This window comes from Acinonyx jubatus, chromosome E1, assembly GCF_027475565.1.
Source record: "Acinonyx jubatus isolate Ajub_Pintada_27869175 chromosome E1, VMU_Ajub_asm_v1.0, whole genome shotgun sequence".
Classification (NCBI taxonomy): Eukaryota; Metazoa; Chordata; class Mammalia; order Carnivora; family Felidae; genus Acinonyx; species Acinonyx jubatus.
This window is the reverse complement of record NC_069397.1, coordinates 53480717-53550675: the sequence shown is the minus strand read 5'-3', so window position 1 is coordinate 53550675 and position 69959 is coordinate 53480717. Positions and strand designations below refer to the sequence as shown.

The following is a 69959-nucleotide window of genomic DNA, read 5'->3' as shown; positions in this document are numbered from 1 at the left end:
ATTGAGAAGCAGCGTCCGCAGGGCTCTTCTGGATTTCTTACCCTTGGAAGAGATAGAAGGACCCAGTGCCCCCTACTGAACATGGCCAGCTGGCTTAGAACTTGCTGTGGTGACAGCTGGCAATGCTTCCTCTCACCCCCCATGAACAAGGGAAGCAGCTTTTTTCAAAGATACAATTGGTGCCAGCAAGGTCTGAGGAAAGGCATCTGAGGAGGTGAGAAACAAGGAGACAGAGGTGCTGGGACCAAGAGAGATGGGCAGACATGGGCTGGAGGCTGGGGTGGGAGGGTCTACCTTGCAGCGTGGGGAGAGATATCTGTACTTTGACTCTGGCCTGGCATCCCAGGAACAGTCTCAAAAATGGTCTTTAACATTATCTCTATGTTGAATTGTTTACACAATCGCAGGGCTGCATTGAATTGTCTATCCTATGTACTTATACATGTGTTTTATTTCTGCCAAAGCACACATACATTAACACTGTAATTCAAGAATCATTTTTATAGCCCAATTAATTATACCTTATGACCATTTGTGTATTAAAAAGTTGATTCATGAACTTCACACATTTAAAATATGCCATAAATTTTTTTTTGGTTCCCCGAGTACTCACACTCTCCCTTCAGTCCCAGAGTGGTCAGCACCTCTGCGAGCCCCAGTGCCCACAGCCCAGGGGCCCCTGCTGGCATCCTGAAGACAAGCTTGTGCCATCGGAGCCACCGCACTCGGGGCACCCGGTCCAGGCAGATAGTGGGACTCGGCATCCTACAGGCTGGCATTGGGAGCCAAGCCAAGCTGCCACCTCTTCCAACTCTAAAATACACTGTAATTTTGGGGGCGCCTTGGTGGCTCAGTTGGTTAAGCATCTGACTTCAGCTCAAGTCATGATTTCATGGTATGTGGGTTCAGGCCCCACATTCAGGCTCTGTGCTGACAGCTCAGAGCCTGGAACCTTCTTCAGATTCTGTGTCTCCCTCTCTCTGCCCTCCCCTGCTCACACTCTGTCTCTCTCTGTCTCTCTCTCTCTCTCTCTCAAAAATAAATAAACATTAAAAATTTTTTTTAATTAAAAAAAAATATATATATACCATAATTTTTGTAACCCTATTTTGGAATCTCTCTTTTCTTAAGATGCTGAGAGCTTCACAAAATAAAAGTGGCCCAGGCTTCTCTGGACCTCAGGGGGACCATGAAGCCAGAGGAATAAAAAAGATACTTCTGATTCTAGTCCAAGGAAAGGCATAACATTTGCCTTTAACTTGATCTTTGCTTCATTATTTTTTGCTTGCAAAAGAGAGACCCAATTCACTGTGTGGATGGTTCCCATGCTATTTCATGCTCAGCAGGCTGACCTCCTAGGCTTTTACTCTGCATTTCTCTATAGCAGCCTTTAAAACACCAATGTTCCATCAACTCTGGAAGATATAGTGGGAGGTGACAGGAGGTGGTGAGTTTTTGGATCCTCCCGTGTTGAGTCCTCACATGGATCTTCCCTCATGTGCAGGCTTGAGGGTTGGAGAAGTAAATCGCCACTGGGTCAAAAACACTTGTGTTAGTCAGGGAAACAGAGAAACAGAACAAATAGGAAAATTATGAAGAGTTCATTATAAGGAATTGGCCCCCATGGTTATGGTAGATGAGGAGTACCCAAGAAAGTAATGGTATAATTCATTCCAAGTTCAAAGGTCTAAGAGCCAGGAATGCAGAGGGCAGGAAAAGATGGATGCCCTAGCTGAAGCCATCAGGCAGCAAGGGGCAAATTCCTCCTTCCTCTGCTGGTCATTGAAGTCTACTCAGATCCTCAACAGATTGGGTGAGGCCCACCCACCCAGGGGAGAGCAACTTACCTCACTGAGTCTGCAGATTCAAATGCTAATTTCATCCAGAAACATCCTCACAGACACATCCAGACATAATGCTCCATCTGAATAGCCAGTTAAGTTGACACATAAAATTAACCATCACAGCACATACTCAAACCTAAAGTCAAGTTTCTGCTGTTTTTGCACTGCCCACCCGGTGGACCTTCCAACTTTTCAGGGCAATCAGGAGCTGACAGAAGCTGAAGTGTTTTCAGAAAAAGAAGAAGCACTTGGGAAGTGAGAGAGGAAGAGAGATGGTTGTGGGTGGAGAAGTTTCAGGAAACAGTGAGTCCCTGTCAATTTTCTCAATTTGGGTTACAATGGCCACTGGCTGCCTGACAAATCCTCTCATTCTGCTTCCTGGGTCTGAAGATTGTGCCTCTCCCCCTTGCTGTCTCTTGACCACCCTCTCCCCACCAGAGTTATGATACGAGGGAAAGACGCTTGAGCAGTGGAGCCAGAGGAATCTGGGTTCGGATCCTGACATCAACCCTTATAACATGCTTCTGGTCAGTTTATTGATTCTCTGAGCTGTTGGCAAGGTAGCTAGAAGGGGGAGAGATTATGTAAACTCTTTGTTATATGAAGAAAGACCAATAAATGACAACTGCCCCCCCCAAAAAAAAATCAAGCAAAGTTTCAGAGCTATAATTTCAAGGTTTGGTTTTTTGTGTTTTTTTGTTTTGTTTTTTTTTTAATTTTTAATTTTTTTTAAGAGAGAGAGCAGAGGAGGGGCAGAGAGAGAGAGGGAGACAGGGAACCCGAAGCAGGCTTTGCACTATCAGCACAAAGCCCAACACAGAGCTCAAACCCATGAACCATGGGACTATGACCTGAGCCATTTGGATGCTCAACCGACTGAGCCACCCAGGCAGAAGCAATAGTATAGGACTTTCAAGGATCAATCATAAATGTGTTGTGCCTTGCTCTTTCTGGGATCACTCTCTGTGGGAGAAGCTAGTTTCCATATCATGAAAACACTCATGCAGTTCTCTTGCACAAGGAGCTGAGGTCTCCTGCCAACAGCTATGTGAGTGCGCCATCTTGGAAGCAGATCCTCTAGGCCAGTCCAGCCTTCAGATGAGTATAGCCTTGGCCAACATCTTGACCACAACTTCATGAAAGAGATGCCCTGAACCCAAACCACCCAGATAAGCCACTCTCAGATTTGCCACTCTGTCAGATTTGCAAAGTGTGAGGTAATAATTGTTTGATATTTTTATCTGCTAAGTTTTGGGGGAATTTGTTATGCAGCAATAGATATCTAATCTAGTTGGACTTGCCTGGGGTCAGTGTCTGCAGCCAATTCAGTTCTCGTTTATTTACTCGATCACTCATTCACTCATATAGCAAATATTTATCATAAGCCGACCATTTGTCACATACTACAGTTGGGCACCGGGTTATTCCGTGGTGAATACAACAGATCCCAAATGCTGCTATGATATAAGCTATGATATATCCTAGTGGGGTGGGGGAGTGGAAAGAAACCACCAAAATAAAACATAATAGCAAGGTTTGGTGAATTATGGAGGAAATAAACAGAGACCAGTGATTTAGACAACAGGGTGACCCCTAGGAAGGGTGATCAGGGAAGGCTTTCTGAAGGGGTGACATCCAAGGTGAAATCTAAAGGGTAAGAAGGAACAAGCAATGAGACGAGGTGGGCAAAGGATCCAAGGAAAGGAACAAGCAAGTGATAAGGCCCTGGGGCAGGACGGGCACTGTGGCTGGAGCACAGGGCACACTGGGGCAGGGGGGCAAGATGGAATTGCAGAACCCAGCAGTGGCTGAGTCCTCTTGGGCTATGTAGACCAACCAAGAAGAGTAGATTTCATCTGAAGGGCATGGGACAAAGAGTGTACTAGCTACTATTGACTTTTGTTGAAGTACTCTCTTGCTGATGAGTGGGAAAGAGGAAGGTCAAGGTACTGGGGGGACAAGGAAGAACAGGGATGTCACCATCGCACTGGGAAGAGAGAGTACAGTTGTAATGTCAGGGGGAAGAGGGGAAATAGGAAGATGGAAAGTGCTAGAATAAGCATTAAGTGGAGTGACAGAGAGAGGAATCCCTGGTGTCGTGGTCTGGTTGCAATAACACTGGAAATATTGTTGTCTTTGATCAGGATAAGATAGTGTAGGAGAGGACCAGATCTGGGGAGAGAGTGTTTAGGGGGAAGTTGATAGACTTTGTTGTGTAGACCTGGTTGTGCATGACAATGCTGAGAAGCTGGCATAACCCAGGCAAGATGTTGGGCCCTGAACCTTGACGTGCTTCACTACCATTTCCAAGGTAAACTCATCCCAAATCCATCACGTCATGAGAATGAGCCACTCTGAGTTAAGATAGACTTGCCTCCTCACCTCCAGGCAAAGACCTTCCCCCATCCTGCACCTTGAAGAGACCCCCAGTCACCACTGTGAACCCAAAAGAGAGCAGCAATTTGTGTTTGGCGGACCACCATCTTGTTACACAACCACCCCTCTGTGCCACTGGCTGGAGAGGACAGGCCCAGCCTCAGCTTCACGTGCCCCCATTTTCTCATCAGTACCTCCAATCCCTACATCCTCTTGTCCATTCTCAGTACTCTCCCCTGCAAGTCACAGCAGAGTGGACTTTCCAAAGAAGAAAGTAAAAAGTGAGGTCCTCATGTTGGTGACAGCTGCTCCATGTCTATGTCTGGAGAACAGAGAAACACAGCCTGAGGGATTTGTACCCTGGTTGGGAACCCAGAGTCAAAATGAGACCTTTTTTAAAAATTTTTATTTATTTTTGAGAGATAGTGTGTGAGCAGAGGAGGAACAGAGAGAGAGGGAGACACAGAATCTGAAGCAGGCTCCAGGCTCTGAGCTGTTAGCACAGAGGCCGAAGCAGGGCTTGAACTCTTGAACCGCAAGATTCAAGATTATGACCTGAGCCAAAATCAGATGCTCAACCGACTGAGCCACCCGGGCACCCCAAAATGAGACCTTTGAAGGAATGTGAGGTCACAGTGCCAACCTGTGTGGTTAGAGGAGAGCAGGGGTTCCATGGGGGACTGTGGGAGTGCTTGGAGCTGCAGGTTGGGGGGGTCCTAACACCACTGTGGTCACCACTGATGGGTGCTCTGGCCTTTACCCCAGAGATGGTGCCTCCTGAGCACAAGGAAGTGACGTGTCACAAGGGTGTGGGTGGCCCACTGAGGAGGAAATGCTCTGATGTGTCTCCGTAGTGTGGGGGTGAATGTGGATAGTGAGAGGAGCAGCTGTGGGCTGTGGAGAGGGATGGCAATCCCACGCCGGCCCTGGACCTGGATGGGGACCTGTCCACAGATTGAGAAGCACGCAGGGCACCAGGTCCTGGGCTCTGCACCAGCCCATGCTCTTCTGTCCCCAAGCTTCCTCCACCCTGACCAGTTCGAGTGACCATGGAAGAAGACTGTGGGGACCAAAGACAGACTGAACAAGGAACCAAAGAGGCCTAGGAAAGCAGAAGTGGGACGTGGAGACCAGACCTTCTGTGAGGAGGCTTGAAAGTGTTCCCCCTCAGGAGCCTGACATTGCTGTGGGTGACGTCTGTGCCATAGAAATGACCCTGGGGAATGGGAGGGCATGGCTGCCTACAGCTCTACTCCTTCTACAGGTCCCAGGTGAGTGGGGCTGAGCCTGGGCAGGGAAGTCGGCCCTTGGTGGGAGGGAGGGCAGGGGGAGGTGGGGAGAGAGGGACCCAAGGGGAAGGAAGGAGGATGTGGGAGGGAGGAGGGAGAACAGAGAAAATTCCAGGAGCGGCCAGCTACTGCCTCAGCAGTGACCAGGAGGATTCAAGGCATGAAGCAGGTGAATCTTGTCCACTGTCCTGGACTGAGCAGCACCGATGAGAGGGAATCTGTGTCCACCATTAACGTCATTGTCACAGTCAGAAGTGATGTCTTGGAGCATCATGTGCACATGCGGGCACACACACACCCACACACACATACACACACACACACACACCATGAACAGCCTCTCCTTGTCCACTCTGTGACATCCTCTCCCTTGGGTCTCAGGAAAGGACTGTCTCCTGCCAAGGCCTCCTCCAGATCCTGAGGGCCCTTGAGGGACCTGAGGCACCTTGACCCCAAAGCCCACTGACCCAAGCCCATCTGATGAGGGGCCCACACTTGGCTGTGTTTTCCAGGCTGTTCCTCTATAAGTGGCCCCACCTCCGTGACAGGCACTGTGGGGGGATCCCTGAGCGTGCAATGTTCATATGAAGAGCAGTTAAGAGAAGGTTCCAAATACTGGTGCAAAAGGCCATGTTTTTGGAAAACTGTGGAGACCAAAGGGTCAAACAGAGAAATGAGGAATGGCCACGTGTCCATCAGGGACCATCCTGCAAGCCTCACCTTCACAGTGACCTTGGAGAACCTCACAGAGGATGATGCAGGAATATATCGGTGTGGGATCGATACATCATGGTTAGGAGGATACTTGCAAGACCCCGCCGTCCACATTGTGGTGTCTGTGACCCCAGGTGAGCTGTACACACCCTTCCCCCAGCACCCGTACTAGGGCCCCTGAGACTGGGGCCGGTCACCCCGAACCTTCAGGAAAGTGGTGACATGTAGGCTAGAAGAACAGGGAGAGGATGGGGCTGGTGATGCAGGACACCGGGGAGGTGTATGTATGTGCTCTTGTGGGCATGTCCACATGTGTGTGTCTAGATGTATGTGCATTCATGTGTGCATGTGTTGTGTTGTCTGCACCCTCACACAAGCACACCCCTGGCTGTCATAGGTGCCTCTGTATGCCACACCCTGACACACTGTGAAGCCTAAAGCTCTCCCGGGAAGGGGGATGGGAGAGGCCCTGAGTCTGAGGTCAGCTGCCTTCCTGCCCTGACAAGAGTCCTGTCTACTCTAAAGGGACCCTAGTCTCCTCCTGGAATCTCTCTATCCTCCCAATGGGAAACAGGACCCCTCAGATATTTCTTCTTCACCCTTATAGGCTGCCCATGACCCTGGGGCCCTAGAGAACATCACTATGTCATGGATGGTTCCTGGGGCCCCAGCCTCACAGCTGTGATTTTCAAGGTCTGCAGCAACCTCGAGACGACCCAAGAATGAGTTGACCGAGTGGGAGACCCAGGGGGAGGGCGGCAGGCCTGATGTGTTCTTCCCTCTCAGGCTCCACTGAAGCCCCCAGCATCATGAGGTCCACCAGCCCCCCAGGCCTTCACAAGACCCTGCCAGCACCCACGGGGAGCACTGCAATCCAACAAGAGACCCCCAGTCCCAGCCAACATCCCGGGTAAGAGGCTTTCATGGGGAGACTTATGACACCTGACTGATTTCTAGACCACACGGGGAGCTGAGGAATGAGGGTGTGTCTCTCTCAGCCCAGCACCCTCATTATTTACCAAGTCCACACCTAACTGTGAGGGTCCCACCTAGTGCCAGACACTCTTCTGTGGATACAGCCCTGAGCCACTGAGACACATCCTGCTCTGACAAAAGTGGGGGGTGGGATTCACACAAGGACTAAGTCGACATGCTCATCATGATAAGTGCGTATTCATGATGAGTGCTTGGAAAAAGTCCGTCAGAGGGGTCGGGGAGGGCACATGTGGGAGGGGGACGTGCGCGCTATTTAATACACAACCACCAGGGAGAGGACATTTCACTGGGGACCTGCAGGATTTAGGGAGTCGCCACTCAGGTGTCTGCAGAAATGGGGCTCCAGGGAGAGGTAAGAGCAAGCATCAAGAGTTTTACAAAAGACACCTTCAGGGCTTGGCCCAGGCCAGGTGCTCTGGGGGCCGGTGGCCCTGCCCTGTGCCCCCTCCTTCCCCCGCCCCCCAAGCCCTGGCCAGAGTGGCATCCTGTCGAACACCATGCCTCTGAGGGAGGCAAGAGCTGAGCCATGTCATCTGTCCCTTCTATCATCAGCCACTGAACCAGGTGCCACACAGGTGCCAGATGCTCATTGCGAATAAAGCTAACATTTCCGAGCCCTCGTGGGAGATACTGTTTACGGGAGAGCCACCAGACAAATAACCCTGATACTGATTTCTAGTCCACAGACAGGGTAACCCCCAATGCAGAAGGTTGAGGTAGAACCCTCTTCCTGGCCCAGGTCCCACGTCACTCCCTGGGGTCTCCCTCACATCACTCCAGGGGCCGGGCCCTTTTTCATGTCCACCGTCCTGTCTCAAGGCCACCTGTTAGCCTGACGGGTACGGGAGCAGTCTCTAGTGTGGGGCCGCCATGCCCATGGACCCGCCTGGGACTCATCTCCGCATGGGTTGTTGGGGCCTCAGGACATGGGCACAGGGACAGAAGGAAAGCAGAGGGTACCAGGGACTCTCCCTGAGGATGTGGCTCACTGTCTGTCACTGTGTCCCCCACAGGTCCCTGCTCAGCAGCGTCTACTTCTTGCTCCTGGTCTTCCTGGAGGTGCCCCTGCTTCTAAGCATGCTCAGTGTGGTCCTCTGGGTGACCAGACCTCAGAGGGGCTCTGGGGGACGGGCAGAGTCAGCCTGATTATGAAGACCAGTAACACCTATTGCCCATTGATGATCTGTCCGGAACACAGCGCCTCTCATGGATGGGAACGGCCTTCTGACCAATACATCCAGCTGTTGTCCACATTTCTATCAGAATACTCTGTATGGGAATGCAAGCTGGTGCAGCCACTCTGGAAAACAGTATGGAGGTTCCTCAAAAAACTAAAAATAGAACTGCCCTACGACCCAGCAATTGCACTATTAGGCATTTATCCACGGGATACAAGTGTGCTGTTTCGAAGGGCACATGCACCCCCATGTTTATAGCAGCACTATCAACAATAGCCAAAGTATGGAAAGAGCCCAAATGTCCATCAATGGATGAATGGATAAAGATGTGGTATATATATACAATGGAATATTACTCGGCAATCAGAAAAAATGAAATCTTGCCTTTGCAACTATGTGGATGGGACTAGAGGGTATTATGCTAAGCAAAATTAGTCAGAGAAAGACAAAAATCATATGACTTCACTCCTATGAGTACTTTAAGAGACAAAACAGATGGACATAAGGGAAGGGAAACAAAAATAATATAAAAACAGGGAGGGGGACAAAACAAGAGACTCATAAATATGGAGAACAAACTGAAGGTTATGGATTGTGGGAGGGGGAGGGGCTAAATGGGTAAAGGGCACTAAGGAATCTACTCCTGAAATCATTGTTGCACTATATGCCAACTAATTTGGATGTAAATTTAAAAAATTAAATTAAATTAAACTAAAAAAAAGAATACTCTGTAAACTTTTTTTCTTGCAATGTATCAGACACAAAAGAATGTATCCAATAAGTGCATACTCTTTTTAAAATATTTTTTAATGTTTATTTATTTTTTAGAGAGACAGAATGTGAGGGAGGGAGGGAGGGTCAGAGAGAGAGGGAGACACAGAATCTGAAGCAGGCTCCAGACTTTGAGCTATGAGTACAGAGCCTGATGCAGGCCTTGGACACACAAACCGTGAGATCATGACATGTGTCGAAACCAGGAGTCAGGCGCTTAACCAACTGAACCACCCAGGTGCCTCTCCAACATATTAACAAAAAAAAAAAAAAAAAAAAAACAAAAAAACAAGCCAAATCACATTATAGAAGTTGTTATTTTTATTGTTGTTATTGAGTTGCATGAACTCTTTATATATTTGGTATATTAACCCCTTATCTGATATATGACTTGCAAATATTTTCTCCCATTCTTTTGGCTATCTTTTCATTTTATTGATTGTTTCTTTTGCTGTGCACAAGACTCTAATATGAGGGGCGCCTGGGTGGCTCAGTTGGTTAAGCATCCAACTCATCACGAGCATGCACACTTATCTTGATGAGTGTGTTGAACTAGTCCTTATGTGAATCCCCCCACTTTTGTCAGAGCAGGATTGTGTTTCAGTGGCTCAGGGCTGTATCCACAGAAGAGTACCTGGCACTTGGTGGGACCTTCACAGTTAGGTGTGGACTTGGTAAATAACGTAGGTGCTGGACCGAGAGAGACACACCCCCATTCCTTAGCGCCACCACCCCCCCACCCCCGCTCTGGTGGTCTAGAAATCAGCCAGGTGTCATAAGTCTCTCGGTTTCAGCTCAGGTCCTGATCTCACAGTTGATGAGTTCAAACCCCAAGTCAGGCTCTGTGCTAACAGTGTGGATCTTGCTTGGGATTCTGTTTCTCTCTCTCTCTCTCTGCTCCTCCCCCACTCACACGTGCTCTCTCTCAAAATAAATAAACAAACATTTAAAAAACAAGCAAGTTTTTAATATGCAGCCCAGTCCTACTTATTATTAATTTTTGCTTTTGTTGCTTGTGTTTTTGATGTCATTTTGATGTCATTTCCAAAACTCTGTGCCAAGACCAACGTCAAGATGCTTTTTTCCCTGTTTCTGCCTAAGAGTTTTACAGTTTCAGGTGTTACATTTAAGGCTGAATCCATTTGGAGTCAACATTTGTGAGGGGTCCAAGTCCGTTGTTCTGCATGTGGTTCTCCAGTTTTTCCATCACCATTTCTTGAGCAGACTCTTCTTCCCCCCTTGGCCACTCTTGGCTCCCTTGTCAAAGGTTAGTTGACTTTACGTGTGGGGAGTTTTGTGGGCTTTCAATTCCGATCTAGAGGTTTTTATGCTGGTACCATACAGTTTTGATTACTGTAGATTGGTAATATGCTGTGTGTCACTACAGGACTGAGCCTTCTTCTTCTCTCAGCCCTTCCGAATGTGCCCCAGACCCCAGGACTTCCAGGAAGACCTCCTCTCTCCACAGCTGGCTCTGGACACCTGGGAAGAAATACCTTCATCTGTTCCCCAAAGTTGTTCCTCAAGGGGCACCTGGGTGGCTCAGTCAGTAAGCATCCAACCTTGGCTCAGGTCATGATCTCACAGTCTGTGAGTTCAAGCCCCATGTCGGGCTCTGTGTTGACAGCTCAGAACCTGGAGCCTGCTTTGGATTCTGTGTCTTCCTCTCTCTCTGCCCCTCCCTTTCTTGTGCTCTGTCTCGCAAAAAATACAACAAACGTTTAAAAAAATTAAAAAAAAAAACAAAGCTGTTCTTTAAGAGTTTTAGCTACTGGGTTATAAATCAGGATCCCAATTAAATTAGGTCAGGTTAAAGCTAGAATTTGCTTTATTACTAATTAGAGAACCCAGTTCACCAGCCTTCTCTCAGCCTCCTGCCCTAGGCTTATTATGTCTGACTGCCTATCTAGCATCTAAAGCTTCACCCGGGGCACTAATAATAATGTAGAGTGCTAGCCCCATCCCAGGATTGTGTCCTCAAAACTCTGCATGCCTTTTCTCACTTAATTCCTATAACAACTCTTACGAGCCCAGTTTACAGATACAAAAACTGAGGCTCAGGAAGGTTCAATAGGTTGCCCGTGACCACACAGCTTGTAAGTGGTGCTTGGGGTTAAAGCCCAGGTCTGTCTGATCCTACAGCCTGCACTTTTATGCCCTTGGTTGTAACGCCTGAGCAAATGCATATCTAAGTGCACCAAGGTTGCTCACCTGACACCTGAGTGAGCAGGTGCTGGGACCTGCTCCCCGCTGCTGGGACCCACTGCTGTGGTAGAGAAATGTTTCTGGAGCTGACATGCAGGCTATTGTACCCCTTGGGCCCTAAGCCCAATAGGTCCGATGCATCCTGCTGAGACCCTTCTGCAGAAACACATCATCCTGCCCCTCCTCACTCTGCACAGCCCTGTCTCCTCTTTCCTACGTAGTGGGGACTTCCGTGCCCTGTGATCTGGCCCTTCTAAGAAATTGCACCCAGTTTGCTGAATAATTAAAAGCAGGAAATACTCTATAAAAGGAAGTGAATAGGTAAGAAACTCAAAGGCGGTCCAGTCAAACAAAGTGCAAGCTGGGGCTCCGGCAGAGCTCTGAGAGTCCAGCTGGGATCCGAGTGCGAGCTCCGGTTGTGGGTCCAGAGGGACAAGGAGCCCGAGAGGCAGGACCATGCCGCTGCCGCTAGTTCTTCTTCTCAGCCTCCCAGGTGAGCGCGGCTGGGGCCCTGGGGACTTCGTACTATTAGGGCAGGGCAGGGGATGGATAGCGACCCCAGGCTGAAGGGGAAGTGTCATATCTGGAGAAATGAGAAGTGGCTCTTTTTCATTTATTCAGCAAAAGCATACTGGGGTCTTACTCTGTGCCAGGCATACACCAGGCCCTGAGGAAGTGAAGGGAAAAGGGAAACAGGGCTGGCCATTAAAAAGAGGACCCCGTGGGATGCCTGGGTGGCTCAGTTGGTTAAGCGTCCGACTTTGGCTCAGGTCATGATCTCATGGTTCGTGAGTTCGAGCCCCGCGTTGGGCTCTGTGCTGACAGCTCAGAGCCTGGAGCTGCTTCTGATTCTGTGTCTCCCTCTCTTTCTGCCCCTCCCCTGCTCATGCTCTGTCTCTCTCCCTCTCAAAAATAAATAAACATTAAAAAAAATTAAAAAGAGGACCATACAGACAGCATCCGTTTGATGAACCTTGAAGAAAGGGATCAGCCCTTCAAGCAGAGAAGGGAGAAGAGCATTCCAGGGAGAGGGGAGTGCTTGGCCAAGACATGCAGGCTTGAGAAAGGATGGGGCATTCGTGGGCTGAGGGCCCACAGTGGGCAGGGCGCCCATAGTGGGCAGGGGGCCATGGGGTGACTGGTTGGTCGTGAGGTTGGAAACACAGAAGACAAGATTACGAAGGCCCTTGGAGGCCAGGCCTAGGAATCAAGCCTTTCAAAGAGAAAATTGCTCAGGAACCCAGGTGGGAGATGGGAGATGGGTTGTGTATCTTTTCCTCCTTGGAAAGCCACTGCACACCGAAAAGACATTAGGGACAGTTCAGAGGTTTGCAAACAGATGCTGCGTGTGTGGGTCACACAGTCTTCTCTCTGGGCCAGGAGACTGACCATCTGGCAAAACAGACTGGTCCACAGGGATCCCCCAAAAAGGGCATAGCTAGGGAGTGGGGAGACTGGAGTTCCAGTCCTGACAGGGGCATGTGACACGAGCAAGTCCCTCGTTGCTCTAAGACCTGGATTTCTGATGTGAATGAAAGTCCCTGAAGCCCTTCCTAGCTGTAACGTTGTGGGACCCTGTTATTCGGATCAGATATAAATAGATGAGGACTGTGGTCATTCTCGAATTATTGCCGACATTGTTGATTTTATCAGTGATGAGGAAGCCCGTGATAATGCCTGCAGATGGGTGGGGAGGGCAGCAGCTTCTCTGTGACTTTTACACTCCTTAGGCGGGACTCCAAATGTCCCAGAATTCCCAAAGAACAGCAATTCAGAATGCCTGCATCTCCCCCAGGACTCTACCTGTGCATTTGAGTTCAGAGACCCCCATCTGCTCCTCTCTTAATCCCAACATCCAGCTCAGCAGGAGGCCAAGGGTAAGGGTGAGTTGCCTGGGCTCCCACACACAACACACACACACAGTAGAGTCAGATGCACACACCCCATTCACATCTGTGCTCTCACACACTCATACAGAGTTAGACACACACTCACGTGCACACACAGGCTCACATACAATAAGCCACACACACTGTCTTCTCCCCCAGACGAAGGCTGGGAGGCACAGTGGCTGCTCTGACTTGGGCAGGGCGGGTGCTGCAGAGACAAGACAGGGTGTCCCTCATCCTCCTCCAACTCTGCAAGTTAATGAGGGAAGGGGGTGAAGTAGTCAATGATGCAAGAAAAGCCACCCCACTAGCAAATGGCCATTAGACACTCTGGGGTTACTTCTGTGAAACAAAGAATGAATGTGGATGGGCTGAGGTCAGAATGACCCAACTTCCGGTAGGACGTTCTTGTCTGCTCAGTTTTGTGGTCCTGCAGCAACCTAGAGGAGAAGGCAGGGTGCTGGCACAGATGGGTGCTCAGTAAGCATCTGCACGTAGAAGCAGAGAACCACAGACCTGTAGCCCAGAAATTACTCTTTGGAGCCCGAGCTGGTGCAGTTGCAAGGGGACCCCAGCAGGGACACCTGCCCCATCATTGCAAGGCAAGGTGGGCTCAACCCCCTCTGCACATCCCACACCCACATGAGCCCCTCTGCTCTGAGCCCTGCCCTTGGCTGCCTTTGGCCCATTTTGTGTCATTTGTCACTTGCTATCAACCCAGATAGCAACTGTTTTCTCGATTTTGACACAAGACTACTCACCAAGGATTGTGCATATGGGGCAAACTTCCCTGAGGGATTGACATGAAGGGAGAGAATTTCCATCTCAGAGTCAGGGATAGGAAAAGTGGAGATTCAAACAGCTTAGGGTTTGAAAACGCATCAGTCCCACTCCCGAGTCCTCCTCTGAGCTGACTGCTGTCCTTCCTTCACACCAACTCTCGACAAAACACAAAGACTTGATGAGTGGTTCTGCCCATCGCGGGCTGTGCTTATAAAAGCCTCCCACATATTTCTTTTTATTTTATTTTGTTTTTAAATTTTTTTTTAATGTTTATTTACTTTTGAGAGACAGAGACAGAGCACAAGCGGGGGAGGGACAGAGAGAGGGAGACACAGAATCCAAAGCAGACTCCAGGCTCTGAGTCATCAGCACAGAGCCCGATGCAGGGCTCGAACCCACAAATGGTGAGATCATGACCTGAGCGCAAGTCAGATGCTTAACCGACTGAGCCACCCAGGCGTGCTGCACATATTTCTTTTTAAAACAAGCCCAATCACATTATGAATGCCTTACTGCCAGATTAAATTAACAAAGCTATGGTCAATGACACTTCGGTTTTGAAGGAGTGACATCTCTCTTCCACTCTTCCATCTCTCTTCTTTGATTGTTGGCAAATACCATCTACACTGAGTCTTGGCTTTGGATTGTAGCTATATTGTCGATGTCTGACCGTTTCTGCTGACTCTTTTTTTTAAATATGTATTTATTTTTGAGAGAGAGAGAGAGAGAGAGAGAGAGGGCATGAGCAAGGGAGGAGCAGAGAGAGAGGGAGACACAGAATCTGAAGCAGGCTCCAGGCTCTGAGCTGTCAGCACAGAGCCCGACGCGGGGCTCAAACCCACTAACCATGAGATCATGACCAGACACTTTACCAACTGAGCCACCCAGGTGCCCTTTCTGCTGACTCTTGCATTTGATTTTAATTTACATCATTGGTGTCCCTTAGCAACCTTTTTCCTAATTGAGTTCTTCTGCTTATTACCATTTTTTCTTAGTTGTTTTGTTAGTGATGTTGTGAACATTTTCACGTAATAGAAATGTATGATTTAGAAAGTGACATTCTGGGGGCGCCTGGGTGGTTCAGTTGGTTAAGTGTCCGACTTCAGCTCAGGTCATGATCTCATGGTTCGTGGGTTCGAGCCCCACATCAGGCTCTGTGCTGACAGAACCCAGAGCCTGGAGCCTGCTTCGGGTTCTGTGTCTCCCTCTCTCTGTGTCCCTCCCCTGCTCATATTCTGTCTCTCTCTCTCTCTCTCTCTCTCTCTCTCTCAAAAATAAATAAACTTAAAAAAAAGGGAAGTGAAATTCTGCCCTCCACCCCAATTTCAGCACTGACCACTGATAAAAGTTTACAACAACTACTGTCCTGTTTTTTTTTCCTACGCACGCCAGAATCGAATGATTCTGTCCAAAGATCTTGATGTCCAGGTTCTTTGTAAAAACAATCATAAACTTGGGACACTTGGGTGGCTCAGTCAGTTGAGCATCCAACTTCAGCTCAGGTCATGATCTCACCATTCGTGGGTTCAAGCCCCACATTATGCTCTGTACTGACAGCTCAGAGTCTGGAGCCTGCTTCGGATTCTGTGTCTCCCTCTCTCTCTCTCTGCCCCTCCCCTGCTCACACTCTGTCTCTGTCTCTGTCTCTCCCATCTACATAGATATAGATGTAGATGTACACTGAGTCTGTCTGTGTCCCTCTCTCTCAAAATCTCTGCTCCTCAGTGTCCTAGTGAGGGAGACGGTGAGAGAGGCTGGTAATGGTAACAAAATACCAGTGCAGCACCCAGGTTCCTATAAAGGCATGGGAGCCACGGGACGAAGCAGTTCTGGTTGGGAAAGGGAACAAGGTGACCAGTAGGCAGGCTGGGCTTGGAGAAGCGTTTCCAGATGGAAGGAAGGATGTGAGCAGTGACATGGCCCCTGAGAGGGGTCAGAGAAGAGAAAATTGGGGGCATCAGGCTATAAGGTCCAGTGGAGGCAGGGAGGGGTAGGAAACAGTGGTGGACAGAGAACTTGGATCTAAATGGAAGAAAGAAAAAAATTGAATGCCCAACTAAAGAGTTTTAAATCATCCTGAGACAGTGGCAAGTGGTTGCAGAAGAGATCATGAGATCTGCTCATGACAAGTGCTGCTGAGGACGGGATGGGGACAGTTTTAGCACATGACTCCAGCAGTGATATGCAGAAGGCACTGGAGAAGGGGGTGCAGTGGAGAAATCTTGCTGGATGCCACAGCCATGATCTAGGCACCAGATGAGCTCCTGACCTAGTGACAGTCTCTCACTGGTGAGGCAACCTCCGAAAGATGGTCTGCGGTTTGACATGTACCCGAGTGTTACAACAACCTGCAGAATGGAAAGTAGCACAGCCATTTTGCAAACCAAGAAGCAATACCCAGGGAAGTTAAGTAGCTTGCCCAAGATTTCCCAAGTAGCGTGCGGTAGACGTGTCTTTCTGTGTCCACATTCACTCTCTTTCTGCTGTGTCATGCTGTCATCACGAATGGAGGGGAGGAAAGAAGAGAATCATTTTGAGAAACATTTTTGAGGCAGAGTTGACTAACTTGTTTACCAACCAGTTGTAGAGGGAAAAGGGAAGGACAGGACTAATGAAGATGCCAAGATCTCCTTCAAGTGCGTTAGTGGCGCAATTGGGTTTTTTTTTTAATTTTTTAATGTTTATTTTTGAAAGAGAGAGAGAAGCAGAGTATGAGTGGGGTGGGGGGGGCAGAGAGAGAGGGAGACACAGAATCTGAAGCAGGTTCCTGGCTCTGAGCTGTCAGCACAGAACCCAGTGTGGGGCTGGAACTCACGAACCATGAGATCATGACCCAAACCAAAGTCGGACACTTAACCAACTGAGCCACCAAGCCTCCCTGAAACACAGTTGGTTGGAAAAGCATAGATAGAGCTCATTCTACTGATGGAATACTACTTTTATTTCCAAAGGCTGCTGTAACAAATTACCACAAACTTAGTGGCTTGAAATGACAACATTTACTATCTTGCAGTTCTGAAAGTCAGAAGTCCAAAATAGTCTGACTGGCTGAAATCAAGTTGTAGGCAAAGCTGGATTCCCTCCAGAGGCCCTGGAGAAGAATCCTCTTTCTCACCTTGTTCAGCTTTGAGAGGCTGCCTACATTCTTTGGCTTATGATCCTTTTGTCTTCCCTCAAAGCCGGCAATGTAGCATCTTCCAATCTCCCCCTGACTCTGACACCCTCGTTTTCATCTTATAAGGACCTTGGTGACGACCTCAGACCCAACTGAATAATGCAGGATAATCGCCCTACCTCAAGGCTGATAACTTAATCACATCTGCAAATTCCCTTTGGCCCTGTAAGGTGACATATTCACACATTCTTAGGATTAGGACATCAATGTCTTTGGTGGGGCATAATTCTGCCAACCACAAATGCAAACCTCAAGTGACCTAAAATAGCATCAGGGAGAAAGTTCGAGGTGTGAAGAGGTTCACCTTCCTGGTACCACAGACCTGACTCCCTCTGCCCCATGCAGACGCCCCCACCTCCCTGGCCTGGCCCTGAGGCTCTCCATCTAAGACAGTCAGGAGAGGCTTCCATTGTGTTCCTCTGCTTCTCTGTGATTGTTCACGTCCATGTGACCAAGGCACAAGTGATCATTGCCAAGGACAAAGAGTGTCTGTCCAGCCACATATGGTCAGCTTAGCTGGCTCAGTCCCCAGAGCAGAAGAATACCCTTTGCACTTGTGCTTGTCCTTAACCTGTCCCACTCCCAGTTGACCTTTGCTAGCATGCTATGTGAGCCCTCCACTAGAAAAAAGAAATACTGAAGAAGACCAAGTTCCAGGTGGATTTAGTTCTGTAACTATTGATTTTGGGGTAGAGATGTATAGTGTGTGTCTGGAAATGGTAGACTGGAGCTAAGGGGAGAATTTGGGCCACAAACATGGGATTTGGGGGACCATCAGCATATTGACAGTAACTGAAATCATAGAAATGGAGAATCCCTCCATGGGGGTGTAATAAAGTGGGACAACATGAGACCTGGAGAGGGGACTCTGGGCTACTACCAAGGTGTTCTCAGACTGGATCACACTGACTCACAACAACTGACTTGGGGCCTCTCTTTCGAGCTGTGTGGCCAGTGACATTGCCTCGATTGTCTGAAACCAGCCAGGGTGGGAATAGTTACACTACAGAAATTGGAAAAATGCTACAGACAGAGATTTTCTCCCCCAGAGGCCTAGTTGTTAAGTATTTATTTACCAACACACCACTGTCTGCACCAAGATTTAAAGAGGGAAGAAGAGAAATCAGCAGAGGCCTCTGAGATGAGCAGTCAGAGAAGGAAGAGGTTAAATGAGGGCTGAGTTGAGAAGACCAGGAAAGACAGTGTCAGAGGTTTGGGAGTTTTGTTGCTGTGAACAGGGCCCATGAGATGAGGGACCCAAGAGGCCGGGACATTGTCACCAAGAGAGCTGACAGGTAAGCTGGATGGAGGAGGTGGATGTTCAGGGTGAGCCAGGGCGTGGCCCAGAAGGCGAGGACCCTGGATCAGTCCTTGGACACCAGCCTGGGGCCACTTGAGCCCATGGGGCTCAGGTAGCAGAAGATGTATCTTGGGATTCTGTCTTCTAGGTTGCCTCTCCATCCAAGGCCCAGAGTCCGTGAGGGGCTTAGAGGGCGGATCTGTGACTGTGCGGTGTGACTATAAACCAAGATGGGCGACCTATAGGAAGTGGTGGTGTCGTGGAGCATACTGGGAGTTGTGCAGGACCCTCGTTCAAACCACAGGATCACAGCTAGAAGTGAAGGGAGACCGTGTGTCCATTGGGGACAACCAAAGTCACCATTTCCTCACAGTGACCATGGAGAAAGTCAGGCAAGATGACACAGACACTTACTGGTGTGGGATCAGCAAGAGTGGACCTGACCTCGGGGCACCTATCAGAGTGACCATTGAGCCAGGTGAGAACTTTCTCATGTACACAGTGAGGCCCTCGTGCTCAGGACAGAAAGATTGAGGTTCCTCCTGCCCGAGGGCAGAAGGAAAATAGTTGAGTGCCTGAGAACAGCATCTCCATCACCATCTGAGGTTCCCTGAGGCATCCAGCTGATGCAGGGCAGGGATGGCCAGCATTGGGGTGGGGGTGGGGACGTGGACCCCGCCTTCGATGCCCACAGCCCAGGCCTGCTTTCCTGTGGACCGGAAAGCCCTGGCAGCCCCACATTCTCCCATCAGAGTTCTGGCTTGACCTTGGATGCCCGCAGACATTACTCTAGGAAGTGGTCACTCTCTGACAGTCACACTCCAGACCCGCCATTACACAGAGAGGAGAAGGGGAGACACCTGGGGAAGCCCAGAGGGCCCCAGCACTGAACCCCAGGAGCTTGGCCAATCCATAGTGGCTGTGGGACCCCAGTCACTCTCTTCTCTATTTTTTCCTGGCTGCATAAGAGGGAGCAGGGAGTTAGAGGGACCCAGAAAGGGGCTGGTGTAACAGTGGATGCTTTAAGGCAAAAGGAAGGCTTTGACCATTAAGCTAATGTCACAGGACCCCTCTGGCAGTCCTGGGGTCTCCTCAGGCCTGGGACTCAACTAAAAAAACAGGTCATGGTGACTCAGGAATCCATGACCAAGTAGGCCACCATAAATCGTCTTCATAGTGCCTCATGAAGATGTTTAACTTATCACAACCATTGCTCACGATTGAACCAGAATGTGCTCCCTGGTTCACCAGTCCTCCAAAGTCCTCCTCCTCCTCACCACCCAAATAACTGGGGCACCTCACTTCCGGAACCACCTGTCCTCGAGCCCAGCTCAGGCACCACTTGAGAGAAAAGACCAGGGACTTGCCCCCAGCCAAGAGTCCCACCTAAGACAGATAAGCGGAGAGAAGGTGGAAAGATTTATCTCTCTCCCCCCAAGCAAGTACAGTGCTTCTTCTTATTTCATTTTTATTTCTTCTTGTCACACTTTAAAGTGATGGAAAGCAACTATGCTGCAATTCTGAAGACTCAGCAGCAAGGGAGAAGCATGGGGACTGTATCCAGAGACGCAATGCCCAGTGCAGGGGCAGGGCAGCTCCCGGGGAGGGCTAGCAGGGCACTAGCTGCGCACGAGTGCCCTGTCTGTGCCCATAACTTGTGACTGACTCTGCCCGTGTCTAGAGGGAACACTTCTGACCACCTTGGCGAGCATGCTATCCAGGAGAACCACCAATGGCCATGCAGGGGTATCATCTGTCTCCTACAGCAGGTGAGTGGCTGCCGTCCTTACCCACCCCTACTTGGGGCCTCTCCTACTCTGCTTCTGTGCCCTCACATGATGCCAGAGCCGCCACAGCCAAGGTCAAGGCCCAAAGTGCCCCCCTCCATTGCTCCTGCCCATCTCACTCCTCACCCTTGTCTCCCCATGCCAGCCCTCCCCAGGAAGCCACTCTGTAGAATCTTTTTCTCTATAAACATCATCTGCCCATTTAGTTGTCAACAAAAAAAGCCTGATGACCTAGTGTGTGCCACTACATAGCGAAGTCACAGAAGCAGGCACACAGCCTGTTGTGAGGGACCCTACTGTGCCAAGAGGCACTCTGGAAAAGGGGAGCCACAGAAGGGGCGATTAGAAAGGAACAGGAGCCCCTGGGGCACCTGGGTGGCTCAGTCAGTTAAGCATTGGACTTTGGCTCAGATCATGATCTCGCGGTTTGTGTGCTGACAGCTCAGAGCTTGGAGCCTGCTTCACATTCTGTTTCCCTCTTCTCTCTGCCCTTCCCTGCTCTAGCTCTGTGTGTCTCTCTCTCAAAAAATAAATGTTAAAAAAATTTTAATAAAGAAAAAAGAAAGGAAGGTGGACCCAGAACAAAGAAAAACCAAAAAGTTGAAGTTACTTCTGAGATGCCCTTGTGGTTGGGCCATTAAGGTTCATGGCGGCCTTCAGAGTAGGGATGTGGGGCTTGGCCAGAGTAGGGTCACAGGCTTGGCCAGGCTGGCTAGTGCCCACTGTGTCAGGGAAGCAAGCGTGACAGCGCCTGGGGTGCCTGGGGCCTGACGGCTCTGTCCCCTCTTGCAGGAACCGCTACATCCTTCTGGTGTTCGTGAAGGTGCCCATCTTGCTCATACTGGTTGGTGTTGTCCTTTGGTTGAAGGGCCTCAGTAACGACAGTCTGTCTACATGAATTTGTCCTTGATCTTCTCACCAAAGACACAGCAGCTCAGAAAGACGGATGAACAGAACCTTCTGACCCCTGGACCCCATTTCCAGAGGAAACGTGGGCTGTGGAAGAAATGCCTCTGAATCCTTAGGACGCGGTGACTGAGGCTGGGGGTGCTAAGGTGAAGCCCGGGCACCCTCATTGCTTGGCACAGCTCAGGGACAGAGCTCAGGGCCCTCCTGGGGAGTCAGGGGGTGCCAGAGAGCCAGCACCTGTTCCATTCCTGCAGGCAGCAAATGCCCCTGCCCCACGGGGCTCATGGTCAGAGCTGCTGGCCTGGAGCCCAAGCCCTGTCCTCCCTGACACCAGCTCAGCACACTTTATGTCCAGACTTCTGGTTTATAGGGTTGTTTCTTAAGTCAGGTTGGGTTCGGATGACTTGTGCCCATGAGAACCCTGACAGATACCCGTGTGTGCGCACACACACACACACACACACACACACAGATGGTGGGCTCCTGGTTCTGGGGCATCGCCCCTCTGCCCTGGGAGGACACTGCTCTGACAGCCAAGGAGAAGAGGGACCAGGAGTCTCTCTGGGCCTAGCTCCAGTGCCGGCCTTCCTCCACCTCCACCCCCCGTCTTCCTCTGTCCTGGCTCCCCAGGTCTCCCTGCCCCTCACCCCTCCAGGCCTGGGGCTTCCTGGGTGCTGCCTCTGTTCCTCAGGGCTGCTGGGCCTCAGAAACTACCTCAAGGTTGGGGAGGGCATTCAGGAAAACTGTCTGAGGGAAGTGATGTTGCCTCTCCTAAATGATGATGTGTAAATAATCTTAATAATTAATTTGTTTAAATAATCTTAATGATTAAAAATGTCTAAGATAGGGTGCCTGGCTGGCTCAGTCAGTGGAGTGTGCAACTCTTGATCTCAGGGTTGTGAGTTCAAGCCCATGCTGATTGTAGAGATTACTTAAAAATAAAATGGTAAAGGGGAGCCTGGGTAGCTCAGTTGGTTAAGCATCTGACTCTTGGTTTCAGTTCAGGTCATGATCTCACAGTTTGTGAGTCTGAGCCTCACGTCAGGCTCTGTGCTGACAGTGCAGAGCCTGGTTGGGATTCTCTCTCTCTCTCTCTCTCTCTCTGCTTTACCCATGCACTCTCTCTCTCAAAATAAATAAATAAACAAAAAAATATATCCACCATCAGCAAATTTCAAATATACAGCACAGTATTATTAACTATAGTCTTCATACTATACATTAGAGCCCAGAATTTATCTTAAAACTAAAAGTTTGTGCCCTCTGAGCAACATCTCACCATTTTCCCCATGCCCCAGCTCTTGGTTCTATGAGGAATATTTCCCTCTGAACACCTAGGGGACTTGTCCACCCTGCCCTTTGTCCTAATAAGTAGGCCCTGGTTCTCAGCCTCAGGAGGCCACGGGAAGATGCCTCACCAGTGGGTAAAGGAGAAGCGAATTCCTGTACCCAGCCTGGAAGCTGGGAAAAACCCCCACCCACTGGGAAGCTATAGTGCCTTCCCTTTGCCCTTCAGCCAATGAAAAACCTTCTCCCATTTGATGCTTGGTTTGGAGCTCTGGTCAGTGGCGGGCCTGAAATTCCACTGTGCCCAGAGAAGACAGACTTTGAGTCAGACTAAGACCCATTGAGTCACTCTTTTGGGGACCAAGGTCCACAGTCCACCAGCTCCTAAGGTCCACCTTTGTGAAAACTTCCCTGGATCCAGCCTCCTCAAGGTGCAACCAGATTCAGGTGACAACCAGCTCTTGGAGGGCAAGGCCAGCTGGCCCAAAAGGGTACAAGGCTACTGACAGTTGCTGCCCTGATGCTAGCTTTTCCCGTAGTGTCTTACTGTTGATATTCAACAACTTCTATGTCTTTGTGAAGTTTCTGTGGTTGGATTGCTACTCTCAGGACTTCATCCAAGAGAATGCATTGGAGTAGACATCTGTCGTCTGTCCTGAACACCTCCCCCCCACACACATTTCTGGGAACCCCTTTGGTTCCCATGAAAACTGTCAAGCAAAACTTGTCTCTTACACCCACTGTCCAGGGTACAGAGAAAGACAGAAATTATAAATTAGGTACTGGGGCCGGGGAGCATTTTCCAGCAAATGTGTTTCCACTAGGAGCCGGGTGCCAAAGCCCCCATGCCTTTAAACAGCTCTAGACTGGCACAGTTCCTCATGTGTTCACTTTAGCACATGTTGTAACCCAGAGTTAGCGGAGACAGAGAAGTGGAGAGCACAGGGACACATTGCTCTTCTAAGAAGGAAACACGGCTGGGACACCTGGGGGGCTCAGACAGTTCAGAGCCTGACTCTTGATTTTGGCTCAGGTCATGATCTCATGGTTTGTGGGTTCGAGCCCTGCATCAGTCTCTGCTGGCATTGTGGAGCTGCTTGGGATTCTCTCTCTCTCTCTCTCTCTCTCTCTCTCTCTGCCTCTCCCTCTCCCTCTCTCTCTCAGAATAGAAAATAAACTTAACAATGTATATATTTTGAGGCACCTGGGTGGCTCAGTCTGGTTAGGCATCTGACTTTGGCTCGGGTCATGATCTTGGGAATCGTGAGTTTGAACCCCGTGTGAGGCTCTGTCCTAACAGCTCAGCGCCTGGAGGCTGCTTCGGATTCTGTGTCTCATTCTCTCTCTGCCTCTCAAAAATAAATAAACTTTAACAAAATTAAAAAAAACAATATACGTATCTATATTTTAAAAGTATGTTAGAAAAAAAAGAAAGAAACACAACTTCTCCTTCCCCATGAGTCTCCTTCTCGTGGATCCTTACTTCTTTTTTTTTTCTCTCTCTCTCTGGAGGGTCTGTACTTCTGAGAAGCTTTGCAACCACAGAGGAAGTTCACCAAGAGCAGGGTGAAGCTGCTCAGAGCAGGAGAAGCTGTGGCAGCCCCACCCAGAAAGGACACCACAGTGGGAAGGGCCCTGCCAGCACCTGGGGCATTGGGTTTGTTCTGTTTGATGCCAGATATGTCTTGAATGGAGTTTTCTTTTCTTCCTTTTTTTCCCAGTATTTTTCAATGCTTATTTATTTTTGAGAGAGAGAGAGAGGGAGAGAGAGAGAGAGAGAGAGAGAGAGAGAGAGACATTGCACAAGCAGGGGAGGGACAGAGAGAGAGGGAGACAGAGAATCCAAAACAGGCTCCAAGCTCTGAGCTGTCAGCACAGAGCCTGACGTGCTCGAACTCACGAACCATGAGATCATGACCTGAATCAAAGTCAGATGCTTAGCTGACCGAGCCACCCAGGTGCCCCCTGAATGATATTTTCTTAACCAATGAGGATAAAGGATGAAGTTTCTAGCACTTTCCCTGCCTGGCCTCTGAAGCATCTCTCCCTATAGCTCACCGGTCTGGCTTGTTCCACCTGCCTTGGGCTTCCAGATCCTCATGACTGGTCTCCTTATGTGCCCTTTGCACCCCAGTCCGGCTGTCTGGGAGTCAAGTCTCCACCCAGAATGGGGTCCAGATTCAGCCCCAACAGCTCTCCTGGGCTCCTCCTAAACCCATGCCGTGGAGGCTAACAGCGAAGAGGCCTGGGGGCTGGGCTTCCTCTGGGCACCACTGTCTCATCCCATCTTGCTGGAAGGGGACACTGAATTCCTCCACCCCAGGTCCTAATTTGCTGGTCATCTTTCTTCAAATCTTTTCTTAGCTTAGGAACATCAGACCTACAGCTCCCTGCCCACGTCCTGCTCTGCCAGCTCCAACAGAGTTCATGAATCACCCTTGAATCTTTGCAGCCCCAAGACTGGGGCCAACTCATCATGGCCAGGACAGAAGGTGTCCTGAGGGTAGAGGTCAGCCTCAGTCCCCGAGAGATGGGACCACCGTGCAGTGGGGAGCTGCAAAGATGACTTTGGGGGAATGAGGGCCAAGGCTACTGTTCCCGCTGAAAACATGGGTCTGGAGCCAGGTCTGATCCTCACGCCCTCATTTATTCATCCACTCATTCATTCATTCATTCATTCATACATTCAACAAATGCAACTAAATTACCTACTGACTCCAGGCACCATTTTCAGGGCACATTGACTATTGTATGAATGAGGGGAGCCCCCCAGATGTCTCCTCCTGTACATTTGGCTTGAAATGCAAGAACCTGACCTCATATCAATCTCCCCCCTTTTATCACTGAATAGAAAGGTTTCAGGTGACAAGGTAAATCACGGGTTCTCCTCTGGCAGCCACCATTGGAGATAATTTAGAAAGCACAGCTTGGGATTCAAACAGTAATGAGATACTACTACCCACCTACTAGAATAGCCAAAATCCAAAACATCCACAACACTAAATGCTGGTGATGGTGTGGAGCTATAGGAACCCTCGTTCATTGCTGGCGGGAATGCACATGGATTTTTATAGCAGTTTTATTCTCTTTTGTTTTCAATATTTATTTATTTATTTATTTTGAGAGAGACAGAGACAGCATGAGTGGGGGAGGGGCAGAGAGAGGGAGAAAGAGAGGGCCCCAAGCAGGCTCTGTGCTGCCAGCACAGAGCCTGACATGGGGCTCGAACCCTCGAAACTGTGAGATCATGACCTGAACCGAAACTGAGAGTCAAACCCAGGAGCCCCAGTAAGTCCCAAATTCTAAAGCAACTATGGAGGCCACCCCTCCTTCTTCTGGCTGACCCTGACCCTCCTCTGGAGTGGGACCTAGCCTCACTTGCCCCCAGGCTCCTGGGTCTCCCTCCACCTTTGTGAGGAGCTCTGAGGGGTGACACAGACCGCATCTGATTCCCAAAGCTTCTGTCACTGGAACCCTCAGCACATCATCTAGGATACCAGAAACACTATCTGCGTCGTCAGCCAATCATCTGGTATACCCTCTCACAGTGTCTGCCACTTACAACAAGAAAATAAGAAGCTAGAGGAGGCTGCATTTAGAATGAACCAGAAGCTTACCAACAGGTTTTAACAAGTTACCAAGAAATGTCAACCAGGATAAGAGGGAAGGAAGACAACTCTAGTTCAGGCACAATGAATAACAGATACCTGAAGACAGGAAGTTGGGAGGGAGACACCATAGGGTGATGGTTAACATGATGGCATCTGAAACTGGACAGACCTGAGTTCATGCCCCAGCTCTGTTGTTTCCTTGCCTGCCATCTCAGACCTTTTGCTTTCACTAACCATCAATTTCCTCACCTAGAAAATGGGGATGAGCACAGATCCTGTCTCACAAAGCAATCATGACCATGGGGATTAAAGAACACCCTGCAGGCCAAGTGTTAGCTCAGAGCTCTCAGTCCACTCTTGGAAGTGCTTGGGGAAGTCAGTGAGAAACCAGGACCACTCAGGCTCTTTGAGACATCTTTCCAGGCAGATGAGAGAGGAGACCCAGAAGTTCTGGGCGATGGGACAGCTCCCTCAGGACACTAGCTCCTCACAGAGGACACAAAGTAACACTAAATTACCTGAAAGCAGACCAGAAAGGACCTGGAAAGGGTCTCAGAAAAGAGTTTATCTGGTTTGACAGGTAAAACAAAGTACATTAAAAAAAAATTCTTCTTGGGAATGCAAGCTGGTGCAGCCACTCTGGAAAACAGTATGGATGTTCTTCAAAAAACTAAAAATAGAACTACCCTATGACCCAGCAATTGGACTACTAGGCCTTTATCCATGGGATACAGTGTGCTATTTCAGAGGGACACATGCACCCCCATGTTTATGGCAGCACTATCAATAACGAAAGTATGGAAAGGGCCCAAATGTCCATCAAGGGATGAATAGATAAAGAAGATGTGGTATATATATATATATATATATATATATATATATACACACACACACACACACACACACACACATACACACACACAATGGAGTATTATTACTCGGCAATCAAAAAGAATGAAATCTTTCCATTTGCAACTACATCGATGGAACTGAAGGGTATTATGCTAAGTGAAATTAGTCAGAGAAAGACAAAAATCATATGACTTCACTCCTATGAGGACTTTAAGAGACAGAACATATGAACATAAGGGAAGGGAAACAAAAATAATATAAGAACAGGGAGGGGGACAAAACAGAAGAGACTCATAAATATGGAGAACAAACTGAAGGTTGCTGGAGGGGTTGTGGGAGGGGGGATGGGCTAAATGGGTAAGGGGCATTAAGGAATCTACTCCTGAAATCATTGTTGCACCATATGCTAACTAACTTGGATGTAAATTTTTTTTTAATTTTTTTTTAATTTTTTTTTTTATTTTTTATTTATTTTGGGGACAGAGAGAGAGCATGAACAGGGGAGGGGCAGAGAGAGAGGGAGACACAGAATCGGAAGCAGGCTCCAGGCTCTGAGCCATCAGCCCAGAGCCCGACGCGGGGCTCGAACTCACGAACTGTGAGATCGTGACCTGAGCTGAAGTTGGACGCTTAACCAACTGAGCCACCCAGGCGCCCCACTTGGATGTAAATTTTAAAAAATAAAATATAAAACTAAAAAAAATTCTTCTGAAAAACATAAAATTAAATAAATTCTTCTGTGCTAAGTTGGTCCCCACGGTAAAGCTGAACTCCTGGGAATTCACTATGTGGTTTAAACCTGGGTTTTACTGAAAGAGCTACTTCCTTTTTAAGAAGGAATTAACGGTTTGGATGACTCACTAGACACAGCTGGGTGGCAACAGAGCCGAAGTGAAAGACAAGCTCCTAGATCCCTCAGGTGGAAGTGCACAGTGGTGCCAGCCCAGAGTGAGCCACCTGAGTTCACACCCAGAACTGGGAACTTGAATTTTATGTAATCCGCCTCTGCAGGTAGCAACAAGAAGGGGACAAGAGGGGCGCCTGGGTGGCTCAGTCGGTTCAGCGTCCGACTTTAGCTCAGGTCATGATCTTACAGTTCATGGGTTCGAGCCCCGCATCAGGCTCCGTGCTCACAGCTCAGAGCCTGGAGCCTGCTTTGGATTCTGTGTCTCCCTCTCTCTCTGCCCCTCCCCTGCTCACACTCTGTCTGTCTGTCTGCCTGTCTCTCTCTCAAAAATAAATAAACATTTAAAAATAATTAAAAATGAAATGAAATAAAATAAAAAATAAATTAAAAAGAACAGAACAAGAAACCTAGCCCCTGGGGCAAATCCAGACTTGCCCCACCATCAACCCAGAGTGATGTGATAGATGCTGCACATAAGGGAAGCTCCCTGAGCCACTGCTGGCATCCCTCCTGGGAAGCTGGGCCTGGGCCCCTCAGCCAACCTCTGGTCCATCCCTTGGTCCTGGCCCCGACGTCGTCCCAGTCAGAGCCTGGTGGAGGGTGACCCGGAAGCCACATGTGGTCACCAGTCCTCTTGTGTACCATCTCCCTTCTGGCACATTTGGACTCTCTCCATCTCATTCAGACACTCTGCACACCGGTATTGTGCACTAAGCAGGCAAGAGACACTGCAGGGGACACCGTGGGGGACTCCAGAGGAAACAGATCCCAAGGAAACCTGGCCACACACCTCTCACCTGGCGAGAGGATAAACAAGTCTTGCTCAGCAATGAAAAAAAACCACAACTGGGGCACCAGAGTGGCTCAGTTAGTTAAGCAACTCTTGATTTCGGCTCGGGTCCTGATCTCACGGTTCCTGAGTTCAAGCCCTGCATCGGGCTCTGCACTCACATCCCACAGCCTGCTTGGGATCCTCTCTCCCTTCTCTCTCTGCCCCTCCCCTGCTCTTTCTCTCTCTGTTTCTCAAAAATAAATACATGTTAAAAACATGTTTTTAAAGAAACAACCTACCAGATGCTCTAGAGCAGGGATGGGTCATGCTAAGTGAGAGAAGCCAGGTGCAAAAGACAAAGTCTACATGATTCCCTTCAGATACAATTCTGGGAGGGGCAAAAAAGAAGCAATAATAGGGACAGAAAGCAGACTGGTGGTTCCCCAGGGCTGGGGTACAGGGGGATGGGGAGTGACCATTGTATGGGGTTTCTTTTGCCGTGATGAAAGTATTTTGGAACAAAATCAATGTGGTGATTGCATGACATTGTGCAATCTCTATCTCTATCTCTCAAAATGAATAAATAAACATTTAAAAAAATAAAATAAAATTCAGAACCAGAAAAGACACCGCATAGCCAAAGCCATCTTGAAAAAGAAAACCAAAGCAGGAGGCATCACAATCCCGGACTTCAAGCTGTATTACAAAGCTGTAATCATCAAGACAGTATGGTACTGGCACAAAAACACTCAGATCAATGGAACAGATTACAGAACCCAGAAATTGACCCACAAATGTATGGTCAACTGATCTTTGACAAAACAGGAAAGAATATCCAATGGAATGAAGACAGTCTCTTCAGCAAAAGACAGTGCTGGGAAAACTGGACGGCAACATGCAGAAAAATGAACCTGGGCCACTTTCTTACACTGTCCACAAAATTAACTCAAAATGGATGAAAGACCTAATGTAAGACAAGAAACCATCAAAATCCTAGAGGAGAAAGCAGGCAAAAACCTCTTTGACCTCAGCCACAGCAACTTCTTATTCAACACGTCTCCAGAGTCAAGGGAAACAAAAGCAAAACTGAACTATTGGAACCTCATCAAAATAAAACTCTTCTACACAGCGAAGGAAACAATCAGCAAAACTAAAAAGCAACCAACAGAATGTGAGACGATATTTGCAAATGACATATCAGATAAAAGGTTAGTCTCCAAAATCTATAAAGAACTTATCAAACTCAACACCCAAAAATCAAATAATCCAGTGAAGAAAGGGGCAAAAGACATGAATAGACACTTCTCCAAAGAAGACATCCAGATGGCCAACCGACACATGAAACAATGCTCAACATCACTCATCATCAGGGAAATACAAATCAAAACCAAAATGAGATACCACCTCACACCTGTCAGAATGGCTAACATTAACAACTCAGGCAACAACGGACGTTGGCGAGGATGTGGAGAAAGAGGATCTCTTTTGCCCTGCTGGTGGGAATGCAAACTGGTATAGCCACTCTGGAAAACAGTATGGAGGTTCCTCAAAAAACTAAAAATAGAACTACCCTACGACCCAGCAATTGCACTATTAATTAGGCATTTATCCACGGGATTCAGGTGTGCTGTTTCAAAGGGACACATGCACCCCCAAGTTTATAGCAGCACTATCAACAATAGCCAAAGAACAGAAAGAGCCCAAATGTCCATCAATGGATGAATGAATAAAGAAGATGTGGTATATATATATATATATATATATATATATATATATATATATACACAATGGAGTATTACTCAGCAATCAAAATGAAATCTTGCCATTTACAACTATGTGGATGGAACTGGAGGGTATTCTGCTAAGTGAAATTAGTCAGTCAGTGAAAGACAAATATATGACTTCACTCATATGAAGAATTTAAGATACAATACAGATGAACATAAGGGAAGGGAAGCAAAAATAATATAAAAACAAGGAGGGGAACAAAACAGAAGAGACTCTTAAATATAGAGACCAAACAGAGGGTTGCTGGAGGAGTTTTGGGAGGGGGGATGGGCTAAATGCGTAAGGGATATTAAGGAATCTACTCCTGAAATCATTGATGCACTATATGCTAACTTGGGTGTAAATTAAATAATTAACTAATTAAAAAACAAAGAAATAAAATAAAATTCACATTTTAGGTGAATCCCACATAAAAAAAGACAAAAAAATCTATAATTTTTTAAAGCAGCTCAGTGGTTGCCAGAGACTGAAGTTGGGGTGTGGACTGACTGCAAAAGGGCACGAGGGAACTTTCCAGAGTGATGGAAGATTTCCACCTTATGAGTGTGGTAGTAGTTTCACAGTTATATCCATTTACTAAAACTTGTCCAACTGTGTACTTACAGTCAGGGATTTTCATTTTACTATAAGTTACACGTCAATGAAGCTTTTCAAAAAAAGTTCTCAAATGGAAGCACCTGGGTGGCTCAGTTGGTTAAGTGTCCAACTCTTGATCTCAGCTCAGGTCATGATCTCGAAGTCCGTGAGTTCAAGCCCTCCATCAGGATCTGCGCTGCCATGAGGAGCCTGCTTGGGGTTCTCTGTCTTCTTCTCTCTGCCCCTCCCCTGCTCATATTCTCTCTCTCGCCCCCCCCCCAAAAGAAATAAGCAATAAAAAAAAAATTGCCTCCCAACATTGTCAAATGTTCTCCGAGGGCAAAATCCTCCCGGTGGAGAACCACTGGAGCAGGCGCATAGTAGATCTTCCGTTCTGGCTTCTGTACCTCATAGCCTCACTTGTGTGTCATCTGCTGGTCTCTGCCTGCCTTCTGGGGGACCTGTCCAGATCACATTGTCCCCTTCGGTCACAAATCTGCTGTTCAGCATGATCGTTATGGGTTTTTTTTAATTAATTAATTTATTTGTTAATGTTTTACTTATTCTTAGAGAGAGACAGACAGAGCATGAGCGGGTGAGGGACTGAGCGAGAGGGACACAGAATCCGAAGCAGGCTCCAGGCTCTGAACTGTCAGCACAGAGCTCCACATGGGGCTCGAACCCACAAGCCCTGAGATCATGACCTGAGACAAAGTCAGATGCCTAACTGACTGAGCCACCCAGGCACCCCCAGTATGTTTTTTTAAATTTTTTTGACATTTATTCATTTTTGAGAGACAGAACACAAGCAGGGGAGAGGCAGAGAGAGAGGGAGACAGAAAATCTGAAGCAGGCTCCAGGCTCTGAGCTGTCAGCACAGAGCCTGACGCGGGGCTCAAACTCACAGACCATGAGATCATGACCTGAACTGAAGTTGGACATTCAACCGACTGAACCACCCAGGCGTCCCTTTAATGTTTTCTTTTGTTAAGCCCATCCAACAGACTTTATATTCTTCATCAGATCATCTCAACAACAGAAGTCTCCAGAGAATTAAACCTATAGTTGGTTCTACTGACTTTTATGGTGGCTTGTTTCCTTCTGTGCTCAATAATATTATAGTGGGAGCTTGCATTTGGCTAAATTTAATGTGGCCAAATGTGGATTGAGAATGGCTTCCCTCCGGGAAGTATTTATGTTTGCTTCTGCTGGGTATCATTTTAATTTAAGTTTTCCTGCTTTGGGTTTCCCTACGTGTGGGAAGGGTAAATTTGAATCCCAGCCTCATGCTTACAATTCTCAAAGGATGCTATTCATATTATCATGATTGTTCATACCGTTTTCTCCTTGAAGCTGCAATAAAAGCAGGTTATAGTTATCATTAATTATTATTACTATTACTGTTTGAATCATTTCCCTTTGTTCACAAGCAGGTAATTCCTAATCTACTATTTTCCTGAGAACGCAGACCCTTTAGGGATTCTGGTCTTAAATGGTGTCTTAAGTACAGCTCCTCCCTTTCAGTGGCCTGAGTCTACTGTGCCCCAGACTCTGAGTTCATTCCAGAACACTGACCTCCCTGTAAGAGCACTTGGCGGGAGTAGCCACAGCTTCCTCTCTGGTTTCACTGGTAACTATTCATTTTGGAGTTTTAGTTGCTTTGTGTGGCCTTTGGGGATGCCCTTGGAGTTGGCTGATGCAAGTTGCTTCCTACTCTTTGCATCATGGTCTCAGCATTGCCTTCATCGTGTGGCTGGTTCTCCCCCAGAGAGTGTGAAGTGAACAGTGATCACACCCAGACTCAGGGCTTCTGGGAAAGAAAATCGGGTGACCGCTCTGGGAGCCCTGACCACCAGCTCTCCCATGACATCTCATTGGCTGGTTGAGACAAAGGTGACACCTTGAACCGATCACTCATTCACATGGGGAAGCGGGGGGACAGCCAGACAAGATGGTGGCTCCATCTTGGGGGAACAGAAGTTGTGTAGGAGGCCATCCAGATGTCTGCCACAGAAACCTTCCTAGAACCCACTCTATTCTCTGGCCCGTCTGGTATCTTCTTGGATCCCTGTGCCTTGGTTTATGTAAACAAGACAAACTCCCTGCTCTCACACCCACCTCTCAAGGCCTCGGGCTCTCGGTGAGCTGAGCTTTGGGAATGTGACTCTTTCCTCCTCTCCTGGGTTTCCCAAATCAGTTTCCCCCTGGGCAATAGCAACTCCCCTTTTTTGCAAACAGAAGGCTCCTCGAAGGCACAGGCTTCTCACAGCTCAAGTCTTGCCTTAGCCATCCTCTCTTTCCTGCTTTTTTTTTTAAACATTTATTTATTTTTGAGAGACAGAGCGAGACAGAGCATGAGTGGGGGAGAGGCAGAGAGAGGGGGAACACAGAATCCAAAGCAAGCTCCAGGTTCTGAGCTGTCAGCACAGAGCCCAGTGTGGAACTTGAACTCAGGGGCCACAAGATCATGACCTGAGCCAAAGTCGGACGCTTAACCGCCTGAGTCACCCAGGCGCCCCCTCTCTTTCCCACTTTTAAGGATAAACCCAGGTGATGTGGCCCTGGTAACAACAACTATTAATACTTTATTCAGCTGCTAATTTCTCTCTGAAATTTTTCCAGATTTCTGAGGGAACAACTGCCCTTCCAGTGCTAAGGCCCTTTAAGCTAGCTCAGCTCTCCTCCCTGTTCCCAGGAAGGGTATGTCCTCAGGGCATCCTCACCTGACATCAGCAGAAGAAAGATGGGGCATCGCTGGTGTGGGCCTGGGAGCAGGAAGAATCCGAAATTCTACGAGGCACAGACCAGAGTCCCCAGTTAGGAGGTCCCCAGTATATGGTGGTAGAGTTTAGTCAGATCCTTTGCCAGAGACACCTAATTGAGCCTCAGTGACATCCCTGCTCAGCTACTGGTGATCATCCCTTCAGACAGAGCAGCCAGAGACAGCACAAGATGTCATCTGACATCTGGCCCTTGTTTATACAGGAAGTGGAGGACTTTTGGATGTGTCTTCCGATGTCTCATTTGGTGATGTGCACCTGCTGTGAGCCCTTGGTGTGCTGTGATTTGCTCCCCGCTCCAACCAACCTTGGGAAAAAACAAACAAACGTAGATTATATTACCAGGATTATAAAGAACTGACAGTCCCTCCCCATGTTGGTAACACAGAGGCTACCGCAGAATCATATGGGTCTCCACCACCCACCATTTGATATCATGTTCCAAAGATAAGATGAATACCAGTGAAACTGATCCTGATAAAGCAAATATGGGAAGGGGAAAAAAATCCCTCGCTAACCAGAACCTAATTTTCAAACAGGAAACAGGGGCAGAATGGTTGTCTTTGAGACTTTTATTTAGGGCACAAAGAGAGAAAATGACAGCCTTGGAGAGGAAGGGTGGCTGGCCACAGGCAGAAGTGGTAGTGCAATAAAGAAGCTTGCCACATGTAGAACATCCGATGCATTCTCCTTATTAAGTCACCAAGACAAAGCTCATGGCCACGTTTCCAAAACTCGACCCAGCTCTGTACATTTCTGGCACCGTTACCTTTTTTAATACATGAAATTAAGACGCAGCTGGAGGGGTGGAAGGAGAAGGTAGATGGAAAGGGATCTGGGCTGGGAGCTGTGTAATTAGCAACCAGACCAAAATGGTAGCCCCAAGCCTCATGTGGCTACTGAGCATGTGACGGTGTGGCCGGTGGGCACTGAGATGCACCGTAAGCATCAAATATACACCTGGTGTTGAAGATTTATTATGAAAAACCAATTTTTAGTATCTCCATATCATCAAATGATAATATTTTGAGTGTACTAGGTTAAATCAAATGTACTACTGAAATTAATTTCACCTTTTTAAAAAGTTTTTTTAACATGGCTCCTAGGAAATTTAAAATTACACATGTAGCTCCCATTAGAGTTCTACTGGACATTGCTGGGGGTAAGATCCACATGAGGTTGGGATTTGCTGCCTTTTATACATCAGGAGAAGCAGGAGCTGGAGAGGAAGGATTCTGAGCCTTCCCCAGCACTTCTTGGGGAATTATCCGGGGAAGGGGGTGCTTCTTGATGGCAGGAGGAGGGGACATGAGGCTAGAGGGACAGGTTTGGGTCAGAGTTCATCCCGCTAAAAAGATGATGATCTGAGAATAAAATCAGGATGGGTACTGTACAGATTTTCTAGTTTTTCCTCTCTGGGTAAGTCTCTTGAATGCCATTAGACTCAAAAAGAATAATAATTTAAATACTAATTTTTAAAATAATAAATTTTTAAAAAGGAACAAATAACTCTGCCTTGGATTGCACATCAGTTAATAAGGCTGAGTTCATCAAGCACCCTGAGAAAGCCTGGGGGGTGGTGATCATATCAAGACAGACACCCCCAGTCCTGGGTAATGGGAGCCAAAGAGCGCTATAGTGAGGTCAGGACATGTGGATCCTGGTCCTTGTGCTGATGTGACTGTCTCCTTGATCTCCCTCCTCCTTTCCTCCCAATGTCCCATGTACAGTGAGGGCATAGATGTGATGGCTTCTGACAGACTTTTCATCTTAAATTTCTAGAACTCCTGATCCCTCTTTCTGCACATCAGGCACCAACAAATGTTTGTTATTGGTAGCAATGAGTGGAAGGAGGAAGAGGAAAGCTATGAATCAAGAACTTTGTTTGTTTCGGTTACTTCCACATTCCCTGGGTGCGGGCAGCCCCTGGTACCTAAAACAGTTAGTAAATAGATGCTAAATAAGGATAAGGGAATGGGGAAATGACAGAAAATGGGGTGCCTGTTTGTACGAGGGCGGTCTGACTCTGAGAAGGACGAGGTAATTTATTAAGCTTTTATTTAAACTCCAGTTAGTTGGGGTGCCTGGGTGGCTCAGTCGGTTGAGCATCGACTTCAGCTCAGGTCATGATCTCGTGGTTCGTGGGTTCGAGCGCCGCGTCAGACTCTGTGCTGACAGCTCAGAGCCTGGAGCCTGCTTTGGAGTCTGTGTCTCCTCCTCTCTCTGCCCCTCCCCTGCTCATGCTTTGTCTCACTCTGTTTCTCAAAAATAAATAAATGTAAAAAAAAAATTTTTTTTTGATAAATAAATAAATAAATTCCAGTTAGTTAACATGCAGTGTCGTATTAGTTTCACGTGATTCACCACTTTCGTACATCACCCGGTGCTCATCGCAAGTGAGCTCCTTAATCCCCATTGCCTGTTCCACCCACTCACCACCCACCTCCCCTCTGGTACCCTCCAGTTCCTTCTCTATAATTAAGAGTCTGGTTTGGGGGGGCACCTGGGTGACTCAGTCAGTTAAGTGTCTGACTTTGGCTCAGGTCATGATCTCCCCGTTCGTAAGTTCGAGCCCCACACCAGGCTGTCTGCTGTTAGTACAGACCCCACTTCAGACACTCTGTTCCCCTCTCTGCTCCTCTCCCACTCATGCTCGCTCTCAAAAATAAACATTAAAAAAAAAGTCTATTTCCTGGTGAGAAGGGCAAGGTAATTTAAATTATATCTCAGCGCTGGGGAGACTGAGAGAGGAAGTTTAGAAGGACACATAGACTGTTTTCCAGGACCGACGGACGAGTGTCATGATTTGACTTAACCTTGATAAGCCAAACCAACCCTCTAAACCAGAGGCTGTCAACCAGGGACGATTTTGCCCCCTAGGGGACATACTCCATTTGTATGCAGTGTCCAGAACAGGTCAGTCTATAAAGACAGAAGGTAAATTAGTGGCTACCAGGGATGAGGGAAGGAAAAGTGGGATTAATGGTACAAAGTTTGTTTGTTTGTTTGTTTGGGAATAAAAAATGTTCTCAAATTAGATAGTGGTAGTGGTTGTACAACTTTGTATGTATGCTGAGAGCCACTGATTTGTATACTTCCAAAGGGTAAATTTATAGAATGTGAACTGGATCTTCAAAAGCAATCACTCAACAACATTGAATAGTGCCAAGTTTGAGAGACTCTAATCTAGACAAAAATGGGAAGCCAATAGTAGGTTATCTGGTGATGGGACCCAGAGGAAGGGAGAGACCAAGGGGGCCATTGGAAGCCAGCCTGGCTGTGGAAGGGGAGCCCCCAGTGCAGGGACACCTGCTCTCACCCACGTTCCCGAGCTACCTTCTGCCCACTCAGGCGACCTGCCAGTGAGCTGACATCAGAAACATGGGGAAGGGCATGAAGGCATTCAGATCCCTGGGAAGGAATGTTCCCCAGATAAGTCCCTTGGGTTGAGTATCATAAAGCTGAGCCTTTCCACTTGCCTGGATGGAGTCTGGGTTCTAGATTTGCAAGCCTGAGGACCAGACTCGGGCAAATTCACCAGAGTGATGTTTCTGGAAAAGACTGTTAAGGACTCCAAGCCCTCATGCTACTCACACACATTCTCCTTTCCTCCCACCGCTGTGTCCCCCCTGCATGTTAAGTGGCCGTGCTGTGCCTGAAATTCACAAAGAAGGAGAAGTGCCTACAAGAAGGACTCAGAAAGAATCCGTGGACAGGTGGTCAGGGGAGGGAGGGGAAGTGACATCACAGGTCGCCGCTAACATTGGGTAATGTGAGCACACGCACCGCGTTGACAGCTGGCACGCCTCAATCAATGCCCATCCCACTGTCCCTCCCGCAGCTGTAGCTGGTGGGTAAGGCTAGTCTCAAACCCACTTGGCTGGTGAAGGAAGTCAGCTTGAAGAAGGTGACTCAGGCCTATTTGGAGCCTGGTCCTGAATCCAGGCTCCGTACAGTGTAGACTAGGGTGCGCCCCTTCACTTCCCCAGACCTCAGTTTTCACATCTGTGGAATGGGTGACGTCTGACCCCCTCCATCCCTTCCAGCCACACTTCTCATGAGTCTGAGTGAGGACAGGATACCTGTTTCCAGACACCTGGCCAGGCCTCTCCAATGATTGACCGGGCTGTGATTTTTATTATCTGTCCACCCCCTACTAGGGAAGAAGGTAGAGAAGGAAGGGACAGCATGTATCTTCTTCACTGCTTTCTCTCTGGTGCGAAATACAGGATGCCCTCCACCCCTGCACATAATAGGTATTCAATAAATATTTATTAAATGAATGAAAACAATGCAACCGTATATAAAAGAATGAGGTAGGGGCACCCGGGTGGCTCATTTGGTTAAGCATCCAACTCCTGATTTCAGCTCAGGTCATGATCTCATGGTTCATGAGATCAAGGCCCGAGTCAGGCTCTGTGCTGACAGTGCAGAGCCTGCTTGGGATTCTCTTTCTTTCTTTCTTTCTTTCTTTCTTTCTTTCTTTCTTTCTTTCTTTCTTTCTCTCTGCCTCTCCCATGCTTGCTCTCTCTCAAAAAACAAATAAATAAAAAGTAAAAACAAAAAAGAATGAGGGGCACTTGCGTGGCTCAGTTGGTTGAGCATCTGACTTCGGCTTAGGTCATGATCTCACAGTTTGTGAGTTCGAGCCCTGAGTCGGGCTCTGTGCTGACAGCTCAGAGCCTAGAGCCTGCTTCGAATTCCGTGTCTCCCTCTCTCTCTGCTCCTCCCCGGCTCATGCTCTGTCTCTCTCTCTCTCCTTCAAAAATAAATTAAAAAAATTTTTAAAAGTTAAAAAAAAAACAGAATGAGGTAGATTTATACATGCTAGTGTGGAAAGGTCACCCACATATATGCAGTGAAAATAGTGATCTTTTCAGAAAGAAATACTTTTAACATAATAATAAATTTACTGAAGGCTATGTAATAAATAGAAAACAAGAGTTACTTTCATGGAAGATTAGTATACTGGAGCCTGGGAAGGACAAAGAGAACTTTTCATTATATACTTTCTTGCAGTGTTAGAATTTTCTGAGCACTCTATGGACTTTTTTCTTTTACTTCACCTTTCTTTTTCCTTTCCTTCTGTATTTTTATGTTCAGAGACATTATCTGAGTATAAAATTATATGGTCTTTTCTGAATTAATGATATTTTAATTAAAAGCAATGAGATCTCAAGAGGCACCTGGGTGGCTCAGTCGGTTAAGCGTCTGACTTCAGCTTAGGTCGTGATCTCACAGTTCATGAGCTCAAGCCCCACAGGGGGCTCTTTGCAGACAGTTCAGAGCCTGGAGCCTGCTTCAGATTCTGTGTCTCCTTCTCTCTCTGCCCCTTCCCCTCTCTCTCTTTCTCTCAAAAATAAATAAACATTTAAAAAAAAAAGCAATGAGATCTCATTTCTCTCAAATTGGCAAAAGTTTGTTTAAATAATTTTTTTAAGTACCATTCTCGGTAGCAATGGGATATGCTAAAGCATACTCATTAAACAGCTATGTGTCTTGCTGGAACCTGGCCACCATCCTTATGATTTGTTCTAATATGTTACTATAAGACACTGGCTGTTGCAACTTGCATAAGGCAACTGAGGTTGACCCCGTCACACCATCACTCTGCAAACAACCAATGTGCTCTGCTGGGCTCTATTGGTGGAGAGGGACGAGTTAGGTAGGCTCCCTCTTATAATTTATTAAAACAAAGGTCACAAGGTCGGGGTGCCTGGGTGGCTCAGTCAGTTAAGCATCACTAAAGCTCAGGTCATGATCTCACAGCTCCTGGGTTTCAAGCCCCAGATGGGGCTTTGTGCTGACAGCCTGCTTTGCATTCTCTGTCTCAATCTCTCTCTCTGCCCCTCCCCCACTCATGCAGGTGTCACATGGGTCTTATAGACTTACTTAACAATTACTATAAAGAAGAAGGAAGGAAGGAAGGAAGGAAGGAAGGAAGGAAGGAAGGAAAAAGAGAAAGAGGGAGAAGAAGGGAGGAATTCACACACCTGGAGAGCAGGTTTTGGTTCAAGGCCTCTGCTTGGTGCATCACGGACTCTGTCAACAATCCTGAAAGTAGACACTGTCAGCCCTTTTCCGCTTTCCTTCCCAGACACATGGAGCCAAGGGATTTGCCCTTGGCTTGGGTGTTAGGATGTGTTGTGGTTCATTTGCCCCTGGTGGCTCAGATTTGCATGTAAGGCAAAGGGGAGTCCAAAGGGTCAAGTTGAAAGTTGCTGAGGACTAGCAAGCCATAAATCAAAGGAATGGCAACAAAGAAGTCTCAGCAGTGAGAATCCAGGAGGGGGTGTCTGGAAAGAGTCTCAGAGGCAAAAAACAGCACAGAGGATTGGGGTGGGGGTGTGGTGGGGGAGTGGCGAGAGCCTTTATAAAGAGCTTGCTTCTGACCAGCCTGGCGAGGGAGAAAAGCACCAGAGGGGAACTAGGCCATCCTTGGTTATGGTTGAGCCAACAGACTGGGGTGGCCTTGAATGCCAACCCCAGAATGTGGAGCTGGTAAGGGCGGATGTGAGATTTAACACCTGTTCTGTCTGACCCCAAATCTGCCACACCGGCTACAGGTGGGGCGACTGCCCTTCCCTCTGGCATGCTGAGGTCAGGGTGGGAAGAATTCAGGAATTGAGAAGAGGCAATTGGGTGCTAAATAAGGGAGCTCAAGTTTGAGGAGGAATGGAATCTTCAGCACAATGACATCCACGGGGTGGATGGTTACGGGAACTGCAAAGCAAGCAGGAGTCTTCCCGTCCTTACCCTGTTTCAGGCCCTTCCCCTGCTCAGCCGCACTGACCTGGAAAACCCAGAATTCCCTCCACCGGCCTACCAGCTGGAGCCAACACGCCCCCTTGGAATCCAAGATGTGTGATTCCAGACGCAGCCACAAGGTGGAGACATACAGTTGTCCAATCCCTCTGTCTATCTCCAAGGCCAGCTGCACTAAGGGGTTCACCCAAACAGCCGACTTGTTGGGCTGTAAGGTTTAAAAACAAACAAACATAGTCTTGAAATCATTTTCTAAGCCTGGGTAAGTAAGCCCTGGGTCATCTTTCGAAAGGACTCGGGCTAATGTAGAAATACCTTCCACCTCCTTGGACCAGCTATGAATATATGGATACCTAACCTAATGTTTTTCATCCTGCAAATGTTTATGAGGCTGGCAGTCTGTGGAGGGGAATCTGAACTGCAGAACAAGGGCCGGGCACCATGGGGAGAGGGCGCCCTCCAGCACCCCTGGACACACAGCAGGACAGAACCTGGGTGTCCCAGGCTTACTCCAATGGAAGCCATGTAAGCAGCCTACTCACTGAAGATTCTAGAAAAAAATATGTACAGATATTAACATATTGAGAAACCAAATGTGGCAAAATGTTTTCAAAAAATAAGTGAATCTGGGTAAAGGATATATGGGACTTTTGGGTACTGTTTTCACATGTTTTTTGAAATTATTTCAAAATAGAGGGTTTTAAAACACTAAGAATCCAGGAGCCCTGGATGCAAGATTCAGACTTTCTTTTTTTTTTAATATTTATTTATTTATTTATTTATTTTGAGAGAGAGAGAGCATGAGCAGGGGAGGGGCAGAGAGAAAGGGAGAGAGAGAATCCCAAGCAGGCTCCAAGCTCCGAACCGTCAGCACAGAGCCTGACGCAGGGCTCGAACTCACAAACCCCGAGATCATGACCTGAGCTGAAGTCAGATGCTCAACCGACTGAGCCATCCAGGTGCCCCTAAATCTTGGTAGATTAAAAAAAATAGATATCATACGAAGTATTTTCTCTAACCACAACAGGGTAAAGCTAGAAATCAATAACAGAAGTAAAACTAGAAAATTCACAAATTTGTGGGAAACTAAACAAAACAGTCTCACACAACCAATGGATCAAAGGAGGAATTACAAAATACTCAAAGATGAATGACAATAAAAACACAACACACCAAATGTGGAATGTAGCAAAAGCAGTGCTAAGGCGGGGGAGGGGGGGAGGATTTATAGCTGGAAGGGCTTATGTTAAAAAATGAGAAAGATCTCTGGAGCGCCTGGGTGGCTCAGTCGGTTGGGCTTCCGACTCTTGATTTCAGCTCAAGTAGTGATCTCACAGTTGTGGGTCCAAGCCCTGCATCAGGCTTTGCCCTGAAAACGTGAAGCCTGCTTGGGATTCTCTGTCTCCCTCTTTCTCTGCCTCTCCCTCTCTCCCTCTCACCCTCCCTCCCTCTCTCTCTCAAAATAAATACGTAAACTTACAAAAAAATTTTTTTAAATGAGAAAGATCTCAAAAAAAAAACCCTAACTTTACAACTTAGACAACTAAAGAAAAAAATAGAACAAAATAAACCAAAATCTACCAGAAGGTTGGAAATAATGAAGATTAGAGCGTAGATAAACAAAATAGAGAATACAAAAAAAAAAAAATAGAGAAAAATCAATGAAGCCAAACTTGTTTCTTCAAAAGATCAACAAAATTGACAAAACTTTACCTAGATGGACTTAAAAACAAACAAACAAACAAAACAACAACAACAACAAAAAACCCCAGAAAACTGAAATTACCAAAATCAGAAGTGAAAGTGGAAGCATTGCTACTGACTTCACAGGAAGAAAAAGATTCATGAGATTGCTACAGTTGTTCAACCGTACACCAACAAAATGGATAACCTAGGTGAAATGGGCAAATTCCTAGACCCTAGCAAGACTGAATCAAGAATAAAGACTATGGAGGAGCACCTGGGTGGCTCAGTGGGTTAAGCGTCTGACTCTTGACTTCAAGTCATGATCTCACAGTTCATGGGATCGAGCCCTGTGTCAGGCTCTGCACTGACAGTGTGGAGCTTCCTTAAGATTCTCTCTCTCCCTCTCTCTCTGGCCCTCCCTTGCTTGCACTGTCTCTCTCTCTCTCTCAAAATAAAGATACATTTAAAGAAAAAAATGAACAAAGAGAAAGACTGAACAGAGCAATAACAAATAAGGAGACTGAATCAGTAATCAAAAATATCCTGACAAGGGGCACCTGGGTGGCTCAGTCGGTTAAGCATCTGATTCTTGACTTCAGCCCAGGTCATGATCTCTAGGTTTGTGAGTTTGAGCCCCACATCAGGCTCTGTGCTGACAGTGTGGAGCCTGCTTGGGATTCTTGCTCTCCTATGTCTGTCCCCCTCTCAAAATAAATAAATAAACTTAGAGAGAGAGAGAGACAGAGACAGAGAGAAAATGAAATACTTAAAAAATATATATTCTGAAGAGAAAGCCCAGAACCAGATGGCTTCTCAGATTAATTCTATTAAACATTTAAAGAAAAACAAATACCAATCCCTCCTATACTCTTCTAAAAACCAGAAAAAGAAGCAACATTTCCAGACTCATTGTATTAGCCCAGAATCATCCTGATAGCAAAGCCGGAAAAGACACTGCAAGAAAACAAAACTAAAGCCCAATATTCCTGTGAACATTGATGCCAAAATCCTCAACAAAATACTATCAACTGAATTCAACAAAATATTAAAAAGGTTATGCACCATGACCAAGTGGGACTTATTTTTGGAATGTAAAGATGGTTCAACATAAAAATTGATCAATGCAACACACCATATTACCAGAATGAAGAAAGAAAGAAAAAAAAACATGATCATTTCAATGGATGCAAGAAAAACATTTGGCTAAATCCAACACCTTCTCATTATCAAAATACTCAACTAAGAATAGAAGCAAACTATCTCAACATGATAAAAGCCATGTATGAAAAATCCACAGTGAACATCATATTCAACTGTGAAAGACTGAAAGCTTTTCCTCTAAGATTGCAAACAAGGCAAGGCTGCCTACTTGTGCTTCTTCTATTCAACATAATACGGAAGTTCTAGCTTAGCAATTAGCCAAGAATAATAAATAAAAGGCATCAAAATTGGAAATGAAGAAGTAAAAAAAGAAAAAAAGAAAAAAGAAAAGAAAGGAAGAACTAAAATTATCTCTGTTTGCAGATGATATGATCTTACATGTAGAAAACCCTAAAGACTCTACCAAAAACAAAAAGTTAGAACTAATAAATGAATTCAGCAATGTAGGAAGATACAAAGACAACACACAAAAAATAAGTCACATTTCTATACGTTAACAATGAACAATCTGAAAAGAAAATTATGAAAACAATTCCACTGACAAGAAAATCGAAAGGAGTAAAATACTTCCTGAAACCAATATTACACCATATGTTAACTAACTAGAATTTAAATAAAAATTTGGAAGAAAAAAAACAAACAAAAAAGAGTAAAATACATAGGAATTAATTTGACCAAGAGGTGTAAGGCTTGTACAATGACAACTACAAAACATTGCTGAAAGAAATTAAAGAAGACACAAATGAAAAGACATCCCATGTTCATGGATTGGAAGGCTTGATATCATTAAGATAAATCCCTATCAAAATTCCAATGACTTTTTTTTTGCAGAAATAGAAAAACCCATCCTACAATTTATACTGAATCTTGTGGGATCTCGAGGGAATAGACAAAACAATCTTGAAAAAGAGGATCTGGAGGACCCACGTTTCTGGCTCCAAAACTTGCTACAAAGCCACAGTAATTAAAAGCCAGTGATGCTGACATGAAGTCAGGCATAGATACCAATGGAGTAAAAAAGAGTCAGAAATAAACCCTCACATGTGTGGTCAAATGCTTTTCAACAAGAGAGTGAAGGCCATTCAATGGGGAAAGGACCGTCTTTTCAACCAACAGTGCTGGAAAAAACAGGATATCCACATGGAAAAGAATTAAGTTGGTCCTTTAACTAGCAACATATACAAAAACAAACTCAAAATGGATCACAGGTCTAAATATAGGAACGAAATCTGTAAAAAATATTCTTAGAAAGAAACACAGGTCAAAAGCTTCACAACATTCAATTCAGCATTCAATTCATGATAGGACATGATGAAAATTTTAAAGTTTTGTGCATCAAAGACACTACCAACAGAGTAAAAAGGCAACATACAGAATGAGAGAAAATATTTGCAAATTATATATCTGATAAGGGATTAATATCCAGAATATATAGACAACTAACATTCTACCAAAAAACCCAATTCAAAAATGGGTAAAGGAGTAGACATTTCACCAAAGAAGATATACAAATGGCCACCAAGCATGTGGCAAGTTGCTCAGCATCACGAATCGCTGGGGAAACATAAATCAAAATTACAGTGAGATACCACCTCACCACCATTAGGATGCTGCTATCAAAACAAACAGGGGCACCTGGGTGGCTCAGTCAGTTAAGTGTCCGACTTCAGCTCAGGTCATGATCTCGTGGTTTGTGGGTTCGAGCCCCGCATCGGGCTCTGTGCAGACAGCTCGGAGCCTGGAGCCTGCTTCGGATTCTGTGTCTCCCTCCCTCTCTGCCCCTCCCCCACTTGCACTGTCTCTCTCCCTCTCTCTCAAAAATAAATAAAACATTCACAATTAAAACAAACTAACCAAAAAAAAAAAAAAAAGAAAAGAAAAGAAAAGAAAAGAAAAGAAAAAGAACCAAAACAAAAAACAAGTTTCAAAGAGATATTTATACACTACATTCCTAGCAACATACTCACAATAGCTAAAACACAGAAACAAACCAAGTGTCCATCAGCGGATAAAAAAATAAGCAGAGTGCAATATACACTCACAGTGGAATACTATTCAGCCTTCAAAAGGAAGGAGCTTTCTTTAATAGAGGATTGCAGACACATAGCACGCATTGCTTAAATAACTTTTTTCTTCTCTCTCAAGAGATTTTGCACTTTATTGATATGTCTTAATATTAAAAATAAAGTCATCCAAGAGTCCAGAGAAATGTGCCACTGGCTCTGGAGCCATGGGCAAGCTTCTGCTCTCTCTGGGCCTCAGGGTCCTTGTCTCTGAAACCAGGGAGACTCGATCATCAGGGCCTTTGCCTTCTCCCAGTCTCTCTGCCAGTGCTCCCCATGCCATGGCAATCCCACACACTTCCACAGAGCTGTTATTTATAAAGGTATTCAGAGGTACCATCCTACATGGGTCACATCTTTTCCTGGAGCCACACAGGACTGAGCCTCTGCGCTCCACACACAGCTGGAATGAAACAAAGAGGAAGGATGTGCCAGGAGCTGGGTAGGGGGGTGGAGGGTTCTCTACAGGTCCTGCTCCTCCCCAATCAAGCCGGCCAGGCTGATGGCACAAAAGCAACAGTCTGAGGGGGGCCCAGTTGCCTTGCTGGTGACCGTTGAGAGGAGCAGGCTGAGGGGGACATGGATGAGGGTTCAGGGGGCCTGTGGCCCACAGAGACCTCCAGAGGTGGGGCCAGAGACACAGGCTTAGGTCTTCTTAATCACGCTGTAGTCTGTTTCCTGTTCCAGGGTCCTCCGGGAGGGAATCTTGTTGGCCTTAGAATCCTGACTCTCGGGGTCAAATGCCACCAAAGAGTAGTGAAGTTCTTCCAGAGAAGGCTTCTTCTGCAGAGAGAGACTGGAGGCTCAGGGAGAGGCTGGGGAAGCACTGGTCCCCAGCTCAGGATGGAGACAAGGGACACCTGAGGGGACCCTGAGGGGCTCCACGGCGGTGGGTCCAGGCTTCCCCACTGTCCTGCCCCACCCTTGCTTCACCCCACCTGTTCAAACACAGCACAAAGTCCCAGGCATGAGACCTGGAGACGGGGCAGGGGGGGTGGGGTGCCTGGATCGACTTTGAGATCATTAATCACCAAGTTAGAAAAACAAGGATGCTGCTAGTCCCAGGGCCACATGTCTGATGCTTTTCTCCCTTCATCTTCTCCAACAACAGGGTCCCCAACCTCTCCCTGAACTCTTCTGCTAATGGGTGGGTCTTGACCCCTGCTGGAGAAGCCTCTTCCACGCTGCACTTTACAGTCACTGTGCCTAAGGGTTGGCTTGCAGGGGGGTCATTGATTAAAAACCTGAAACGTAGAGTTGATGCCAAAGAGATAATGGTACCAAAACAGTGGGAAATCACAGGCTTTAACATCGGTGTGTGGTATATAGTAGGTGCATAATAAATGCTCCGCTTCACTGACTGTTGACCATCACTGGCCACCCCAACAGCCCCTTCGTCTCTGCCCCAGCCCCCAGCCACAATGGCACCAAGCTCTGGCAAGGTCTACACTTGACCTAGGTTCTGTGTGGCCCTGTGTTGGTGGGGCACAAGGTCACCAAGTCAGCCCCTCCCTTCCCTCTCTGCCTGCTGCCACCCCCCAGGGCGGTGCCTCTCACAGAGCCCAGGCCCTCCCCTCCCCCCCCTCCCGCCAGCCGCCAGGCCCTCACACTCACCACAGTGCTGTATTCTACCTCTTCCTGTCTCGGCTGTGTGGGCTCTCCCTGAAGCGTCCTTGCCTGCAGCTCCAGATTCGCATAATAGAGCTCACCTTGCAGAGTATTCTGGGTGGGCAGAAGGTGTGGAGATTTAGCGGGTGTCCATGGAGCCCCTCCATAGTCCAGCTCAGAGGGACCTCTGTTCCTGCCTGCCTGCGGACATCTACCCCTTCTCTCAATGTTCCGGGTGCCCCAGCCCCAGTCTCCCCACCGTGCCTCCCCCATCCCCCCACTCTGGTCCCCTCTGGGCAGTATTTGAATGCCCCCCCCAAGTCAGCATGGACGGACCCTCCATCATTCCACTTTCTATGGGGGATGGGGGTGGGGACAGATTAACCAGAGCTAATTGGCCAGAGACCCAACCACCAGATAGATGTCCCAGAGATCATTCTCCCTGCTCTTGGGCAAGCACCCAACTCCATCCATCAACAATGCACTCAGACCTCCACTGGCCAGTGGGACTGTTGAAGCCCCCAACGTCCTCTGTTCTCTCCGCCAGCCACCCCGGCACACCTTCTGCCTGTGTCTTACCTGACTATGGGTCCGGAGTGGCTTTGGATTCTCACCAGCTAAAGAGAGAAGAGTTAGGAGTCTGATTCCGAGAACAAAACAGGGATAAGGATCCCCTATGATCCAGCTGGAGGAAGGACTTTCCCTAGAGACTTTGATGCTGGGGACCTGTCACTTCAGGATAGGAATTGCAGAGAGAGTGAGTGGGTGAAGAAGGAAATGAAAAATGAATGCATGAGTGGAGGAGAGAATAAATGCACCGGCAGGAAGGCACAGTCTTGGGGAGAGTGGCCACACAAAGCTAGGTCTCGAAACAGTCACTCATAAAGAATGCTCTCAAGTGGGAGTAGCTGGAGAAGGACACCTGTTTACAGGGACCTATCCGCAGGATGAAACAGTTCCAGAGATTTCTTTCACAGCGTCACCAAACTGTAAACTTAAGAATGGTTAAGATGGCTGGGCATCTGGGTGGCTCAGTGGGTTCGGCGTCCGACTTCAGCTCGGGTCATAATCTCACAGTTCGTGAGTTCGAGCCCCGCGTCGGGCTCTCTGTTGACAGCTCGGAGCCCGGAGCCTGCTTCGGATTCTGTGTCTCCCCCTCTCTCTGCCCCTCCCTGCTCTCTCTCTCTCTCTCAAAAGCAAACAAACATTAAAAAAAAATTAATGAAAAAAAAGAACGGCCAAGATGGCAAATTTTACGATACGTGCTTTTTACCCAAATAAACAAATCGCAGATCCACAGGCCCTCCCCTAGACGTGTGGAACCAGAACTTCTGGGGATGGGTTCAGCAATCTGTGTTTTAAGGAGCCCTAAAACATTTTTTTAATTAAAAATAAAAAAGGAACCGTCCTTATGGAGACCTTAGTACTGCATCAAACCATGAGAGGTCACCGGGGTCATCTGCTCTGATTCCCCTGGCTTGGGGGTCTGTCCCTCACACACAGGAGGCCCTGTGGCTCCGGGGAACCACGGTTCAGGGCACACGACCTCTGGCCTGTGGCGTCTTCAGCGTCGCTCTGCAGGAGACCTGCCTCTGAACACGGCTCTGTGCACCCCTGGCCGCTGGAACCCGGAGACCCAGGAGCGGGCCGGCAGTGGGCATTGTGCACACAGCCGGAATGCCTTAGTGTAGCTGCACGGCCAGGCAACCCCAGGGCCCCCCGCACTAGATGCACCAGGGACAGACATTGCACACCCCTCATAGAGCCCCAGAGTCAAAGGTGAGACACCGACATTCAGGAGACACACAGGAGGGAAGTGCTAGCTGAGTGTTCTCGGTTGGCTTAATGGAACACCAACCGGGTGCTCTGAGGAGCAAACACATTCTGTTCCAAATACTGCGTGCAGGCTCCTGCCACCGTCTCTCTCTGTGGGTGACCTGGTGGCTGGTGGAGAAGAGATGGGTGGACATTGCTGGGGATGGAATGTGGCAGTGAGAAAGTTCGGCCAGAGCCAGCTGCACAGGAAGGTGGAACCCAGTCTCTCCTGGTCACGACTGTGTCCCCCAGAGCCCAGCACAGGGCCCGGTGCCACGGTAGGTGCTCCGGACGGCTGTGCTGTGTGCGTGAGCAAGGGAATGAATGAACTCATCATGAGTGGGCGGAGGGGAAGACAGGCTGTGTGTGACAGGCAGGCACCAGGCTGCAGCAGAGCAGCCAAGGACAGTGTGGGGACAGGAGCTGAGACTTGCAGGGATGGGGAGGGAGTGTCCGCATCTTTGAACACAAAGGCCTTTCTCCTGTGACAGAGGGTCCACGAAGCAAGGTGCAATCCCCCACACATCGTTAAACTCTGCAGTAAGAGACTTCTAAAACATTGCACAGCAAGGAAAATGATAATGGTAGGTTAAGTGCAAATATGTGTGTGTGTGCATTGTGTGTATGTGTGTGTGTGTGTAAGAGGGATTGTGGTAGAAGCAAGCCATAAGTAAGAAATCATATCTGCATAAATAAACATTGAGAAGCACGAGAAGGACATGCCCCAAACGTCAGTGCTTGGTTTTCTCCAGGTGCTGGGAGTTTTCTTTCTTATTATATTATTATGGACAGTTTATTTCTTTCTTTGTGCTTTTGCTTATTTTTTTAAATGTTCTACCATAATCTTTAAAAAAAATTTTTTTTAGTGTTTATTTATTTATTTTTGAGAAAGAGAGAAAGAGCACATGCGAGCAGGGGAGGGGGAGAGAGAGAGGGGGACACAGAATCCAAAGCAGGCTCCAGGCTCCGAGCTGTCAGCACAGAGCCCGATGCGGGGCTTGAACTCACGAACTGTGAGATCGTGACCTGAGCCAAAGTCGGACACTTAACGAACTGAGTCACCCAGGCGCCCCTGTTCTCCCACAACCTTATATCCCCATTTTTCAGAAGGGAGGTTCTTGGGGCGCCTGGGTGGCTCAGTTGGTTAAGCATCCGACTACGGCTCAGGTCACGATCTCACAGTTCGTGAGTTTGAGCCCCACATCGGGCTCTCTGCTGTCAGCACAGAGCCCGCTCGGATCTTCTGCCCCCCTCTCTCCACCCCTCCGCTGATTGTGAGAGGGCGTGTGCACTTGCTCACATTCTCTCTGTCTCTCAGAATTAATAAACATTAAAAAAAAAAAAGGGGGAAACTTTCTAGGTGAAAGGGCAGAGAGGGCTGGAACCCACGGGCCTGAGGCTGAGAAAATCCCAGAGGGAGGCCTGGCCTGGGGTGAGGAGGAGGGCACTCAGAAGTGATGTGGGGGAAGCAGAGGGGGAAGGGGAAGTGGTTTTCCTTCCCTGCATCAGGCACACACGTGCTGAGGTCGACTCTTCTCCTAAAGGCCTGACCAAAGGCCTGACCCCCACGGTGGGCCCCCGCCCCGATCCCCAGGATGCACGGGCTCCGGGAGCACCCACTGCCAGTTGTGGGGCATGCACCCCTCCTCCCATAAGGCCGGGCAAGGATTCCCCTTCGAGGCAGCTGCTCATGGAGTCCAGAAGTTTTAGAGCAAAGAAGGCTCACCCTGCAACTCGGGCAGAGACCTGCGCCCCGTGGGTGACAGCTGGGCCTCCAGCCAGCAACAAGGTCACATCTGCATCCTTCTGCTCTTTTTATTGAATTCGCTCATTTAGAGTCAACTGAGCACCTACTTCCTGAGTGCTAGACAGGGTGCTGGGGGTGCCACATGTGTTCTCTCTTTGTGTCTAAGCCCTGAGGAGAGCAAGTGGGCCCCAGGATGCCCGAAGCATCTGAGGTGCCCTCATGGCTCGAGATACTAAACAATACATTAATTCAACAAAAACTGACCGGGTGCCTTCTTGAGTTCCAGTCCCTGATCTTGAAGGAGAAGCACAGGCCGGCGGGAGACAGGCAAGGAAGCAGGCGGGGAGAGTCTGGTGTGAAAAGGGTATGAGGGTGCGTGCACACAGGTGCAGCCAGGAGGGGCCCCCAAGCTGCTTTTGGGGAGCCAGGAGAAGGTCCCAGAGGAAAGGGAGTCTGAGAGCCCCAAAGCCCACCAGGAGCAAGCCAGGGAAAGAGGGCAGCGAGAGGAGGTGCCCCCGGGGCCCAGAGCAAATGCAGAAGCACCCACTGATGTTACCGTTCCCACCGTGTTACAGGAAGTTGGGAACAGCTGTCTTCAAGAGTGTGAGGATGGGCAGGGGCTGGGCGGGACAACACCCTCAAGAGTATGGGAGGTTCCAGAAGGGTATCAGACAGAAGAGGGTGACCGCTTCACGGACAAACTTCTAGGGAGCCCCCTCCACGGCCTGTCTCCGCCATACCAAGGACACCTCCTCTGGGGCCTGGCCTCGAGGGTCACCCAGGACATGTGGTCCAAGGATACACCCCTGATGCCCATTCTGGGGAACAAGGACACAGAGCCTCAAAAATGAGAGGGAGGTGCTTGGGGCCTGCCCACCCACCCCCCACCCAGCAGGGGGCTGACTCACCTTTGACCCGCTTACGAACTATCCTCCAGGCCAGGAACAAGCTTCCCCCCAGCAGAAGCAGCAGAAGCGCCAACAAGGAAAGGAGTACTTGGAGCCTGGGGAGGACACGGCAGTGTTGAGCAGGTGGGAGCTTGCACCTCCCCCCCCACCCCCACTTATTTGCAATCGATAGAAAAGGTCACATTAAAAAAAAAAAAAAGGAGAGGGGCGCCTGGGTGGCTCAATCGGTTGAGTGTCCGACTTTGGCTTAGGTCATGATCTCACAGTTTGTGAGTTCGAGCCCCACATCGGGCTCTGTGCTGACAGCTTGGAGCCTGTTTTGGGTTCTGTGTCTCCCTCTCTCTCTGCTCCTCCCCTGCTTGTGCTCTCTCTCTCTCTCTCTCTCTCAAAAATAAATAAATAAACATTAAAAAAAATTTTTTTTAAGTAGACAGTATATCAGTGTACTTAAGAACGTTCCAGGGGCACTTGGGTGGCTCAGTTGGTGGAGTATCTGACTTGTGCTCAGGTCATGAGCTCACGGTTCCTGCGTTCGAGCCCCACATCCGGCTCGCTGCTGTCAGTGCAGAGACTGCTTCGGATCCTCTGTCCCCCCTCTCTCTCTGTGCCCCCCTCAAAAATGAATAAACGTTTATTTAAAAAAAAAAAAAAAGAACCTTCCAGAAGCTCTTTATTCAGATACAAGAAAATAGAAACATACATTATTTTCCCACTTCTTTCACACAAAGGAGCTGTGATCCAACACTATTTTTGTTACTTAGCAACACGTCTTCGACATCTCTCCACGTCTGTGAATAAAGAAGACCCTTGCTCTTCTCCACCACTGCATAGTATTCCACTGCATGGACAGACCATAATTTATTCAAGTCTTGCTTCTGACTGGCATGTCCCCCAGCCTTTTGCAGTTACAAACATTGCCACAAAAAAAAAAGTCGCCTTGTGGCTCTGCCATTTCACATACGAACAAGCCACAGCAGAGGTCGTGGGAAGCTGACTTCAGGTCCCTCGCTTGCCAGCCTCTTCTTTCCTGTCTAGCTTGCATTCATAATGTTCTAGTCTTTTTCTTTTTTAAAAAAATGTGTATTTACTTTTGAAGGAGAGAGAGACAGTGTGTGAGCAGGGGAGGGGCAGAGAGAGAGGGAGACACAGGATCAGAAGCAGGCTCCAGGCTCCGAGCTGTCAGCACAGAGCCTGACTCGGGGCTCGAACCCATGAGCTGTCAGCACAGAGCCTGACTCAGGGCTCGAACCCATGAGCGGTGAAATCGTGACCTGAGCCGAAGTTGGACACTCAACGGACTGAGCCACCCAGGCACCCCATGTCTTTTTCTTAAAGACGTAAGTCCCCCCACACACACCAAACTGCATAGGCTCCAGGCCTTACAAAACCTAGTTCTGCCTCCTGTGTGTGTATCTGCAGTCAGTTCTGGAAGTGGTGTGTTTAGGACCTGAATTTCACCTTGCCTGATGTTAAGATAGTCACTTGGGTTGATGGAAGGCCTGTGGAAGGGTTTTGGGGGGTCATAGAATACGGAATCTGAATGGGGGCACCTGGCTAACTCAGTCGGTAGAGCATGTGACTTGTTTGTGAGTTCGAGCCCCATTGGGGTATAGAGATTACTTAAAAAAAAAATAAGAAGAATCTGAATGGCCTTTGCCCCTAGCTTGTGGAAGGGAGACTCTAAATCCTAAGGATTTCCCCAATAGTAGGCTAGCTTTTGTTATTGAAGGACCCCTCAGATCACACCTGAGTTTATGCTAAGAGATGAATGGGTCAAGACTGGGGCTGGTCACCAGAAGGCCCACCCCCATGATTATGGAGACTTGGGGCTCTGAGCCAGCCTGAAATTCAGGAAGTAGAGGGGGTCTGGGGATGGAGTTCAATCATGTGGCCAGTGATTCAACCAATCGTGCCTAGGTAATGGCATGTGCCCCGACGTGCCCTGACCCTCCTAGGAGTCAGCAGGGAAGTTCTGTGCCCAGGACCCTCCCAGATCTCACCCCCTGTGTCTCTTCATTGGCTGCTTCTGGCCTTTTTCCTTTATGATAAAACCATACTTGTAAGCACGGGGCTTTCGTGCATTCTGTGAGCTATCTAGCCAATTGTCAAACCCAAAAGAGTCATGGAACCCCCAAATTCATAGCCAGTTGGCCAGAAACGTGATGGCCTGGGGATCCCCAAACTGCTCTGGCATCTGAAGTCAGGCAGTCTTATGGAACTGAGCCCTCAACCCACGGGGTCTGTGCTAACTCCAGGTGGTGAGTGCTGGCATTGAATGGCAGGACGCAAGGTGGAGCCTGGTGAGGGAGTCTGAGATCCTCAGAAGTGGTTTACAACTACACGCGCTTTTCTAAGGAGTCTGTAAGCATTGTCGGAATCTCCTGGGGGGTTGTGACCCCAAAAGACCAAGAATCACAAGTTTAGGGGTGCTTGGGTGATTCAGTCAGTTGAGCGCCCGACTCTTGATCTCGGCTCAGGTCGTGATCTCACGGTTTGTGGGTTTGAGCCCAATGTCGGGCTCTGCGCTGACATGCAAAGCCTGCTTGAAATTCTCTCTCTCTGTCTCTCTCTCTGCCCCTCTTCCCATTCAAAATAAAGAAATAAAGTTTAAAAAAAAAAAGAATCACAGGTTTAGAAGGAGGAACCAAGACTCTGGAGTCACGTAAACCTGGGTGGAAGCCCCCCCGCCCCCCGCCTCCCGTAGCTACGTGACCTGGCAGATCACTTAACCTCCCTGAGCCGTCTGTGCCTATGTAACATGAGGGCGGTGACGGCCCAGGGCCCTAGTGACGTGTAGGGCATTTAGCACATCCCTGGTAGGAGCATCAGCCCTCATTAGAAGTTCCTTTCCTGCCATCCCCACCTCGAGGCTTCCCCTGGCCCTGAGCAACTCCTGAGGCGAGGGCCTACCTCCAGGACAAGGGACAGGGGACAGAGGACCTCACCCCACGCCCTGGCTTTGCTGGAACTCCTCTTGGCTGCTTGCACTGTGGGTGGCTCCCATGGTGATGGGGACAGTGGGTGAGGATGAGGACGGCATGGCCATGATTCCAGCTGTGATTGTTGAGATCTGGGTTACAGTGATGCTTGCGGGTGGGGCAGACGTTGTTGCTGGCGCGGAAACACAAATGAGACCCGGGATATCGCTATCGGACTCTCCCGCTACTTGCCAATACCTTTTTGGTTTGATTTCACACAAAATGCTCACTCAGGGTGGAGGCAGGACCGAGGACCCCCCCGGGGCCACAGTCTTCCTGGGGCCCGGGGCCCGGGGCCCGGGGTACTGTGCGCCCCCAACAGCCCTGATCCCATCCTGTGGAGGAGGGTCAGGGCCCTCCGGAGAGCCCGTAGGTCACCCCTGTGCTCCAGATTCATCCTCCTCTAGCCACAGCCAGACGCTGCCCACCTGGGATCTCTGTCTAAACTCCAAGTCTGACTGCAAGTCTGGCTGGAGGCCCCGCTATGCCCAGCACCTTCACCTTCGCCGTTTGGCCCCACCTGCCTCTCCATTCAGCTCCCACCGTCCTGTAGCATGGCTCCCTCTCTCCTTTGCACACTCTGCCTTCTCAGCTGCCCCTTCCCAAGACTGAGCAGAGGGGCCAGCTTTTCCAGGAAGCCACCCTGACTCTCTTTCTCCACCTACTACCCGCCTCATACACACACACACACACACACACACACACACACACACACACACACAGTTTGCTCCAAGCCTCTGATCTGCTTCCTGCCTCGACTATTCCCGCCTGAGACCCTTCAGGGGCCCTGGTGCTGGCGCTGGGGGAGGGGTGCGTACAACTCACCTGGGATCACAGACACCACAATGTGGACGGCGGGGTCTTGCAAATATCCTCCTAACCAGGACGTATCGATCCCACATCGGTATGTTCCTGCATCATCCTCTGTGAGGTTCTCCAAGGTCACTATGAAGGTGAGGTTTGCAGGATGGTCCCTGATGGATACGCGGCCATTCCTCACTTCTTTGCTTGACCGTTTGGTCTCCACAGTTTTCCAAAAACATGGCTTTTTGCACCAGTATTTGAAATGTGTTCTTAATTGCTCTTCATATGAACACTGCACGATCAGGGAACTCCCCAAGGTGCCCGTCATGGAGGTGGGGCCACTTATAGAGGAACAGCCTGGAAAACACAGCCGAGTGCGGGCCCCTCACCAGATGGGCCTGGGTCAGGGGTGCCCTGGGAGTCACCCCCAAATTTGCCCCATCTCACATTGGCCACCCCCGTCAGCCAGAACCTTCCCTTCCTCTACTTTTCTGTCACTCCCAAGATTTTTATCACAGCAGCCCCTTCTTCCAGACCCCAGCCTCCCTTCTGGCTGCTCATGATCACCAAGTCCTATCCCTGAGAACCCCAGATAAACAAGTGAATCCCCCAACTCCAGAGGTCAGGAGAGGAACACACGCATATACACCCCACCCAGGAGGAAAGAAAGAGTAAAGTCAGAGCAGAAATCAGTGAATTAAGAAACAGGAACACAGTGGAGTTAGCGTATACGTTGGAAACTTGATTTTTCGTATGCAAGATACCAACATTCTAGTGATAGCCAAGTCAAGAAAAATAGGAGACGCACATACACAAGTCATAAGAAAAATAACCAGGGTAGTTTACAAGCCTCTACAAACAAGTCTGTAAACTTAGATAAAACGAATGATTTCTTATGTTTTGGAAAATATTGGCTGGAATGTATTTCTTTTTTTTAATGTTTATTTATTTCTGAGAGAGAGAGACAGAGCATGAGTGGGGGAAGGGCAGAGAGAGAGGGAGACACAGAATCCGAAGCAGGATCCAGGCTCTGAGCTGTCAGCGCACAGCCCAACTCAGGGCTTGAACTCATGCACCCCAGGATCATGGCCTGAGCCAAAGTCAGATGCTTAACCGACTGAGCCACCCAGGTGCCCCTGTTGCTTCTGTTTTTAAAAACACTTTGTGGGGCGCCTGGGTGGCTCAGTCGGCTAAGCGTCCGACTTCAGCTCAGGTCACGATCTTGCAGTTAGTGGGTTCGAGCCCCACGTCGGGTTCTGTGCTGACAGCTCAGAGCCTGGAGCCTGTTTCAGATTCGGTGTCTCCCTCTCTCTCTGACCCTCCCTCGTTCATGCTCTATCTCTCTCTGTCTCAAGAATAAATAAACGTTAAAAAAAAACACTTTGTAACGAGACACAAGCAGACGCCTTCTTCACACTTAATGGGAAACAGTGGACACCTGCCCTCGTCAGAGACAAGTCAAGGATGGTCACTGCATTATTCTGGCTGGACCAGCCTGTGGCCAATGAGAGAAACAAACGGGACAAACGGATATCCAAAAGGAACCACGAGCTCCCACTGCAGGCAGATTCCATGAAAACACAAGGACGCCCCAGAGGGTGATGGACAGAGTAGCCGTGTGAGGGTGACCCGTTGCCAAATTAATACACAAAGGGAAGAGCTTCCCCGTGGCCAACCAGTTAGCAAACGGAGTCAAAGAAAACATGCAATTTGTAATCAAAACGACCAAAAGGATTTTAGGCACCCCAGGGACAGACCTGTCTAGGCGGTGGGTGCCAGTGTGCAGAGAGCTCTGGAGAAGCATGGAAGCCAGATCCCTGGAAACGGGAAGTCCTCTGCTCCCTGGAGAAGCTCTCCTCCCTGTGACTTCTCTGCCCTCCCCTTCCTCCCCACCACCGTCCCCTCCCCTCTGTCCCCATCTCTCTGCCTTGAGGACGCTGAGTCCCTCGCGCTGCCCTGGCTACACACACCTCAGTGCACCCCAGAGGGTGGTGTTCCTGCCAGTCGTCACCCCTCCTCCACACCTGCACAAAACACACCCCCCTCCCCTCGGTGTGCTCAGCCTCAGCCGACCCGCTCTGCTGCCACCTGGTCGCCCCTCCTTCTTCCTGGAATAATCCATCTGAAACTGCCCTCAAAGCCCCTTCTGGGCGCCCCAATGTGGCTCATGGAAGGTCAGGTGAATGCCCTGTCTCACATTTCCAGGGTACGGTCCATCTTACGTGGTGGACACAGGGTGCCCCTCTCCCAGTGCCCCTTCCTGTGCTCCCCTGTCCCCCACAGCCTCCCTCACCGCTGAGCCTCCCCCTCCTCGGGCAGCCCCTCACCTGGGACCCAGAGAAGCAGCAGAGCCAACGGCAGCCACACGGCCTGGTCCGGCCACCTCATCTTCTCCGCACAGACGTCACCCTCGGCAGTGCCAGGCGGCTTCAGGCCCCTTCAAGGAGGAGGGTCAAGTCTCCAAGGTTTCCACTTCTGCTTTTCTTTGCGCCTGCTGCTTCCTTGTTCGGTTTCTTTAGGTTCTGCTCCTAGGGCTGGTCAGAAAATGAAGGGCACAGAGGGAGCACAGCCACCGGGGACGGGGACCGGCTGAGACCCGCTCCCCCCCACCAGAACCATGCACCCTTCTACCCATCCCAGCTGTGCCACAGATGCCACAGATACTTCCAGGGGTGAGACCCCTACTCGCCCACAGTGCCCCAGACCTGAGCCACCCCTCCCATCACACCCCCAAAAGCACAAGGCCAGCTGGGCTCAGAAACTCCTTGCAGGTCCAGGCGAGCACCCAGTGGGGAGGAATCAGGGCCAGCATCCTTCTCCATCCCTGATGAGGCCACCCCAGGGAGCTCCCCTTCCGTGAGCCTGCAGCTCAAGGCCCAGACCCCTAAGCTGGCACAGTGACCTCAGAGTCTCTGAATGGCTCTCAGTCTTAGAAACGTCTCCTCAGGCTGTGACCTTCTTTCCTGTGCAGCCCCTGCTGGTCCCAGCTCAGGGCTGGGCACAGAGTGGGCACTTAGCAAGCTTTCAGGGACCCCTCCTTCCCTGATCCATGTGGAATTCAGACTCTAAATACACACACGCACACACACCTGTATACCCTGTGACAAGTGCCCTCAGCTTACACAGAATGGCCACACGCACATAGGAAGCCAATCCTAATGTGTGACATGTCATCCGATAGCCTGCACTGAGTGCCACCCACAGGGAGCCCTGTGCCATCTCTGGAGTCCCAAGAATGCCCTTCTTTCTCTCCCTGCTCCTTTGGGGATTTTCACTTTCCTCCTCCCTTCTGGCCACAGGAGCACCTTCCCCGGGAAGCTACAAGGAACCAAGGAAACTTGTCCATTCTCCTCTGGAAGCTTCCAAGCACAGAGTTTGGTGGGCATCAGAAGAATGTCTATGGCAATGCAGTCATAGACTAGCTGAAGCTCATGAGGATTCGAGATCAAGGTCTTGAACTGAACATGAAAATGTAGGAGAGGTATACTTGGTGGTTGCCTTGGTCTAATAACCACAAAGTTTCTCCAGAAATGCGTATTTTCCAATTCAACCACCAAAAGACACTGCTACAGTCTTGAATGTCAAGGTTCAGAGGGGGACGCACCAGACTGAGAAGCAGGAGGCCAGGATCTCCCGTGGCTTGTCTGCTTAGCACTGGTACAACCGTTGGTAAAAATCTGTGTCTCCTGCAAAATGTCAATGATCACGGCCAATCTGTGGGGATGAACAGCATAATAATTACAAAAATACTCAAAAGTGAGGTAATAATGTCCTTAGGCCAGTTTTTTTTTTCCCCCGGGGAATACATCTTTACTCTAAAGAAAGGCAGGAGGGGGGTCTCCTGGGTGGCTCGGTTGATGAAGCGTCTTATTAACCTCAGGTAATGATCTCATGGTTTATGGGTTTGAGCCCCGCATCGGGCTCTGTGCTGACAGCTCAGAGCCTGGAGCCTGCTTCGGATTCTGTGTCTCCCTCTCTCTCTGCCCCTCCCCCCCCTGACGCTCACTGTCTCTCTCTCTCTCTCTCTCTCTCTCTCAAAAATACATAAAAACATTTTATTTTTTTTATTTTTTTTTTCAACTTTTATTTATTTTGGGACAGAGAGAGACAGAGCATGAACGGGGGAGGGGCAGAGAGAGAGGGAGACACAGAATCCGAAACAGGTTCCAGGCTCTGAGCTGTCAGCGCAGAGCCCGATGCGGGGCTCGAACTCACGGACCGCGAGATCATGACCTGGCTGAAGTCGGACGCTTAACCGACTGCGCCACCCAGGCGCCCCCATAAAAACATTTTAAAGAAAGGCAGTAGGAAGATGGGATTCAATAGAAAGATGTATGCGTCATGAATAGGCTGTGAGCTATGGAGTGTGATTCTTCTGAGGGGCACAGAGAAACATCGAGACTACTGAAAGAGGAAGGGCAGGGGCCTCGATCCCCGCCACATCCACCTTGCTGGCCCCAACCTGTCCGCAAACGCTAGGGAAGAAACGAAATGATGCAAAATTGCCACGTGATGTTAGAAAATGAGGGAAATGACGCCTTCCCCACCACCAATAACCACTAGCGGACATGATTTAGGGGAAGACCAAGGCTGAGAGCCACAGGCCTGAGCCCCCACCTTCCCAGGCGGGGTCCTGCAGCTGCAGAACCCCTCATCAGCTTCGGAGCCTCTTCCCAGCATGGACACATGCGCTCGGAGGCCAGCGGGGACAGGGGCGGACACTCTCTGGGCAGACACAGTGGCAGCAGCCTCCGCACTGAGTCCTATGAACGGTAGGGGTCCCAGGAAAGATTTGGGGGTGGTTTAGCTGTGGGGCCATTCGGGAGAACTTCCCTTTCTAAGGGGGCACAATCTCAGAGCCGCCCTCTCCCTTGGGCAGTCGGTGGCTCCCCTCAGTCTGCCTCTTCGTCTCCAGAGCTCAAGGCCCACGGGGGTCTCTGGGAGCACCTCGCCCACTGTGGGTACCCCTCAAGGGTGGCCAACAGGCCAAGGGGCTGGGCACCGAGGGCCACACAGCAGTTGGTGGCCACATGACTGGCTGGTAGTAGGAGGGGAGCTGACAGTTGGGCGAGCCTGGAATGAGAGGGGAAAAGAAACCAGCACCTACTATGGGACGAGTGCTTTGTCTCCAGGGGGTCAATGTCTTCGGGATCCCCGAGGCAAACAGACCACTGTGCATGAGAGGCAGTGGGGGCGGGGCGGCCAGGAAGGAGGATGAAGCAAAGGAAACATCTGGTTGCCCAATCTGGCCCGGACTGTTTCTCCGCTGGACTCCCCGAGACTGCCCGCACCCCAGCCTCCTCCTGCCCATCTCAGGGGAAGCTACTCCAGCATGGCTGGACCCTCCAGGGTCCCAGGCAGCTTGACCAACCTATATTCCAGCGCATTCCACAGTCCCAGGGTCGCAGTCCATCACCAGCTGGTCGTGGCCTGTAACACGCTCTCTTGCTTGGCCCCGGGCATGCTGTGGTCTAGACTGAGCGGAAACTGTGGGCGAGCAGAGGAGTGTCAGTGCTGGCCAGAGGCCTGAGAGTGTTCTCTGTCCCCCAGAGGGCTTCCTGGCCACAGAGCCCCTGCTCCATGAGGGTCCTCTGTAGAGAAGGTGCCTGGACCTGTAGAGAATGTCGGCACCTGCAACCTAGGGTTTTGCAGAGCTCAGTGGGAGCATCTACCTGGGGCCTGCTCCTGGCTCTGCCCCGAGGGCAGCCCTGGGGCTCCGCAAAGTCCCAGTCGTAGGGATGGGATCAGCAGCTGCAGGAGGGGACATGGGTCATTCCTTCATCTTCGACCTCCTCCATCGTTCCAGGCTGCAGTCAAGCCATCCCCTCAGAAGACATCCCTGCCTCCTCCAGGCCCCTCTGAGCCCCCTCCTGCATCCCCGGCCCCTGCAAAGTCTGGTTCTGGGTTTGCTCACCCACGCTGGGGTGACACTGAATGCCTCCCTTCTCATGGTAAGACTCCATGGAAGCAGGGCCCCCACAGCCCCAGGTTCATGTGCCCACCATGTTGCCCAGGGAAGGGAAACCAGATCTGGGGACAGATAACAGGGAGGCCAGGGCACCAGGGCCCCTCTCGTCCTCTTGCCAAACTCTATCCTCAGGAAGAAGAAAGGGCTAAAGCTTAAAACGGTGTGAGCATGTGATCATCCATCCAACTGAGCACTTAAGACTTGTGCCCTTACCCTAAACTACTGCTCAACAGAAACTAGGTGCAAGCAGAGGCCAGCAGCCTGCACACCGGGCAGGGAAGACAGGGGCAGCATCCAGGGCTCTGTGACCGTCCTCTGCCAACCCCCCCCAGGGACACACAAAGGTGGCGGGTGGGTGGGGGCAGCCTCCCCCAGCACCGGCCTCGTGTGTCTCCTGAATCACAGCTGATAACCTGGGAGGTGGGTGCAACAACCCCAAGCTCTGTGGGCCATACTACACCTGTCGAGTGGGTAACTGCTCGGGGCAGGGGGAGAGTGAGTTCTAGAAGGCAGTGGAAGGCACCAAACTGCTGACCCAGGAGTGTAATGGGGAAGAGGATGTTGGGCCCCCGAGTCCTCACTCCCCCGGCCTCCCCCGTACCCATCACCACCTTCTGCCTCTTCCTCCTTCCTCTCCCAAGAGCAGCCCCAGGCCTCTTTCCATGTGGAATGACACCAGGCGAACCTAAAACAGTCTCTGGGGGCTCTTGCCCCTGCGCTGACAGGGGGTGGGTGGGGGGTGGGATGAACCTGCAAACCATCCATTCAGAAACTTCTAAAATTGGATGGGGGGGGGGCACATTTGGCCTCGAGCTTGAATATCTGAGTGTCTGACACTCTGGGAATAACCCCAACTCAGGAAGGTCAGGCGCTTCCTCAAACACACGCACACACACCCCTGTAACCACCTTGACCGCTCCACTCCCCCCACCCCACCGCTGCCGCCCAGCTCATCTGTCCGTCACACAGCAGCCTTCCCACAGGCATTTCCGGAAGCTGGCAGAATGTGTGTGTTTCAAAGGGCCACCTCAGGCCAGCCCAGAGCTCATGGCACCTTGCCGTGGGTGAGCGCGAGCTATAGACACGGCCACGCCTGTTCTGACACAGCGGGTGAGTGTTACACGCGCCGCCCGTCCGCAGAGGTGAAGCCAAATGTGTTGCCTCAACTTGCCTGCATCTCGTGTGTTCTTTTTAATTTCTTTCAGGTTTTCTGTGCCTCCCTGAGAGCCAGAGAGGTCTGGCCGTTTCCATTTTCTGAGTCACTTAGTATATTACAAAATGAAGAGAGTCCAAAAGAGGATTAAAGAAAATTAGACATTTAACAATTCGAGGCTTTTGACACGCAGCACACGCACATGCACACGCGCACACACACGCGGCAAGAAATTGAACTGTTCCTCAATTATGAGGTTTATAAAAATATTAACTCACAGTGTGGACTGGCGGTGGGACCCAGGTGCAGAGCAATGGGAACGATACCTTCTCTCCTTCCCAGCAGGGGATGTCCCATAAACTGTGACTTTAAGAACCAACTCACTTAGCTTGAGCCCCGCTTCAGGTGAACCCCACTTCTCTCCCTCTCCCTCTGTTTCTCTGCTCCTCACTCACTTGTGCCCTCTCTTTCTCAAAAAAGAAGAAGAAGAAGAAGAAGAAGAAGAAGAAGAAGAAGAAGAAGAATTGACCATATAGAACTTCAGGGCTCCTGGGTGGCTCAGTCAGTTGAGTGTCCAACTTCGGCTCAGGTCATGATCCCACGGTGTGTGGGTTTAAGCCCCGTGTGGGTCTTTGTACTAAAAGCATGAAGCCTGCCTCGGATTCTCTGTCTCCCTCTCTTTCTGCCCCTTTCTTACTCACACATACTCTCTCTCTCTCTCTCTCTCTCTCTCTCTCAAAAATGAATAACCGTTTAAAAATTTTTTTGAAAGGAACCAACTCACTTAGGAATAATGTCAATCCTATCCAGATGGCCAACAGGCACATGAAAAGATGCTCAACATCGCTCCTCATCAGGGAAATACAAATCAAAACCACACTCAGATATCACCTCACACCAGTCAGAGTGGCTAAAATAAACAAATCAGGAGACTATAGATGCTGGAGAGGATGTGGAGAAACGGGAACCCTCTCGCACTGTTGGTGGGAATGCAAACTGGTGCAGCTGCTCTGGAAAACAGTGTGGAGGTTCCTCAAAAAATTAAAATAGATCTAACCTATGACCCAGCAATAGCACTGCTAGGAATTTACCCAAGGGATACAGGAGTGCTGATGCACAGGGGCACTTGTACTCCAATGTTTACAGCAGCACTTTCAACAATAGCCCAATTATGGAAAGAGCCTAAATGTCCATCAACTGATGAATGGATAAAGAAATTGTGTGTGGTTTATATACACAATGAAATACTACTTGGCAATGAGAAAGAATGAAATCTGGCCTTTTATAGCAATGTGGATGGAACTGGAGAGTGTTCTGCTAAGTGAAATAAGTCATACAGAGAAAGACAGATACCATATGTTTTCACTCTTACGTGGATCCTGAGAAACTTAGCAGAAGACCATGGGGGAGGGGAAGGGGGAAAAATTATAGAGAGGGAAGGAGGCAAACCAGGAGGAGTCTTAAAACTGAGAATAAACTGAGGGTTGATGGGGGTTGGGAGGGAGGGGTGGGTGGGTGATGGGTATTGAGGAGGGCACCTGTTGGGATGAACACTGGGTGTTGTATGGAAACCAATTTGACAATAAATTTCCTATTAAAAAAAAAGGAATAATGTCAATCCTAAGTTTGAAGAAATGCTCTAACAAAATTGGGTTCTGGTAATGGTCGTACAACTGTAAATTTACTAATAATTATTGAAGCACACATATAAAATGAGTAAATGTTACAGCATGACACCTAAATTTTTAAAAAACAAATTTAAAGCCCGTTGTGGCTATGAGCCTACAGGCCTTCTGTCCAACACCTCCCCACCCCCATCTTGACCTGTGTATGTCCTTCTTCTTGATTTTTTATTCCCTCATCTGCCCCAATCTCCCTCAGATCCTTCCTGGCGCTGATCAGATGTTAGCATTTCAAAGAGCTGGTTCCCTCCTTCCTGTAAAGTGAAAGGAAACAGGGAAGGCTGTTAACGAATCAAGTACCAAAGTAGCTAAAAACTTCCAGAAGAGGGAGTGGGTGTCTCTATCTCTCCCAAGGAAGCGAGGAACCACGTGGAGTAGTGGCCGGGCCCCTTGTCAGCAGTGCTGAAGGCAAGATCCGCTGCCCTGGCCTGGCCTCTGGTGTGCCCAACTCATTCCCATCCGGCTCCATTGCACCCTGAATCCCGACACCTTCCATGCTTCCACTCCTGACTGCACCCACCTCCCCACCCCCCCGCCACTGGCTGCACCTTGGCTCTATCCCAGTCTGGCCCTGCCTGTCTGTTCTATCTCTGGTTGGCCCCTGGGGACACATGAGGGCCCTAGAGAATGAGGTAGTGGGGCAGGGAGTGAGCACGGGCTGGAGTAGGTCCGATGGCCAAACCTGGCCTTAGAGCAGGCAGGCTGTTGGACCAGGGAAGTCAAACAGTCCTGGTCCTAATTCCCAAGGTGGCTGGAACTAGGGAACACAAATCAGGCAGCGGGTCCCAGCAGGCCAGAGGCAGTGCAATCTGCTTCCAATAGAGAAGTTGCTCTCCCTAGAACCCAGGTAAATTCAGAACTGACCGGCCGGGCAGCCCTTATCGCCACCCAGGGGTGGTGGTCAGAACTGCCGGCTTTCTTGGACGGTAACGTTGTTCCTATCTCTGCAAATCAGGAAGTGGAGAGGTTTCCGTACACACATCCAGGCGTGTGGCATTGATCCTTCCAGATCCTTCAGCCAATAGACCAGGAGCGAGGGGAAGGCTCCAGCCCTTTGGAAAGAAAGTGTGGGGGCTTCTGAGAAGCGGGGGGTCCCTCTGTGGTGGAGGAGGGACAGGGGAAGGGAGGAGGGGGAGAAGTATGGAGAAGGGAACAGAGAGCCCAGCTCTCAGACCAGGCCGCACAGGAGGACTGGCGGATGCTGGAACTCAGGCTCTGGGGTCTCTTGGGTGCCTGGTTCCCAGCCAGTGAGACCCAGGGGACGCTCAGATGCCCAACCAGATGGTCAGCTGAGGCTCAACTGGGACTTCCCAGCTGCCTGTTAGGTTGAGTAGGCTGGTTATAGAAGAGGGGCAGGGCTGAGGCTGCAGGTGGGGGAGGGCAGCAGCCTCACCTCTGGGACTGAGAAGGCAGAGGCCAGAATGCATCAACCTCCCTGCCCTCTACCGTAAAGCTCTGGGGTCAAGGCCCACGTACCCTAAGGCTCCCTGCTGACAGGAACTCCCTTCTGAATGTGTGTTTTGGCCACAGTTGAGGAAGAGACCCACGATGAGACCTTCAGTGCTGCGGAGTTTCCAGCTCTAGAAAATAGGAAGCTTGGCTTTTGCGGTGGGTGGCTTCAGGGGTCCGAGTACATGAGCCTGTCTGTGCAGGGAGGGGATGGGATGTGGAAGAAACAGCGCTTGGGGAGCCCGTCAGTGAAGCAGAAAGAGGTGTAATGCTGAGACAGCTTTCCAGCCCTACGGACCGCATTGGTTTATGCAAAAGCTGGGGTTCTCAACCATGGATGAACATCAGACTCACCTGGGGAGCTTTTTAAAAAAATACCCATGCCCGGGCCACCTTTCCAATCTCCTTCCCCTTTTCCCCACCCAGGTGCACCTTGAGGTTCTGACTCAGTTGATTTGAGCGGAGCCCTGGGACTGCCCGCACGCGCTGAGGAAGAGGGAGGGTGCGGGAGGTGGGATGCTGCAGGACAGAGCAAGAAGTTTAAGACAAACCCTGGACACACCCAGGAGCAGCATTGTAACACAGAAATCAGCTGAGCATTTGATTTCAGGGAGCCACTCTCTAACCCCTGCATCACCAAAACTCTCTCCACAGACAGGGCGTTTGCACAAGGGAACTCGACATAACAACAAAGCCCCAAGGCTGTGGGATCTGGTGTCCCAGCCCCAACCCTTCCGCAAGATCAGACCCATAGAGTTGGCTCTGAAAGTAAATGGATGCTGACCAACAGTGACGACGAGCAGGACTCTGGGTCTCACGGCCTGACTTTGACTCTCAGTCCTGCCACAGACAAGCTGTGTGATCTTGGCTGAGTTATTAACCTCTCTGAGCCTCAGCTTGTCCACCTGTATGTAAGACGGGGACAATGATGGCACTACTCCCCAGTGTCCACGCTCCATAAAGTTTTGAGGTTGCTGTCTACACTGGCTTTATCACATCACCATCATCCTGCTGTGTTGGGGAGGGGGGCGGGGGGGAGTGAAGTGAGCCTCAGCCTGTGCCTCTTCCTTAATATCCAAAGCCAACAGAACAGCCTTCCTGGTCCTCACTCTTCTACAGAGGGCTAGGACATGTCCCTTCAGGTTGACTGTTCCAGCCAAGATCTGAGACACCGCCATGGTTCTGAATCCACCAGAGGGCACTCTATACCCAGTTTATTGGTTTATTTGACAGCTACTTAAGGACTACCTACATTGTGCAAAGCGCTGGTCCCCCGAAAATAGGGACAAGAAGATAAAACCATGATAATTCTCCTTTCTGGGGAGTTCAGAGTTTGGTGGGTAGCACATAAAAAAAGACAGGAAAACAAAGAATTGCCTTAAAAGGTAGAAGTGATACTCAAGTCAAGGCAAAAATCCCAGTGGCCAGGGTGGGAAAGGGCCTCTCCTCTCCCTTCTATCAGACACAAGAAACAGTGCAGACAAGTGGCCTGGGGGTCCTGGATCCCAGCTCTGTGACCCTGCCCACATCAGTCAGTCCCGTTTGATTTCTGTCCTCCAAGAATTCTGGGAGAAGGATGAAGAGTCCTTGAAAATTCCAGAAGGATGCCCAGCCTGGCCCCAAAGAGAGCCTCAGTCCATGGGACAACAGACCTTAGGTCATCTGGCTCTTCCCCTTTCTACCTCACACACCCTGCCCCCCAAGGCAGTCCCCACCAGGTGATTGCAAGTTTCCCCACACTGTGGGCCAGTCACCCAGCTGTCCCAACGCTCCCAAGCAGCCTTCACAGGACCCTCAGGGGAGTCAGGAGTGGGGACAGTATATAGCTTATCTGGGTTTCCACCACAGGGCCCCAGGTTTGATTAACTGTCACAGCCACTGGGGTCCCAGTTAGGAATACAGATTTCTGGGGCTCATCTCAGACCTCCTGCATCCAGATTCTCCAAGGCTGGGACTGGGAATCTGTCATTTCAACAAGCTGCCCAAGATGATACCTACAATCAAACAAGATTAGGAAGCTCTACCATGCAGAATTGGGGATGCTTGGGATTCTACTTGTGCTCAGAGGCGGGGGATAGGCTAAGCTAGATTAGGACAGGACAGGACAGGACAGGACTGTGCCTTGCACTTCCCAGCCAACTCCATAATATTTGCTGAATGACATAAGCCAGTGCAAGTGGACTTAAAGAGCTCTCTGGCATGAACGTGTGCAGGGTACAGAGACAGGAAGCCCTACAGCTTCCCCCAGACAGCCTCTGGATTTCCCTTGGCTCCTGGAAGAGGTCGGGGACATGTCCCATCCAGAAGGAGGGCCTTGGAGTCCTGGTGAAGAGTTCCCTGCTGCACTCACTGTGCCTCTACATCCTTGAGCATCAGAAGTATTTGTTAAAGCATCGTGTGAGCAACAGAAAAGTATCTAATGGTTGTGGCAGTCCAGATCCTTTCAAAGCTGTGTTACAAATAGTTCAGGGAAAATTTTTAAAGAAGGAGAGAAAGAAGGAAAGAAAGAAAGAAAGAAAAAGAAAGAAAGAAAGAAAGAAAGAGGGAGGGAGGGAGGGAGGGAGGGAGGGAGGAAGGAAGGAAGGAGGAAAGAAAGAGAGAGGGAGGAAAGAAGGAAGGAAGGGGTGTCTGAATGACTCAGTTCAGCTTCCAACTCTTGGTTTTGGCTCAGGTCATGATCTTGTAGTTTCTTGAGTTTGAGCTCCCTCCCCCCCACCCCCACCTTGGGCTCTGGGCTGGCAGCATGGAGCCTGCTTGAGATTCTCACTCTCCCTCTCTCTCTCTCTGCCCCTCCCCCACTCACATGCGCTTTCTCTCTCTCTCTCTTTCAAAACCAATTAATTTTTTAAACTTTTTTTTTTAAATTAAAAGAAAAAAAAAAAAGAATAGTTCCAGCACAGGATGGGATGGCTCAGGCCACCTTTGTGTCACGGATGAGGTTGTGGCCAGCAGGATCCTGGTTTACAGCCTGGCAGTTCCCCCTGTCGCTGACTGTGCGTTGGGAGAAGGGACTGGGAGACCCCAGTGAAGGAGAAGTAAAGCCCAGGAGAGAAGGCGGAGATGACGAGGTTAAGGCCTCTCTAAGGATTTCAAGATTTAAAATCTGCACGCGGAGGAAGGTCCTAAAGGAATGACCCTCAGAAAGATAAAACACAGGGAAGAAACAACAACAACAACAACAACAAAAAAGATAAAACGCAGAACTTCTAGGATTAGTGTCAAGATTCTTCCAAGAAGCCCTGACTCTGTCCCCAGGTCCCCCGCTCCTGGCCGGCCAAAGGGTGGTCAGAAAACCTTCCCTGGTCATAGTTGGGACAGCCGAGGCAGGATGGCCACCTGAAAAGGCATTTCCTTGGCGTCCAGTACCCGGGAATGCCGGGGTGGGGGACCTCCCTCCCACCCTGCAAGGCTGAACTTCCTTGAGGACCCCGATGAGCCAGAAACCAGTCAGGAGGACTAGCTGTCCCTCTTGCCCTCCAGTGGGAACACGACACTGCATTTGGGTGTTACCTCCGGCTCGTGTGTCTTAGGAAGACGGGATTCTCCAACCTCCTCCCAGGTGGTCTTGGGCCCAGACCGGCTGGTGCTGCTCACTCCTGGGGGTGGCTGAGGCAGCGGTGTCTCTGTGCCCCGAGGTGGGCAGGTGCCCATGGCTTTTATGGCTTCCCTAGGGGACGACTGTGGGCCCATGGTGACATCCAATCACAGCTCTGTTGCCTCATCTGGGATGCTGGGGGACAGATGCTTTTATTGAAACATTAAAGACAAGAAAGCACACTGTCTAAACAGAGGGACTTCACTCTCCCCGTTTGCTCCTTGCCCGCCCACGCTTGACCCAGATCTGTAGCCCATATCTGGGAAGGGGGCACACGGATCTCAATGTTCTTGGCCCATGGACAACAGATAGTTGTCGCCGCTTATTAATGCCATCTGCTTTCCTAGGGGTGGGGAAGAATCTCAACCTGGTGCCAGGGAGACTCAGCCCCCGTGTGGGGGTGCCCCATCATCCGCCCAAGAGAGCCAAGACTGCGTTTGTGAATGATACGCTCCACGGCCTCTCCCCAGGGCCCTCTGCATTCCTCAAGTGGCCTTGGTTACTGTCTGCGCTGACAGGCCCACCCCCTTCCCACCTCGCCCAAGAACCCCTGGCTGTTAGGGGCCGAATTCCCTCCCAACCCCATTCCCTATGGTGAAGTCCTAGTACCTCAGAATGGGACCTGATTTGGAGATGGGGGTCTTTACAGGAATAAGGTACAGTGAGGTCATTAGGGCAGGACTTAATCCAGTATGACTGGTGTCCTTATAAAAAGGGGACATTTGGACACGGAGACACACATAGAGGAAAGATAACGTGAAGAGCCACAGGGACAAGATGGCCATCTG

At 49.3% G+C, this 69959-nt stretch overlaps 3 protein-coding genes across 8 annotated transcripts; 2 read left to right on the top strand and 1 right to left on the bottom strand.

The window, feature by feature from the left end:
- Positions 1–5050: 5050 nt before the first annotated feature.
- CD300C (CD300c molecule) lies at positions 5051–9020 on the top strand. The gene is made up of 4 exons (XM_015082500.3): positions 5051–5491; positions 6022–6357; positions 7010–7133; positions 8233–9020. The coding sequence occupies exons 1-4, from the start codon at positions 5431–5433 to the stop codon at positions 8363–8365; spliced, it is 654 nt and encodes a 217-aa protein (XP_014937986.2). The 5' UTR covers positions 5051–5430; the 3' UTR covers positions 8366–9020.
- A 2656-nt stretch (positions 9021–11676) lies between these two features.
- Positions 11677–22058, top strand: LOC106984296 (CMRF35-like molecule 7). The gene is made up of 4 exons (XM_015082501.3): positions 11677–11866; positions 18669–18998; positions 20202–20289; positions 21100–22058. Exons 1-4 carry the CDS (start codon positions 11830–11832, stop codon positions 21203–21205), a joined length of 561 nt encoding a protein of 186 aa, XP_014937987.1. The 5' UTR covers positions 11677–11829; the 3' UTR covers positions 21206–22058.
- An 11293-nt stretch (positions 22059–33351) lies between these two features.
- LOC106984300 (CMRF35-like molecule 8) lies at positions 33352–69359 on the bottom strand. Of its 6 annotated transcripts, XR_008294430.1 has the most exons (10): positions 69087–69306; positions 60696–60811; positions 57652–59038; positions 55346–55681; positions 54488–54653; positions 51543–51637; positions 47652–47689; positions 47079–47186; positions 46496–46708; positions 46109–46247 (listed from the first exon to the last, which is right to left on the bottom strand). XR_008294430.1 is itself a non-coding variant. In XM_027048045.2 (9 exons), exons 3-9 carry the CDS (start codon positions 57710–57712, stop codon positions 33965–33967), a joined length of 936 nt encoding a protein of 311 aa, XP_026903846.1. In that variant the 5' UTR covers positions 57713–59038; positions 60696–60811; positions 69087–69306; the 3' UTR covers positions 33352–33964. The 6 variants fall into 6 exon arrangements, 5 of the variants coding, with proteins under 5 accessions (XP_026903846.1, XP_053068760.1, XP_053068761.1 ...); XM_027048045.2 differs by lacking the exons at positions 46109–46247; positions 46496–46708 and adding an exon at positions 33352–34096; XM_053212785.1 differs by lacking the exons at positions 46109–46247; positions 46496–46708 and adding an exon at positions 45319–45867 and having other exon boundaries at positions 69087–69359.
- Positions 69360–69959: the final 600 nt, after the last annotated feature.

Bases quoted from the DNA above. Each gene is read 5' to 3' on its own strand.
- LOC106984296 (XM_015082501.3), top strand. From the start codon at position 11,830: ATGCCGCTGCCGCTAGTTCTTCTTCTCAGCCTCCCAG. The intron at 11,867-18,668 runs GTGAGCGCGGCT...TCTGTCTTCTAG, and splicing joins TCTTCTTCTCAGCCTCCCAG to GTTGCCTCTCCATCCAAGGC. The intron at 20,290-21,099 runs GTGAGTGGCTGC...CCCCTCTTGCAG, and splicing joins TCATCTGTCTCCTACAGCAG to GAACCGCTACATCCTTCTGG.
- CD300C (XM_015082500.3), top strand. From the start codon at position 5,431: ATGACCCTGGGGAATGGGAGGGCATGGCTGCCTACAGCTCTACTCCTT. The intron at 6,358-7,009 runs GTGAGCTGTACA...CTTCCCTCTCAG, and splicing joins TGTGGTGTCTGTGACCCCAG to GCTCCACTGAAGCCCCCAGC. The intron at 7,134-8,232 runs GTAAGAGGCTTT...TGTCCCCCACAG, and splicing joins AGTCCCAGCCAACATCCCGG to GTCCCTGCTCAGCAGCGTCT.
- LOC106984300 (XM_053212785.1), bottom strand. From the start codon at position 57,712: ATGAGGTGGCCGGACCAGGCCGTGTGGCTGCCGTTGGCTCTGCTGCTT. The intron at 47,690-51,542 runs GTGAGTCAGCCC...TTCTCTCTTTAG, and splicing joins AGTTCGTAAGCGGGTCAAAG to CTGGTGAGAATCCAAAGCCA. The intron at 47,187-47,651 runs GTAAGACACAGG...CTGCCCACCCAG, and splicing joins CACTCCGGACCCATAGTCAG to AATACTCTGCAAGGTGAGCT.